Genomic DNA, 68290 nt, shown 5'->3' on the forward strand with positions numbered 1-68290 from the left:
CATTCCAGTGGGGGCTTCTTCCTCGGTCCTGAACGTCTTCTTCACAATCTCTAAATATTCCATACACTCATTCAGGTCTGAACCAGCCATGCCTTTATTATCAATTCCTTTACCTTGTATGTGTACATCATCCATGTCTATGCCATCCTTGCCTGCATACTCATTATCCTTACCATCCATGCACATACCATCCATTCCTTTGGGGTCCATGCCTTTGCCTTTGTTCCCTCTATGACCCATGTCCTTGTCGTCCTTGCCTGTATCACCCAAGTTTTTGCCATCGTTGCCTTTATCTTCCATGTCGTTATGCTGCCAGCGGAAACAGATAGTCAATGTTACGGATGGATAGCATACGTGAAATTATGCACTACTCTGCTTAAATAATTGATTTAATTTTTCATATCGGATTCATGTACCTAACTCAGTCCTTCAAAAGCTGTAAGTAAATATGCCCGGACTAAATCCAGAAATTTGTAATTGATTGTACTAGCTCTAACTGATGATCTCCTAACTAAATCCAAAGTCCACGAGTCCTTCAAATGCCTTGATAGATCCACCCTGATAGATCAATTATCTCCAAACTCCATTCAAAATTATATCCTAACTAAATCCAAATTATCTCGTAACAAAATCCAAAAGTATGTCCTAACTAAATCCAAATTATCTCCTAACTAAATCCAAAATAAGTCCAAACTCCATACAAAATAATTATCTCCTAACTAAATCCAAAATATCTCGAAACTCAATTCAAAAGTATCTCCTAACTAAATCCAAAATAACTTTCTTTGAATCCAAATCCGCTGACAACTTTCTCATGCCACATAATCCTAACTAAGTCCTTCAATATGTCGTAGCTACATCCGACTTACACTTCCTTTCAATTGTAATCTCATCACAACTTTCTGAAAACATAAACCCTAATCCTCAGATGACATATCCTAAACCCTAACCAAATCCGACCGAAATCTCCTCACAACTTTCTGAAACGATAAACCCTAAACCTCACATGACATATCCTAAACCCGAATCAAATCCGACCCCTATTGGTTCTATATGCAGAAGGGACCAGAAAAGATTTGAGATGGCTAGGCACTTACAGCGAAGATCCGGTGTGAAAAAGTTGATGCACGTCGATGAGGATGATGTGGCCTCTCGGGTCGGGGAAGGTGGCGTCCGCTCGGGGAAGGATCTGGCGCCGTGACCCGACTGGGGTGACTTGCGATGGAGGGAGTGAGGGGGAGTAGGAGCAGGAGGGGTAGACACGGCGAGTGCGATCGGCGGCGATCGAGGGCGCCGGGGGTGATCGGCGGCGATCGAGGGCGCCGGAGGCGATCGGCGGCGATCGAGGGCGCCCGAGGTTAGGGCTCGAGAGGAGAAGAGAGGACGAACCGCTCGAACCGAAATTCAAAAGAGTACGCACGATGATGGGACCTCTATAATGAAGTGCTTTATTAACGCAATTAATTTAACCGAAAAATTTAGAACGAGAATACCCCTGGACCAAATTGGGCCGATTAAAGGTAAAAAAATAGGTCGAAAATACCCTTGGGCTTAAAAGGCCCAATTATTCTCATCTGTTAGATCGGCCATATAATACATGTGCTCTGGTATATTATAATGCACCGTAAAATCTCCCAAAAAATATAGTGGTGTGCGATCTGATATAATGTTCCTATTCAGATTCCTGCCAACAAAGCTCAATAGGAGGATGAAGGCAAATGCCCATGAGGTCGAAGCACTCCTCAAAGGCATAATCACCAAGAGGGAGAGGGCAATGAAGGACGGCCATGCCAACAACGACGATCTACTAGGCGTGATGATGGAGGCCAACATAAATATAAGCCAAGAAGCTGGAAGCTCCAAGCCAACGATGACCACCGAGGACATAGTAGGGGAGCTGAAGCTCTTCTATTTTGCGGGCATGGAGACAACCGCGGTGCTGCTCACATGGGCAATGGTCTTGATAAGCCTTCATCACGAGTGGCAGGACCGCGCCAGGGAGGAGGTTCTGCATGTCTTGGGAAAGAACCAACCGGATTCTGAGGGCATAAACAAGCTGAAAGTGGTGAGTACATTACAAGAGAGTAGGTGATGCAATTTCTCATCGAGTTGCTACTCTGATTATGTCCATCTTCTTTGTCGGTGCTGCAGGTGACAATGATACTGCATGAGGTTCTTAGGTTGTACCCACCGATTCCACTACATGGTCAGGAGGCGTATAAAGAGACGAAGCTGGGAGGCATCACATATCCAGCTGGGGTAACATTTGCGCTGCCAATTGTGTGCATTCACCAGTATCCAGATGTGTGGGGAGAAAATGTCGATGAATTTAAGCCTGAGAGGTTTGCGGAGGGTATCGCTGGCGCATCGAAAAACTCGCCGACGTTATTTCCGTTCGGCTGGGGACCACAGATTTGCGTCTGGCAGAACTTTGCATTGCTGGAGGCCAAGATGGGATTGAGTGTGATCCTACAACACTTTATCTTTGAGCTGTCACCATCTTACACGCATGCGCCTTACCCACTCTCGAGTCTACAGCTCCAACACGGTTCACAGATTAAGCTCATGAAACTCTAAGAATTAGCATCCGGACTATAGAGAACCATGGACGGTGATCATCCTGGGGGAGATGTAACCAAAATAAGATCATGTATAATGGGCCCTGATGTTTATATCAAATGCGACATGATGCACATATCTTGTAAGATTTTTTTTATGAAGTGCTGGTTGGTGAGTGGGGCACACCCAGGAATTTCAAGGACCAACTTTCTGTCCTCACAATTCGATGAAGCCATGGCGATCTCCTGAGGACCAAGTGGTGGATGGCCAGCCGGCTGGGACGGGGGACGAACGAAATAAACCCGGGCATGGACAGCCCGGCCCGAAAAACCCGGGCCAGGCCAGGTCGGGCTTGACATTTGGGCCGGGCTCGGGCTTTGTTTTGTAGCCCGAAAGATAGTTCGGGCTTTGTTTTGCAGCCCGAAAGATAGTTCGGGCCGGGCTTGGGCTTTATTTTCCAACTCGAAAGATAGTTCGGGCCGGGCTCTGGCTTCTATTTTTCTGAATTTCAGGCCGGGCTTTCGGGCTTCGGGCCAGGCTTACACATGCGCATACTAAAAAACAACATTCAGCCCGGGCATTCGGGCCGGGCTTTCAGGCTTCGGGCTTGATTTCAGGCCGGGCTCAGGCTTCAAAACAGGGAGTATCTCGGGCTTCAGGCCGTGCTCGGGCTTCAAAACAGGGAGTATCTCGGGCTTCAGGCCGTGCTCGGGCTTGAGAAATGAAGGTCGGGCTTTTACAAGCCCAGCCTGAAACCCGGCCCGGCCCGACGTTTGCCCGGGTTTAGGACGAAAGCTGGGGCGTGTAGTCTGTGGTGTGTGGGCCAACCGAGGGCAAGCACGTACATGCGTACCAACGGCGGGTGCCGTCCCTCTTTCTGGCACGCCGTGCCAGTGCAATATGCATGTGCGGCAGTGGTTTTGGTCTTGTCTTTCGGCTTTCCGCTAGCTTGACCGACGGGGCACAAGATTCGCTGATTTTTGGTGTTACCGTGGTGAGTTGAATGCTCGACTGAAACCTGTCCATTCGGATCAGGAATGCTGATTCAGCAGCGAATTCACAGTGACCGACTGCGATTTGTACAATTTTTGTTCGTTGGTATGGATTTGGGGGATGTAGTACTAGCATCTTTTTTTTACCAGAGGCAAGAGGTGTCGGCAGTAATAATTATTAAACCTTTGCAAACAAAGGGTTCATCGTGTTTTTACAACTACTATTCGAGTACCTTTGCAAGCGAGGGGCTGAATTTCGTGTTTTGACCCTTTTGACATACAAATTCAGGATCTGACCCCGGTTGGAAATTTTTTCGGGATTTGACCCTTTTGCTACCGCCAGGGGCTCTGGCGGTTGGGTTACACAGCCTACCGCCAGGGGCCCTAGTGGTAGGGTGCGACGGAGGGGGACGGCGGCCGTTTGCCCGAGCTGACGTGGATAAGTACCCTAGTGTGCTGGCTGGGTTTTGCCTCCCAAACTTTCTGTGACGAAATATCAAAGTGCCCTGACGGTTGGTGGTAGTCTGTGCGACCCTACCGCCAGAGGCCGTGGCGGTAGGGTCCTGTGTTTTATTTTTCCAAGTTCAGTTGCTTGCTTCTTTTCAAATTCAATATGACAGGAATATCACAGATAGATAAGCACATCAACAAAAAGTGTTTGCATATGAAATTATGATAACCTCACACTTATAGACAGTAAAATTGATGTATCCATTAAGTTCAACATATCAAAATAGGTTCAACTACTAACATAGGTAGCAATAACAGGACACCGAGTAGTTCAACATAAGACAACTACTTTAACTTAGCAAGTTCAACATCACTAGTTCCTCCCCCTCCCCCTCTTGGCGGCACGCTCCTCCTCGTTTGTCTTCGAGCGGCCCTCGTCCGGCTTCTTCGAGCGACGACGAGGAATCGGTTTCTGAAACGGTGATGGGCTCAGAACATCCTGGTGCGGATGAGATACCCTCTTCGCCTGGGTTGGCTGAGTCGGTTGAGGTCCATCATTGTCGTCGTACTCCTCCTCATCACCTTCTTCATCGTCACCTCCTTCCTATTCTCCCTCTTCTTCCTCTTCCTCCTCGTCCACTTCCTCTTCTTCCTCGGTCTCGTTAACAAGGCGAGACGATGAGGCGGCATGGCTCGAGGAACCTCCTCCGGTGTGGCTTGATGAAGCTAGGGTACGTGTCGACCCACCAGGAGGAGGAACATGCATGTCAATCGAGGCAGCGCACCTAAGCATGCCCGCTAGCTTGCGGCAACGGTTAATGATCTTCTGCAATAACAAATATAGTAGAGTATGACTTGGATCAGGTATAGGGTTGCAAATAAGTAAGAACATGTGGCATGGATCAAATTTGCGTTCGCTCCAATAGAATGCTATGAGGCTTAAAGTTACCTTAGTCGCTTCCCTCAGCATGTTGTCACCCTCCACGGTTCCGGGGTCAGAACTTAGCGCATTCGAGCCGTCGAAAATGTTTCTGTTTAGCTCTGCGGCCTGGAAATCCAAGGATCATTAAAAAGTTAGCGAGAATGACCATGTCATCATCATTAGCTCGAATGCATTTCAACAAAACTTACCACTCTCTTCATAAGGGGCGCATACTCCCTGAAATCACCTTGCATATCTCTGAGGTTTCTCTTGTATGCTTCATCCTCAGAGTCCTCCTCCTCCTGAAGTGATGCCATGTTCGCTTCCGTCCATCGTGGCCTCAGACGCAGACGAAACTTGATGCCATCGTCATACTAATTCATGTGCCTCTCATACACATTCTAGCAAATGCCTGATCTCTCCCCATCTTTGCGGAACGTCCTCTCGTCCCACATTGCCACAAAAGACTTGTGCTCGTCAGCCCAGTACAATATCGACTGAGAATACTGCCTGCTCTTCCTGCATAGGGGCATAACAAGCAAAAAAACACAAAAGACCATAAGAACGTCGAACTTAAAGAAATCACGGTAAAGAGATGGCAGCACATACTTGTGAAGGTCGTAACCGCCGGTGTCGTGCACTACTGGAATCAGCTACTTTGCCATCTGCCAGATCTTTGCCGTCTGCTAGCGGACGGCAAAGAAGCTCTTTGCCATCAGCTACCCAAAAGCAGACGGCAAAGAACTGGCTGATGGCAAAGACCTTCTTTGCCATCAGCCAGTTCTTTGCCGTCGGCTAGCAGACGGCAAAGAGGGAGGGGGGACCCACTGACAAGCTGGTTAAAAAAAACTTAACCCCCCTCTTTGCCGTCTGCTAGCAGACGGCAAAGAGCAAGTAAGCGGACGGCAAAGGGGGGCGGACGGCAAACGTTTAGGTTACTAACGGCGCCCCACCCCGCCCATCTCTCTCTGTTCCCTCTCCTCCCCGACGACCACCGCCACCCGCCGCCTCCCCCGCCACCCACCGCGCTGCCCCCTTGCCCCGCCTCCCCCGCCACCCACCGCCGCCCCCTTGCCCCACCTCCCCTCGCCCCGCCGCCCCCTTGCCCCACCTCCCCTCGCCCCGTCGCCCCGTCGCCCCCATCACCCGCCACCGCCCCGGCGTCCCGTCGCCCGCGCCGGAGCCAGGCTCGCGCCCCGGAGCTCGCCGCCCCTGCGCCTCGGAGCTCGCCGTCCCTGCGCCCCGGAGCTCGCCGCCCCTGCGCCCCGGAGGTCGCCGCCCCTGCGCCCCGGAGCTCGCCGTCCTGTCTGCCTCGCGCCCCGGAGCTCGCCGCCGCCCAGGAGCCAGGCTCGCCGCCGCCCCTGCGGCCGTGCCGCCCCCTCCATCCTCCATCGAGAGGAGCCAAGGTGAGCTTTTTTTTTCTACTGTTTTTCTTTGCTGTTTAGGTTTAATTAGGTTATTGATAGGTTTAGGTTAGTGCTAGATTTAGGTTAGTGGTTTAGGTTAGTGCTAGATTTAGGTTTAGATTATTATTACAAGAAGAAAGTTGAAAAAAAGAAGAAGAGGTAGAAGAAGAGGAAAAAGGAAAAAAAGGAAGAAGAATAAGAAGAAAGTTGAAAAACAGAACAATATAGAAGAGGAAAAAGGAGAAGAAGAAAGAAGAGGAGGAGGAGGAAGAGGAGGAGGGAGAAGAAGAAAGAAAAGAAGAAGAAGAAAGAAGAAGAAAGAATAAGAAGAAGAAGACCCCGACGCGCCACCCCGACACCCCGACCCCGACCCCCGACCCCCGACACCCCGACCCCGACCCGCGACACCCCGACCCCGACCCCGACCCCGACCCCCGACACCCCGACCCCGATCCCGACACGCCACCCCGACACCCCGGCCCGACACCCCGACCCCCGACCCCCGACACCCCGACCCCGACCTCCGACACCCCGACCCCGACACGCCACCCCGACACCCCGGCCCGACACCCCAACCCCGACCCCCGACCCCCGACACCCTGACATCACACCCCGACCCCGACACGACACCCCGATACCTCGACACCCGACCCCCCGACACCCGACCCCCTGACCCCCCAACCCCGACACCACACCCCGACCCCGACACCACACCCCGACAACCGACCCCCTGACCCCGACACCACACCCCGACCCCAAAACAGCACCCCGACCCCGACACGGCACCCCGACACCGACAGGACACCCCGACCTCGCCGTTGTTTTAAATGTGCAGTTGTTTCATCGCTGCGAGGTTTGGTGTTCGACGACCTCGCCGTGCGTTTGACGAGCTCTGCCCCTTCGTTCGTGGGTGAGCACAAATGACAAGTCCTCCTCCCCCATTAATTATTTGATCTATTCCGATGAAACTTGATAGCTAGCTATGTATGTGTCTTGAATCATCAGTATGCGTAACCAATATGTGTCTCCCGTTTGAAAGCATCATAGTTATAAATATGCATGCATTTGCATATATATAACCTTGATTCTTTCAAATTGTCCAACGCTATCCATGGACAGCCCGAGTATGTGTAGATTGGGTTCGTTTTCCCATATGCTTTGCTCCGGATCCGACGCATATATTTCGTCAGTGCCTCCCCTGTTGTTCTCCGGGTACACATCCTCTCTGTTTATTGCAGAGACGTGTATTAGGAGAACAGCGGGGAGGTGCTGCCGAAATTTTGCGTCGGATCCGGAGCATAGCATGGGAAAATAAACCCAATCTACACATACACGGGTGGGATTAGGACCTATCATTACCTATTAGAGTGTAGGTTGCATGGACGTAATAAAATTGACAAAGTAGATCAACTGATGAATATATACATGGTGAATTACATATATAATTGTTGTGTGTCCAGTAGCTCTGAAAGTCAAGATGAGTGACCGTGCTTGGATGTATACCGGTCACACTGGTCAGAACAAATGGAGCGCTGAATGGTTCACAAAAACTAAGGGGTTTGTGCAAGCCGCATTTGCAAATGGCCAAAAGAAAACCTGGTGCCCCTGTTTCCGGTGCGGCAATTGGGAAAAGAAGACAGAGGCTGAAATGGGCAAACACCTGCAGAAGAGTGGTTTTACGCCCGATTATACGGTGTGGACATTTCATGGTGAGTCTGCCCAACGTGACCGAGCTGAGGTGGATCGTCGTCGCACCGACGAGCATGGTACCGGGATGGAAAACATGGTGCAAGGCTATGATGATGCTCGGGATTCGGACGAGGAGATGGAGGAATCTGCAAAGGCCTTCAATGAAATGTTGGAGTCTTCGAAACGTCCGCTCCACGAGCACACTGAGCTTTGTCAGTTGGATGCCATCTCACAAGTAATGGCTCTGAAGGCTCAGTTCAACTTGGGCAGAGAATGCTATGACGCAATTATGACAGTATTTGGACGCTTTCTACCCAAAGGCCATGTAATGCCTGCAAACCTGTACCAGTCGGACAAAATCCTCCATGCACTGAAGATGCCCTATGAGAAGATACATGCCTGTGAGAAAGGATGTGCCTTATTTAGGCTTGACTATGCGGACTTGAACTATTGTCCCATTTGCAAGTCTTCCAGGTATATTGTGGTAGACAACGGTATGGGTGAGAAGACACAGACCAAAATCCCCGTTACTGTTCTTCGGTATATGCCAATCGTACCAAGACTTCAACGTCTTTTCATGGTCGAAGAGACGGCCAGACAGATGACATGGCACAAAACAGGCAAAAGAACCGAACTAGATGCAGATGGGAATCTGATGATGGTACACACATCGGATGGTGTTGCGTGGAAAAAGTTTGATGAATTACATGCTGACAAAGCAGCAGATCCGAGGCATCCTCGAGTCGGCATCAGCACGGATGGGTTCAGTGTGTTTGGTATGACGGCAGCCCAATACAGTTGTTGGCCCGTATTTGTCTTTCCACTCAATCTCCCCCCCCCCCCCGACAGATTATGCAAAGAAAGAACATTTTCCTGACGTTGATAATTCCAGGACCCAACTATCCGGGCAAAAATATAAATGTGTACATGCAGCCGCTTAAGGACGAATTGCAAGAAGCCTGGGATAATGGGTTCAAGACATACGACGCCTTTAGCAAACGGAACTTCATAATGCGTGTCTGGTACATGTACTCGACGCATGACTTGCCGGCGTATGCGCTATTCGTTGGTTGGTGTGTGCATGGAAGGTTCCCGTGCCCCACATGCAAGGGAGCTCTTGAGTTTCGTTGGCTTCAGGCCGGTCGCAAGTTTTCTTGCTTCGACATGCATAGACAGTTCCTGGATCCTCGCCATAAGTTCAGGAAAGACAAGAAGAACTTCATCAGGGGTAGAGTTGTCAAAAACTCTGCACCACCTGCATTGACAGGCCAACAGACCCTGGATCAGTTAAACGCTCTCGAGCCAGATCCACAACGTCCAGGGTACTTCAAGGGGTATAATACTAAGCATGCGTGGACTCACAAAACATGCTTATGGGATCTGCCTTACTTCAAAGACCTCATTTGCCCACACAACATCGACGTGATGCACACTGAGAAGAATATCGCCGAGGCACTTTTTGGTACATTGTTCGGCATAGATGGGAAATCAAAGGATAATACTAAGGCTAGAGTCGATCTGGAGGCGCTATGTGATAGGCCGTTACAAAACATGAAAGAACCGAAAGGAAAGCAGAACTGGACGAAGCCAAAGGCATGGTTCAATCTTGGAAGGCCAGCTATGAGGGAAATTCTCTTGTGGGTGCAACAGCAGTTGATGTTCCCCGATGGGTATGCAGCGAATCTAAAGAGGGGAGCGAATCTTGATAAACTGAAGATATTTGGTCTCAAGAGTCATGATTGGCACATATGGATTGAGCGGGTAATGCCGGTGATGTTGCGTGGCTTCATCCCTGAGGATGAATGGCTAGTACTGGCAGAACTCAGCTATTTCTTCCGTGTTCTTTGTGCGAAAGAACTATCGCCTGGCGTGCTAGAAGAAATGGAAGAGTTGGCGCCGGAGTTGATCTGCAAGTTAGAGAAGATCTTTCCACCGGGCTTCTTTAATCCAATGCAGCATTTGATTTTGCATCTCCCGATCGAGGCAAGATTGGGGGGGCCCATGCAAAATCGTTGGTGCTACCCAACTGAGAGGATGCAGAAGACGCTTCGAGAAAAATGTAAAAATAAACGTAGAATTGAAGCATCGATGGCTGAGGCATTCATCACAGAGGAGGCGGCAAACTTCGTAACAGCGCACTACGAATCCAAAAATCGTCATTTGCATAATCCGAAGCCTCGGTACAATGCTGACGAGCCTAAAAAGGGTGGATCCAACCTCAGCCTATTCAAAGGGAATCTCGCACCAGCTAGTGTTTCACATCCAGTATCTTTGGATAACGAAGAACGGCGGACCATTTCGTTGTATATCTTCAACAACCTGATAGAAGTGCGGCCGTACATCGAGTAAGTTATCGGTACATTGTTTCGCAACTTCTATTTCCTTTGAACTACTCTTATTCCTGGATATGTCATACAGTTGATACGTCACCATATTCTCGTATGGAGCGGAGATCCAAAAGGATTCCGTCGAAGAGTATGAGCTTCTCGCAAAGCAAGGAGGTGGCTATCCCGGTTTCATCTCTTGGTTCAAACAAACGGTAATTTCTATTAGACAATTTCATATCATTCGCTAATTTGTGCATAATGCAACAATCCTTTCATATTAAACTTGTAGGCTAATTCAGAGTCTATGGACGCCGAATTGAGACAAGTCGCTAATGGTTTTGACTATAAGGTCCGTTCATTTGACAAGTACGACATCAACGGGTATCGCTTTCGTACCTATGGCAAAGAGCTATCTATGGCCGACCGAAAGTCAACAAATTGTTGTGTATCTGCTATCGGCGAAGGAGGTACCGAGTATTATGGGAGAGTTGAAGCAATTTATGAACTTCTGTTCTATGGTGAAAATCCACCGAATGTCGTAGTCTTCAAATGTTATTGGTTTCAGCCGAAGGAGACTAGAAGGACTCATGAACATGTAGGGCTAGTTGAAATCAACCAAAGCACTCATTTAGATGTTCCTGATGTCTATATTATGGCTCAACAGGCGACCCAAGTATTCTATCTACCGTGGGCCTGCCAAACTAATCCAAATCTGAAAGGTTGGGATGTCGTTTATGAAGTGCCGCCACGTGCTAGACTTTCTCCCCCAAAGGAAGAGGATTATGAACCTCACATTAACCCAGACACATATGAAGGAGAATTCTTCCAAGAGACACGTCTTTCCAAAAAGCGTTTCAAGAACCGCTATACTTCACCCCAAAACATTGAAGTAGACAGCGACAATGAATCCGACATCACCCCAGAGGACGAACAAGAAGAGCCGGAACAAGAAGAGGTTACTGCTGCGGATGACCTGTCAATGCTTGACCGATTACGTCAAGGTGGCCTTGCACATGTTGATGCCAATGAACCCTATGAGCCCGTCATTGATTATAGTGATGATGATGATTATGCATTTATTGATGATACTGATCGAGATTATTAGTAGTGTCAGGTATTACATTTTTTTATGTTGTACTTGATGATGATACACTTAAGTGATACACATATTATTATTCATGTCGGTCTTTTTTTATGTTGTACTAATTTCGTTTACTGTTTGTCATGGCAGGTGTTGAAAGATGGTGGGCGCTGGTCGGGAGCGTGGTCTGAGGTCTTCCATTCCAGACGCACCTCTCCGCCGAGCGTTGCTGGACAGTATGGCCACACCGCCGGGCCCTTCTTCGTCGACCGCGGTGCCCAGCAGGGGACGAGCTCGAGGTAGGAAGAGAGGAGGTGGGGCACATGGTCGTGGGAGAGGAGGTAGGGCTACGGCGCCTTCCTCGCCGCCACCCCCGGCTGTTTCACCCGAGCACGTGACTGCTAGGGTGGACTCGTCCGAGGAGGAGGCTACACGGACTCCGGTCCACGAGCCTCCGGTCCACGGGTCTTGGGCCCACGAGCCTCGGGTCGACTGGCCTTCGGCCCACGAGAGTTCGGCCCACGTGACCCCGGAGGAGCACACGTCCGGATGGGGTACCTGGCCGGATCAGCCCGAGGAGCCGAGTGGCCATGCTGATGATGGTGGGGAGCCGACTGATCTTGAGGAGGAGGGGGGCACCGTCTACCAGCGTGGTGCTACACGGCTCCCGTCCGTGCCGGTGACCCGCGAGCAGAGGTGGTTGATTTTCCCTTATGGGGAGAGGTACGTAAGTGCATTTAATATTTTTGTACCTTGTGCATTCACGTTTTTTCAAATAACTAATGCGTTGGCCTTGTCATGCTGCAGGGGTTGGGACCACCATCATAGTGTCCGCCGGCCCAACTCCGTCCTTGGAGTTCTTTGCCGGCAAAACTTCCCGGGGTTTGTCACGTTGTCACGGTGTCGTGTGCGACACGAGGGCAGACATGGTGATCAGAAAGTTTTGGGTAATTTCTCCTTTACACATTTAAAAATCTTCAACTAGCTAGTTATTAATTGTACTAATCAATATTGTCTCATTTGATTGCAGACATTCTACTGGTGTGAGGAGGGATACGAGGAGGACGCGGCACATGTTATCGAGAACGTCTGCAAGCGCCTACTCCAGAACTTACGGCACGAGGCTCGGGTGCAGGCTGTTCGAGACTACTACGCCTTGCGTGGTATCAAGAAGACCAAGCCGGCGTGCCGCGATAAGTTCCTGAGTAAGGAGAAGTACATGAAGGTAATTCTTAAGGCCTTCTCTACTTAAGTTCCTTCATTTAGTAATTCTTAGCCATAGCGCTCAAGTTTCTATTTGCTAACTTAGGCGCCTCCGAGATGGTGTGCGGATCGGATGGATTGTTGGGAGGTGTTGGTCGATGAGTGGTGCTCTCCACAATGGCTAGCCCTCCACAACGAGGCCAAGGACAACCGTGCCCAAATGGAAGGTGTGCCACACCATCAAGGCAGCTCCAACTTATATCAGTTCGAGCGCAACTGGGTATGTGGTTTGCTTCATGATTCATGCAATTCATTCATCATGCTAGCTTGAGCCCTTTAATTACTAATTTTCATTGTTTCTTTCTTTCAGGCACGCTACAATAAGGCGGATAAGGTGCCAGAGGTGTACGACCTGTATGCCATGGCCCACACTGCCTCTTTCAAGAAAGTCAAGGCTTTCTCTCAGTCTGACCTCGATGATGCAAACAACTTCACCAACATCTCCTCCCACAACAAGCTCGTGAGATATAGAGATGAGGGGAAGGCGAGGAAAGGGGAGGACTTTAACCCGAGCCAGGGTCCCATTGATCCAGAGCTGTTGATGATATCTGGTGGCGGGAGGTCCCATGGCTCCATAGCCATTGGAGATGGACTTATCCGTTGTCCTAGCACTCTCCCAGAGATCAAGGCGCGCCAGTCGAGCTCCGCTCCTGAGATAAGGCCTCGTGAACGGCCAGTGCAACTCGCCATCAAGGTTAGTGATACGTACTCAGTTATCTTTCTCCATTACATTCTGTGCGCTTCCATCAATGATTACAAATGGTCATGTGAGTGGTGTTGCAGGCTGCTATACAGAGTGAGAGAGATAGAACGGAGAAACTTCTGGCGGAGGCGGCGGAGAGGCAGCGGGAGTTGGAGGAGAGGACGACAAAGATGATGGAGGAGGAGAGGGCACAGAATGACATGCAGGCAAGGGCCATGTACGAGCTCCTTGTGGTAAGTTTCTTCTGCAGATTAGCCAAAACATTCATGTAGTGTTTGTCTCATTACTAACTATTATGACTGAGTCGTCAAAACCAAATGTGCAGTCTGTGTGCGAGAAGACAGGTCAGACCGCTCCGCCGATGCCAGTGATTGCTCCTGGGACCACGGTGAGTTTTATTGAATGGACATTACTTGCTAGTCTTAACATTTGAGTGTCATCATGCTAACAAGACATTGGAAATGATCTTTGGTGCAGCGTAACTCCAGACAAGCATCGCACGATCCTTCTCCAGCTACCGACACGAGCCACCCCGCTCCTACACCTCCTACATCTTGGTAAGTTTATCTAGTGTTTTGCTTAACACATGCATAAAGACCTAGACTTAGCTTTATTTCCTCCAATGCTTACCATAATGACCTAGACTTAGCTTCTTCACCTCCAAAATGACTTAATAAGCTTACTGACCTCCAAAACCATCCATTTTACCTAAGTTAGCTCTAAAATGATCTGTACTTAGCTTTGTTTCCTCCAAAATGACCAAAGTTAGCTCTAATATGCTTAGTTAACTAGGTTACTTAGCTTACTTGTGTCAAAAATGGCATAATTAGCTTAGTTAGCTCATAAACGATCCATTTTACCTAAGTTAGTTCTAAAATGATCCATTTTACCTTACTTAGCTCATAAACGATCCATTTTACCTACGTTAGCTCTAAAATGACCCATTTAACCTTACTTAGCTCATAAATGATCCATTCTACCCAAGTTAGCTCTAAAATGACCCATTTTACCTAGGTTAGCTCCAAAATGATCCATCTTACCTAGGTTACCTCTAAAATGATGCATTTTACCTAATTTTGCTCATAAGCGATCCATTGCACCTAGGTTAGCTCATAAACGATCCATTTCACCTAAGTTAGCTCACAAATGATCAATTTCACCTAAATTAGCTCATAAATGTCATATATTCTTCTTCTTCTTCATTTTCTTCTTCTTCTTCTTCTTCATTTTCTTCTTCTTCTTCTTCTTCTTCTTCTTCTAATCTTCTTCTTCTTCTTCTAATCTTCTTCTTCTAACTTTCTTATTTCCCATTTTGCAGAATTCATTCACTTCACGGAAGCTTGCATAGATGGAGTGCTTGTTTGGATGAACTATGTTTCCTTTGTATCTATGAACTATGCATGTATGGTAGGATGACACTATTGTAATATGTATGGTTGGATGCATGTATGTCGAACTTGCTATGTATGGTTGATGTAACTATGCATGTATGATGAAATTATATGTGTTGGATATCTCATATGTTTGCTGTGAACTTGCCATGTGAAAAATATATATGTATCATCTATTTGCTGTGAAAATAGTTGGGTATATGAAAAAACAGAGGCAATGCAGGCTCTTTGCCGTCTGCCACTGACGGCAACGGGCTCTTTGCCGTCTGCCGCGGACGGCAAAGAAGCCACGTGGCATCCAGCTGTGCTTCCTGTGCATCCAGTCAGTGGCGGACGGCGAAGAACCTGCCATGTAGTGATGTGTAGATGACATCACACGGCGGACGGCAAAGACCCTAGAAATTTTGCCGTCAGCGGCGGACGGCAAAGGCCTTCCGTTAGCCACTTAACGGACTGACAGCGCAATTATTGTCGTCCGCTCTCTTTGCCGTCCGCCGCGCTCTCTTTGCCGTCCGCCGCAGACGGCAAAGACTTTGCCGTCAGTAGCAGACGGCAAAGTAGCTGTTTACCGAAGCCTACTTTGCCGGAGCCTTTTGCCGTCCGTGGCTGACGGCAAAGGCCTTTGCCGTCCGCCGTTCAGGCCTTTGCCGTCCGCCGTGGCAGACGGCAAAGTAGCTGATTCCTGTAGTGGTGGGGCCTTGCCGGTGGTGTGTGTTGCAATACGCCAAATTGTGTCGCCACACATTGTGGTAGGTGCCATTCGACGACGTACACGCATATCAGCGGGACAATGCACCGGAAGAGAAGGCGGTCCCGCTCGCACATCTCGTTCAGCTCGAACCCCCAAGCTCTATCGTGGTACGGCCACCAGTTAACCTATACAAAGATTGTTTAGCAACCGTGAAAGTATAAACATTTAAAACTATCTCGCTCATTGGTATACCTGAAAAGATGTCAGGTTGTCCAGCTCGTTGGTGAAGGCCTTGTACATCGCACTTCCCTTGCCCGAGAAGACCTTAACCTTGTCCCAAGAATAGGCGACAGTAGGGTATCGAGAACGGTCGCCATCCTCGCCATACTCCGTCCACTTTGTCCGTGGCAGCTTCTCAGGGCGACCAACCGGCAGCCGCTCCCAACTCCAAATCGAGAGGGCCCAGACACACCCACACATCCCAGATGTTTTCTCGGTCCTCTGCGTTGCGTCATCCAGCTGCAAACAACAAGTGATGATCAGATGACACAATTTAAAGCAATTTAAATAACCACACACATAGGTGAGATGTATGATGTATTACCGAACGGTAGAGGTACGCGAGGCCAGGAGACCCCCAGCTGTACCCTGCATCCCAGTCGGCCAGGAAGTCCAGGTACATCCATAGGGCGTTGTCCCCCGAGCAGTCAGGAAAGACCACCTCTGTGAGAAGAAACCACAGGTAGGCCCTTGCATACTGCTCCACGGTCCTCGGATCCTCATCTTGCGGGCATTCAGCCCGGTGGTCTAGGAGCCATGCCAGTGCTACACCGGATGTTCGGTTACTCTTGATTGGAGGGCAGTCGCCGATGAGGGCGGTAACCCTGTCCGGCCAGTTCTTCCTATCCACGCGCCCAATGAGAGCATGACCCTTGATCGGTAGGGCCGTGATCATGGCGAAGTCCTCGAGCGTCACCGTCATCTCACCACATGGGAGATGGAAAGAGTGCGTCTCGGGCCGCCAACGGTCCACCAGCGCTGTGAGAGCCGTGTGGACAAGCGTCGGCGGCATACGCTTGAACTGGAGCACGAAACCTAAGAGCCCGGCTCTCCTGTAATATGGCTCGTAGCGGTTGTCGTAGTTCATCTCTTTGACCTTGGTGTGACCCCTCATACGTAAGGGCGGAAGCATCTGTCAATGTGCACACGAAAATAGTTAGAAAAAACTTTTGAAAAGGCAAAATTGTGATGCAACACGTTGATCAGTGCTATTTACCACTCCGTTCTCGATGTAACAGGTGCGATGACCGTTGTCGAATGCCGGGTCAAGCATAGTGTAATTAGTGCCGATCGCCGGACCAATGGGGGGCCTCCTAAAACACGAACACTTGGTTATGAACATATAATCATATCATATTAAACGTTCAACTAACATCAATCATATCATATCCAACAAATGTAAAAAAATATTATGAATATGAACTGCGGTTCATCTTCAAACTAGTTATTCTATCCTATTATGAATATGAACATTAACCAATCAATTTCAACAACTGTAAAAACACATATAAAAATTACCAACATATTCATCTTCAAACCACATCATCACATCACCTCATCACCTCATCTTGTGCCAAATAGGTTCTATCCTCAAACTAGTTAACAAATCCAACATATTCAACCACATCAGCACATCAACTCATCAATCATATTCAAACATATTTAACCACATCAAACATCAATAAATAATTCAAAAAATATTAACATGAACTAGGGTTCATCAACTATACAAAATAGGCTCTATCATAGGCAACTTCAACCACATCACCACATAAATCATATTCAACTACATCAAACATCATATTACTCCTAATTAAACAAACCTAAAAACAACAAAAATCAAAATCTACTAGATGAAATAGGGTTCATCTTGTGCCAAATAATGCGTCGAATCGAAAGCTTCTTGACTAAAACAAATTGGAGGGATTGAGAGAGCTTACTTTTCTCGTTTCGGAGCCATCTCGATCCGCAAAAAGCGTTCACAAACGAAGAAGATCGGATGGGGGGAGTGGAGGGGATGAGAGAGGCCTTCCCCTCTCTGTTCTTGCGGGCGGCGGCAGGGGAGAAGAAGATGGGGGCTGGGTTCGTGGATGGGCCCCATGAGCCGGCCCCCGATGGCTTATAATGGTTCGACACTTACCGCCATGGACATTGGCGGTAGGGTTGCACACCCTACCGCCGGGTGTCCTGGCGGTAGGGTCGACGGCACGAAACGACAGCCGTTTGGTGAGGCTGACGTGGATAAGTACCCTACCGCCAGGGCCCCTGGCGGTAGGCTGTGTAACCCAACCGCCAGAGCCCCTGGCGGTAAAAAAAGGGTCAAATCCTGAATTTTTTTCCAACCGGGGTCAGATTCTGAATTTGTATGCCAAAAGGGTCAAAACACGAAATTCAGCCCAAGCGAGGTGCTGATCCGCAAAGATATGAAGCTGAAAGGAAGAAAGAGATGCGAGGACAAAAATGTCTTCTTTTCTCCGTCCGGACAAGCATGCATGCAGCTGCCCACAGCTCCTGCACAGTGCGTGTACATGGATCAAGTGCATGTGCTCTACGGACTAGTACTACTACTACTACAGTGGCACAGCTGAGGCCCTACTCTGGTACTCCACGAGAGCACGAGAGAGAGAAGGGAAACCGCGCGCTGACCTGAACTGAATCTGAAACGGTCTTAGCTAGCCTGCTTGGCGTAAAGCCAAAGCAAAGCAGCGACAGACACACAGGTGAACGACAGGACGCATCGATCCCGTGCCCATTTCTGGCCGGGCACCCAGTACTCCGCGAGAAGTAATCGATGCCATCGGTCTTGGTCGGTCTCCCAAAGGCACAGTCGGGCTTGTTCACGGTTCACCACTGGCCCGGCCGGCCGGCAGCCATGGCGGAGGTGAGGTGCACCCAAGAACAGGCTACATGTTACAGGAGAAGAAAAGATCTACTCCGTACATCCAGATAATCTGACCACGCAGCAAAATTGTAATAGTAGATTGCCTGAGATAAGACCGGTTAATTACTAGCAATTCAGCGATGTCAGTGGACAACTCCCTCGCGGCCTAGCTTTGTTACAGAAAGAGAGAGAGAGGCAGACATGCACCATACGAGTGCAAGTCGTCCGCATTGACGTCTGTTCAGGCGTGCGTGCCTTTCCCGTGTGCATCTTCCTTACGTATTGTTTTGAGATTTTCTTACAATTTAAATATGCACTTTCTCACCTTTGTCAGTTTTTTTCTCTGTTGGAGGGAAATAGATGAGTGGTTCGAAAAACGACCAGGTAGTAGGAAAGAAAATTAATTTGTACCTCCTCTCCTTTTCTTTTCTTTTGGGCCTATCTGCTACCTCCGTTTCATTCCTCTTCACCACACTTTTAGATTCCGAGACGCACTAAAAGAACCATTACCACTGTATGTAGCCGTTTCTACTCATTTAGCGGCCACATGCACTGCAGTTTATGCAGATTAAAGCATCAGAAAACACGATGTCTTGACAACAAGCGCCCTAATTGGACAGTTTTGCAACCTACAAAATTTGTTCCATAATTCATCATCTACCATGGCTGGAAATATTTTTGAGTTTGGGCCCTTTAAACCGGAAGGGATGGGGTATCACTTAGTAGGTTGCTGATGTATATACTTTTTTTTAGGACCAATGAGTAGGCTACTCAGAGGTGGGATTACAATCAAGCATAGAAAAAAAAACGCAGTGTGTCCGAACCTTGGCGGTCAGCACCTGATCCCCATTTCTGCTTGCTTGGGCTGCCAATTCATGGACTAGGACATTGCATTTTCTTCCCACTATGCTGATCTGGTAGGCAGAGAAATTCTCAAGCACATTTTTATGTCATACCTTTATTCTGAACATCCTTCCTACATTTTCACATCTCCATGAGATGAAGCGCTCAAGGACCTTGCAACAAAAAACAACAACATAATGTGATGGTCTCCCAATATCCAGAGAAAAAACAGGCCATCAGTGAAAGTGTAGGCATTATTGTTTGAATCTACTTTAGACTGAAATTACATAAAAGGTTTCGCCTGAAAAAGTTATTCCTGAGTCCTGACTACCACAAAAACCAACCGCAAGTTTCAAGTTAAGACCAAGCAAGACCAGCCAGCCACATATTCCATGGAAAACCTTAGAGAGGAGATTGTTTCCATAATGTAGTCATACTCCAAAACTGAATGAATAGTCACAAGGTAAATACTACTCGAACCTAGTCAACAAAGGTATATCACTACAAATAAAGTGTATATATATATATATATATATATATATATATATATATATATTTAAGTATATGCACTTTAAAAAATTTAGACATCATAAACATATTTAGTCTAACAAAGCACAGGAAAACCAATCTAGATTTTATTCATCACCCAGGTAGCATGAAAACAGTTCCATAAATCCCAATGTAGTTGGGGATAATTTCAGAAACTTAAAAGGAAAGCAACAGTTCTATAGGCATAATTTCAGAAAGAACAAAAGAGAGCAACACTTCTCAAAAACAAGTCATGAAGATCTTTATCATGAAGTTGAAAACTGAGGGAAAATAAAGATTTATTCAGAAATACCACAAACCTGCTGGCTAAGGAGTACTGCGATATGTTCTTCTTGTAGGCGGAGAAAACTGAACACATACAAATTCTTCCTTGTAACTAACACTTTCATCACATGACTCTCGACATGTGTACACAACTATTGTTGCCCAGTCGACGGGGTCTCGTTCATTTTCAACATGGAAGTAATGGAGCAGTTGAGAAATTAGCTGCAAGTACATGTAGTGGAAATAAATATAAGTGGAGTGGAGTGAAACCAAAAGCAAAAATTGCATGCAAGTGCGCCAAGCAAAACAATGTTTTAGGAACGCTTAGTGTGTTCATATGTAGTAGCTATGGAATCATTTGTCGTCAAAAGAATCAAAGATGTCTATCCTAAAACGAACACAACATTGTGTTCAACATGGTCAACATGGATAATTAACAACTTTCTACTCACTTCCCTACAGTAATAATCAAATACGCTATCGTATTACAATTTCCTTCTATAGAAAGAACTCTTCAGAAAATGTTTTTTTACCAAACTTAGCCACAACCATGTAACTTGCTTATATACAATTTCTTTAGATACAACCATGTAACTTGCTTAAAATTGCCACATTGACAGGTTTTAGAATTACATCACCAAATACAGTAATAATATGCTTTTATTAACACATGCATCACATAAACAATAGGGTATTAAGACACATATCAACAAATCTTTTTTTTGGACAGAAAAAAAATGAACTGGAATAGTTCATAGAAATTGAAACCTGTCCAACCTGAAATTCATAGCGAAGTTGCCCATTACAATAGATGCACAAAGGGATATCGTCACCTGTCAGAGACCCAGTTGATACTGCCCAAAGAGGTTCTGCATCTTCGTTCGCACAGTACCTGCATGACAAAATAATTAAAATTATGCCTAACTGTTCTTGCAAGGAGTGCTGATCAACCAAATCTTTGCCAGATCTAAGCAAGAGTTTCGGATGAATGTTAAATGATAAACTAATAAAAATAAGAAATGTTAAATCTAATCAACTCGAACAAATGTTTTTTCTGACCATAGCACGCATCCAATGTGTCACAAGGCATAACACTAGTGGCGAAGCTAGACTTTATGAAGAGCTAATTTATGACTTTATAAGTACCTATTGGATGACAACAAAAATTGAAAGGTAGCTCCGCAAGTTCATAGCACCTCACCATGGCCATAGAGGAGACATAAGCTACAAGGGGAAGAAAACTATGCATGGGAGGTGGGATATTGCTACATAAAATTTTATGTTGTTGTGGACTGAGACTTTTAATGTTGCAATAGTTTATTTTGTTTCTGTTGCACACATGTTGCAAAGCCGCAGAAGTGTATTGTCGTTGCAATTTCATGAAAGAAATGTTATGAGAATCCATGGTTCTTCTTGCGAAGGTTTTTTTATTTTGCTATTTATTTTTAATTCATTTATTGCACATATTTAATACAATTGTTGCAATCGTGTAGAAAGTTGTTGCATAATCGTTCATTTTAATTGAATTGGCTAAAAATCTTCTTGCAAAACTAAATGGACGAACCAACTGTCATTAGGGGCCTTGTATAGGTAACAGAAGGCAGAGTGCAGGACTACCTGTGTACGGCATAGCCAACAGACATGCCGCAAGGCCATTTGACGACCAAAAATCATGACGCCTTACAATGTAGAGCGGAATAGGACGCAACGTTGTATAGGAGGGCCAACGTGTCAGAACTCATGGTCCTATGGTAGTCCTGAAGGTCGATCAAATGCCCACCTCAGCAGACCAACACCTAGTCATGTCCTTAGATAAACAATAACCAGAAGGTTCACTAAACCCTAATGTTGACCAGAACACCAGTACCCATATAGTTTGCTTCAGTGTAGTGGAGACAGTGCATCATGTCCAATAGCAGTCATGGCACAAAACAAAGACCTAACTCTAGTTTTCTCGATACGAAAGGGAAAACACAATTTACGCAAACGAGCGTCTAGACTTATTCACACTCAAACACAAAAAAACAGAAACAAAAGTTGATACTCATTCACACTCACCTCAAGACTTGAGTCTGTCTTGAAACACGGTCTCTGAAAGATGCCCAGCATGTATTGTCCTCATCATCCTGCACACAGGTTGTGGTACTGTACTAAATAAATAGTAGCATTTGATTACGAATATGTGAGCATAGGCCATAGCACAAAGAAAACCTCAAACTGGTCCATGAATAACTGCATCATGGCATCTGATTCGACTTCTCCTTCTACCATCATCAGTTCTGAAGTATCCTTGATAGAACTAGTCGAACATGACGGCTCAGGTACATGATCCGCCGCATATTCAGGCCATGCGTGGCCAGGAAATACTGCAAGTAGTCCAGACGGCAACAAATTACAAGGGAGGTAAAACAAAGACCTAAATAACACTCAATAGGCAACAACCTTTTGCTGCGACTGGCAGAATAGAAGCATCTGTGAACCTGGTATTTGAGAGCAATCATTCTCATGACTAGCGTGCCAAATGCAATTCCTGAATAACATTACAGAGAGATTATTCCCACCAAAACGGAGATATTTCAGTATTCAAGCAGGAGAGGTAAACAGATAATGCTAAATAGATATGGTAAGAACCTGTTTGGTACCTGATGCTTTCTAGAACAGTAGCTTGCTTTGCTACAGTGGCTGCACAAAATTTCACCTTTCCATGTACCACACCAATCACAAAGCCGAGCACGGTATGCTAACAGAGATATTTGAAAGATAAAATACATGAATCAGTGCCTTGCTTAACATACAATTCACCAATTCAAAAACACAAGCAAATCGGTGCATAATAAAAGTAAAGAGCTTTGAGATCAAAAGCTTAGTGAATTTTGGAGACGAAGTTGTCAATAATATTAAGGGAACTTGTGCTGTACAGCAGCATACTCAATAGCTGTCTGCACAACTTCAAAAGCTAGTTTTGTAGTGTAGTTGAAACAAGGAGAATTGCAGCTCAACTGCACAACATGTAGAACTAAAGCAAGAAAAAAGCTACCTCCTGAACATTGTGATCCCATGCACCCCTTAGGCTCTTCAGGAGTATAAAATGCATTAATTCTGGGCAGCTGGCACCTGAAGACCTTCACACTGCAGCACAATTCACCGCAGGAGATCATGACAAGAAATGTGAAACTTTGGGCTAACACACTAGACAATCAACAGCTATATATGCTACCGATACCTCCTTCTAGCATTTGCTGCCCTGTCCTTCCCCTGCTCGCGCTGGTCCAGTTGTAAGCATGACATGGACGGACACATAAACACAAAGAATGCGCGGTGGTAGGTCGTCTCCTTCCACCCATCTGGCACATATACCTGCAACACGTGTGACCAAATTTTACTGGCAATCCTAGACATAAACGATCGGGTAGAGTTAAGTTTTAGGAATGAAGCAAACCTGCATGACAAAACGCAGTGGGTCACCACAGAAGTCACAGCAACTGGATTTTCCAGATGGCAAATTGACAGGATCAAGCCAGGCCTGAACAATGCAATATGTTTCTCACAATTAAAAAACAGTTCAAATGGCATCACAGCGTAAGGCACATGTGAAGCAAAAGTGTAGACGAACACACCGGGGCACCGCCAGCTTTACTGGGTAAGTGTTGGGGAAGAAGAGAATGGAAGTGTTGTGGTTCCTTTGGTTTCCGCAAGACACCTAACATTACTTCGGGCTCCAATTCCTCGTCGTCATCGCCTAGGTAGTCCCTTTCAAATACGGCGTGGTCGGGCTCCGTTCCCACCTCGGCGCCATCGTCCGTCTTTCCGTTCATGTCTGAGGTTATGTCAAGATCTTGAAGCTTGCCGGTGCAAACTTCCATGTTCCCTGGCTTCAACAATTACGGAAGTGCAGAATTACAAAACTGACAATATGGAAAGAGGAGCGCATTAAGAACTAAGGATTACGTTTCAATGATTCAGTCAAGGTATCAAAGTATCACACAATGGCGTTTTGCATATATTTTTTGCTACCAAGAGAAATTAGGATTTGGGAATTGGGAGATACCTCTGTTGTTGCTACTGAGGCGGATTCTAGGAGGAACGGCAAGGAAGGGGATGCAGCGTCTCGAAAGGGCGGCAAGCAAAACGGCCACCTGCAGGGGAAGCAATGAAGGAGATGGAAGGGTGAACGCCGAGCGCCCGGACGGAACGGCAGTTCTGGAAGGACGGGCAGGGCGGCGGCGGCCGGCAGGGCAGGTTTTCGTTTTTTTTTTTTTACGGAAAAGTTTACTTTATTAATCAAAGGATAGCAATATCGTCTACTAAAAGATTTACAATGAAACCAGGCGGGTCATGAACCCATCGGAATGGATTATTAGCACGACCCCAACATGCTAACTCATGAGCTACATTATTCGACTTCCTAATACAATGCTCAATAGTAAACTTCCCGAATTCTTCAAGATAACTGCGACATTCATCCAACACCGGCGCTGCCACCGTAGAAAAGCCTCCATTCAGTTTGAGTGCCTCCACCACCGTAAAATTATCTGATCTTACTATCATATTATGGCACCCTATTTCCTTTGCTAGCTTCATTCCTTCCAATATAGCCGCAGCTTCAGCTGTCTCTACATCGGGTACATGATCTAGTGTTGCTGTTGCTGCAGACATGAAATTTCCACGATAGTCCCGGATGACCACTCCACAAGATCCTGCATAATCTCCTTCTCTGAACGACGCATCGACGTTAATGACTATCTGACCAGCGAAAAACCCCGGCCAGATGTTCACTTTTGGTGTCATTTTTGTTTGTGCTCCACGGGCATAGTTCAGAGATAGGGCGGCCACTGCTACGGCCGTTCGCGCTGGAGAGGCAAAATCCTCACCCCGCACAAACTGTCTCCGTTGCCACCAAATATATCAACAGGCTGTGGTAAACAACTCCGGTAGCTCAAGCACACCATTATATTGTCTTTGAAAATAGCCATCATAGAGAAAAAACTCTAAAATTGCTGAACCCGCTCGATCCATTTGACAGGCAAAATTTATATCGTCAGCAACTCCCAGGGATCTCCACAGTTGTTCTTCTCAGCGTCCGCAGTCGCGCTGCTTCCGCTTATTTAATCGATCGGTAGGGTGGTGTTGGGCTGAGATTTGAGGCCCAGCTAAGGTTTGTGTCAACATGTAAACATTGTCTACCTTGTCTCAAAAAAAATGTAAACATTGTCTACCCCTCAAAAAACAAAAACATGTAAACATTGTCTCAGTTTCTCAAAAACAAAAAAGTAAACATTGTCTCAAGAAAGATGTAAACATTGTATGTACATACCTGTCACGTTTTTCTTAAAAAAAATACACTGTTTTTCTTTAAAAAAATACACTTTGCATCTGGATAAATGTAAACATCAGGATTTAAACCCTAGTATGCTAGGGAAACCACGGTCATCACAAGTTGGTTCACGCTAAATCAAACATACCTGTCACGTAAGAACGCTCTCTCCTAATATCGTCGGGCGGCTCCAGAGCGAATCACAAATCCTCAAAGAAGTACCTCGCCGGCCACTCTCTCATCGCCGCTGCCATCACCCTTCGCGACGGTGGCGGCGGGCCCAACTATCGAAGACAGCTGGGGGCTGTTGGGGGCGGCGGCAGCCAGCTGAAGCATCTGGGGCCGGTGCGAAGTGTCTGGGGCCAGCTAAAGGAGCGCGTCACATCATACACGATCAGGGAGCAAGACTGACACCATCCACACGCGGCGACCAAGGTCGGTGCTCCTAGTCGTGTATGAAGCGACGCGCTCCTGCGATGGAGTGCACAACGGCTGTTGTGGCGCGGCTGCGTGCTCTCTTGCCATATCTGCACGCGCTTGGTGGGGTGGAGGCCTGATCTGGGTTTTTTTTTTTTTTGAGAATGGCCTGATCTGGGTCTGAATGGCTGCTTCTTGACTTTTTTTTAGATAAAGGCTGCTTCTTGACGGTTCACTCTGGAGAGGGCCAAGGCAAAACCCAATTGGCCCAGAGGCCTTGTTTACTGTTTTTTAAGTGCCATGACCCAAACATATTTTTCTTAAAAGAACAACCGAAAAACATTAAAAAAGTATTATTGTCACAATATGAAAATATGAAAACTACCAAGCTAATCTGGGTCTGTATTATTCATATTGTTAGATCCCAAAATAAGGCTAGTGATATATTAGCTTCCTTTGCTAGATTGCAAGGCAGGACCATGACCTGGCTAGGGGCTGGTCCGGATGAGTTGATGGAGATTGTTTCTCTTGATTGTAAGGACATCTTGATTGAGTAATGCAAGTTTTTACCCCGCAAAAAAAATTATAAATCTACAAAATGGTATGATTAAAGAAAAAATGTGCCGTGTGTTTTATGAATTCTGTCGTGGAGATGTTTGACTATGAAAAAAAGCCATGTTTTGGAGAACAATTTCTTCTTAACTTTTGGCAAGGAGAAAAAAAATATGCCAGGCCACTCGTATACCTTCCATAGAAAGAAACACCGTTGAGACGACCGATTGGCCTCACAAATAGTCCAACAAAAGCTTTAAGTTCACCAAGGGAGAAGGAGCTTTGGGATAACGCCTCTCTCGAGGAAAATGACACCCGAAGGACTCCTCGTCGCTGATATTGGCCATAACCACGCAAAGCTTTCACTGAAGTCCAACCTTGAGGAGCAACCATGGGGGTATCTAGGAAACCATGGTAGACAGAGTAACCACCATTTATTCTTGTGGCATGACACCAGCCCTGACTAGCCCCTAGCCTCGGGCTCAAGAAACATCTCGTAAAATGACAAACTTACCGCTAAATGAAGCTAGGCTAATGGTGAAAGTGACAAGCAACTACATGGAAAAACCGAGGATCCCACAGACACCGTTCGACTGCTAGAACAACCAACAATCCAACATGATGCAAGAATGCAATTTCCGCATAACAGGGATGGGCGCAAATGGCCATGCCCCCATGCCTACGAGGAGAGAAAGACTACCAAAGGCGTTGACTTCATTGGTATAGATCGCAGGCTTGCGGCCATGCACCACGAGGCTTACCCATTTTCGGAGCCAACATCCCCGCTAAGCGGTAAGAGCATCTACAGCCAGAGTTGGCAAATGCGACATCTTAAACGCCCGCTGACAGTGACTAATACGTATCATATTTGCTCCTTTGAATCCGAGTCTCTCATATTTCGTCCCTTAGATCCATACAAAATAAACCTACATACTATGACACCCTAGCTACGATTCATCGTCAGAGATGACCACGACGTCGATGGCATGGCGGACATGCCCGAGCACCTCCCATATCCACAGTCAGTCCGGGCGTTTGAGACCTGTTTGAGAAGCCCGTCTATGTCGAATTTTCGTAACTGGTCGTTGACCGGGCCGCCCACCTTGGGACGTCCGGTTGTAGATGCTCTAACTACCTACAAATCAGCCCTCCCAACCTCCACCCCCCTCGCCCTGCCTGTATGAGCGACACATATTGACAGAAGTGCATGGCACAATAGATAATGGTGGCTATCATTCGACGCATTTTGCGTCAAACAGCCACGCGACGCACGCACAGACCCGCGACTAGGCTGGCCCAAATAGTGGGCGCTCTAGCAAGCGCGCCTGTTTGCCGTACAGTAGCGCAGTGATGTTAAAAGGAAAAGGAAGCACGCATTCGAACATTGGACCTCCACCTTGTGCAGAAGAGCAGCTAACCAGTGGAGCTAACAAACGTTAGTGTAAAAAGGGGAGCGTGCTAGTATAACAACTAATTCCAAAGCAGAATCCGGATAGTTTTTTGAATATTTTCAATCTTTATTTGGAAATTGTGAAATTTTTTAACAACGAACAATGTTTAAAAATTTGAAAAATTACTGAAAAACTCAGATAATCTTTCAAAAATTATAAAAAATGTAAAAAAAATTGACAGAGAATTTTGAAATTCCTGAATATTAGATGAAAATGCGAACATTTATTGAATTTTGGGAACAAAAATTTGATAATGGGCACTGTTTCTAAATATTTGAACATTTTTCGAAATTCCTGAACATTTTTCAAAAACATGAACAGTACTTGAATTTGTGAGACAGTTTTTAATATTCTGAGCAGTTTCTGATAATGGGAACATTTTTTGAATTGTTGAGCAATTTTTGAGAAGCAGGAATATCTTTTGAAATTCTCGAAGAATTTTTGAAAACACGAACATCATTTGAAAACAGGGTCAATTTTTTATATTCTGAACTTTTTTGTAAACATGAAGATTTTTTAATTTATGAGCAAAATTTAAAACAGGATTTTTTTTTAAATCACAAATATATTTTGAACTTTTATAAAAAAATTCTAAATGGAGAACAATTCTGAAAATCTCAACAAATTTGAAATGCAAAAAAGTTGAATACATGACCAAAAATTATAAAACAATAACATTTCTTGAATTTGTTATCAAGTTTTGAATACAAGAACATTTTTTGAAATCACGGGATGCCTCCGACAAGCCCAGATATATGCTCAAGCCCATATATAGGCTCAAGCCTGGGGTCCACTATTTACTTTATGGAAAATCATGGCAGACACTACCACTAGTTTTGACCGAGACTCTAAGATTGACCTTAGAGTTGTATAATGATTGGTGTAAGGCCTTTTCTTATGTAATTCATGTCATCTAGATAAGATAAAAAAATGTTGTACACTGAATCATCTTTTGGTGTTCTCTAATCATTAATGTGTGCATGTTAAAATTATGGGCAAACTAAACTAAACTAAAACTTACAGAATGAATTGTCTTATCTTCCTTGTTACTAAAAGATCACCTCTAACTAAGGGAAGACCATTTTTTTGCTTCTCGCTCGTCTAATTCAATAATGATCACACACACGGTTAAGATAGCATCAAGCGTCCTTAGCTTTCTCGAAACTATGAAATTGCTTTCCTTTTTGCTATACATTTATTACAATCATACACTCTAGATAAATTATCAAGATATTTGTTAGATAGTGTACACTAAGAGCTCGATAAGTTGGATATGAACACATTCAAGTAGAATAATACATCGAGTGATACATATTAATCCATAGAAGAATGATATTTATCTTAATTTTGGCATAAAAGCAATTCAGCCAAATGAATGCTTTTATTAAAAAAATTAAGAAAATACATAACATTTGTCACATAATATTGTTTTGATTTCGCAGAAATTTTATAGCAATGTTAAATGTTAGAATTGTACATAGAATATTGTATGTTAATATTTAGCTACACCTTCATGTGAAATATGCTAAGAACAGAAGAAGAAATATAATTATTAAATTTTATATTAACAAAATAAGTTATAAATAAGTAAAAAAAAATTATAAACAATTTGTGCTTTCAGACTGTATGACGTCTACATATAAAAAGATGTCGACACGCTAATAGGATGTCGCAGCTGTCGGGTGGGATGAAGTGTTATCCTCGAGCAACAATGACAATATATAAGGAGAGGATTTATTTGTAAGCACACACGCATTCGGTTCAAATATTGTTTGTTACCACACACTCATATATTAGATCAAGTATTTCATGTATTTCGTTTGGTTTTAAAACAGAATAAATCTCCAAATTATTGATTGTAAAATAAAAACCGCAAACCGATATATAAAGAATAATCATACTACTGGTTGTGGCTGGATACACGTATTTGATTGTACTACACATAATCACAATACATAATGAGTAATCATTCCACGTGTGTTACAAATCGGTTCGATCATGCTCTTGATATATGTATGTTATATCACATGTGGCCAAGAAAATACAACTCTTCATACTTCTGGTTGTGCCCTCATACAACGCATGCATGGAGGTGCCTCACGAGGTGGATGTTCTATCGAGATGCCACCAATGTTGGATAAAACGAATGCAGACAACTAGGACCTTGTCTGCACTTTCATTGACCAGATATGGCAGCCTCGAAACAACGCGAGGGCGCGCGATGCAGACAGAAAACCCAGACGAGATTGCAGTCCAGAAAAAATTCTTGGTTAAAAAATGGCAAAGGACTCAAACATGTGAAGTTACTGTTGGGGAACGTAGCATGCAATTTCAAATAATTTCCTACGATCACGCAAGATCTATCTAGGAGATGCATAGCAACGAGAGGGGGAGGAGTGTGTCCACATACCCTCGTAGACCGAAAGCGGAAGCGTTAGTTTAACGCGGTTGATGTAGTCGAACGTCTTCGTGATTCAACCGATCAAGCACCGAACGTACGGCACCTCCGAGTTCAGCACACGTTCAGCTCGATGACGTCCCTCGAACTCTTGATCCAACAAAGTTTCAAGAAAGAGTTCCGTCAGCACGACAGTGTGGTGGCGGCGATGGTGAAGTGATCCGCGCAGGGCTTCGCCTAAGCACTACATGAACATGACCGGAGGAGTAAACTATGGAGGGAGGCGCCGCACACGGCTTGGAACAGTTGATGTCTGTTAGAGCCCCCCCCCCCCCCCCCCGCCCCTGTATATAAAGGAGGGAGAGGGGAGGAGGTCGGCCTAGGCGTGCCCCAAGTGGGAGGAGTCCCACTTGGGCTCCTAGTCAAATTCGCCCCCCTTTCCTTTTACCGGAAGGGGAAAGGGGGAAGGAGAGAGAGGAGAAGGAAAGGAGGGCGCCGTCCCCTCCCCTTGTCCAATTCGGACTCCTCCCTAGGTGGGACGGGGAGGGCGCACCACCCCTTGTGGGCTGGCTCGCCTCCCTCCTATGGCCCATATCTTCCCTCGGGGGATTCCGGTAACCCCCCCCCCCACCCCGCGGTACTTCGATATGTACCCGATACATTCTGAAACACTTCCGGTGTCCGAATACTATCGTCCAATATATCAATCTTTACCTCTTGACCATTTCGAGACTCCTCGTCATGTCCGTGATCTAATCCGGGACTCCGAACAATCTTCGGTCACCAAATCACATAACTCATAATACAAATCGTCATCGAACGTTAAGCGTGCGGACCCTACGGGTTCGAGAATTACATAGACATGACCGAGACACCTCTCCGGTCAATAACCAATAGCGGAACACGGATGCTCATATTGGCTCCTACATATTCTAAGAAGATCTTTATCGGTCGAACCGTTATGACAACATACGTTATTCCCTTTGTCATCGGTATGTTACTTGCCCGAGATTCGATCGTCGGTATCTTCATACCTAGTTCAATCTCGTTACCGGCAAGTCTCTTTACTCGTTCCGTAATACATCATCCCGCAACCAACTCATTAGTCACATTGCTTGCAAGGCTTATTATGATGTGCATTACCGAGAGGGCCCAGAGATACCTCTCCGATACTCAGAGTGACAAATCCTAGTCTCGATCTATGCCAACCCAACGAACACCTTTGGAGATACCTGTAGAGCATCTTTATAATCACCCAGTTATGTTGTGACGTTTGATAGCACACAAGGTATTCCTCCGGTATCCGGGAGTCGCATAATCTCATAGTCAAAGGAATATGTATATGACATGAAGAAAGCAATAGCAATAAAACTTAACGATCATTATGCTAAGCATACGGATGGGTCTTGTCCATCACATTGATCATGTTCATCAAATGACAACACATGTCTATGGTTAGGAAACTTAACCATCTTTGATTAACGAGCTAGTCTAGTAAAGGCTTACTAGGGACACTGTGTTTTGTTTATGTATCCACACATGTATCAAATTTCCGGTTAATACAATTCTAACATGAATAATAAACATTTATCATGATATAAAGAAATATAAAATAACAACTTTATTATTGACTCTAGGGCATATTTCCTTTAGTTACTGGCAGGGTCGCGGCACCACTGGAGCACGGACACCCCACGCCAAACGACATGGTCAAGATCAACGCGAATGGAGCGATCCCACATACTAGGGCAAAAGGTGGCAGTGACGTGTGCTTATTCTTAACCACGATAACAACGTTGTTGTACGAGCTTGTCATTTTTCCCAGTGGCCTCAAATACAGAAGGTGTTGAAGTCCTAATAAACAATAGTGAAACACCTGACGGTTTTGCTACTTGATCTAGCAATGTTAATGATTGGGGAGAGAGCGGGCTAAGGAGATGGAATGTGAGATGCTTATTTCAGAGATGAATATCAATATTGTTGTGTGAAAGTCGAATAAGTGCTCAAGGACCTCTTGTGGAGCACTTGAAGGTTTTGCTGCACCAACTACAGCATTTTCTTTGCGAAGTCAATTCTCCGAATAATGACCACTGAAGTAACTCTAATTTAGCTACGGGAGTTGTGTCTTCTTTCAAGAAAATGCAAAGCATTGTGTTTCGATTCATTGATACAGTTTGCACAAGCCTGTGAAAGGACACACCCGATGTTACAACACAACAACACTAAAAGCTAGATGGACCGGTGACCAGGAGCAACACAACAAGACCTCTTGCTGTCGTTGTCGTCCAACTCATAGCTTCTGCACTAGTTGTGGCAAGGGGGCGAGATAGGCCGAGTTGAGCGGCATCGAAGATGAGCGTGTTGCAGTGCTTTCAGATTTAGCAGGGCACCAACCTGATGGCAAAGTACATGCCCTTTCGAGATCCGGACTGAAGAGGGTTGCGTTAACAAATTGTGTAAAAACATGGCTAGGTCAAGTGACGAATTATGTAATTCGGCCATGGCAAGAGAGATGCCTGTGATTTGGGTAATACAAGCGGCCTTTCCACTAAAATAACCGAGTGAAGACTTTGCTTGTGTATTATGGCATGTGTTTGTTTCATGGGCTATTTATAATTATTGATTTTTGTTGCTTGAGCTTGAGAAGCAAAATAAAAAACAAAAAACTCAAAAAAAAGCTTTTACCTTTTAAAAAATCAATAAACCTTTCACCTAAAAAAAGAATCAATAAAGCTCCCAATTTTTTAAAAAATATTTCTTGCTTTTCTTAAGGGGTTTTGGTTTTTGTTCTTCGGGGTCAAGAGTTTTTTTTAGATATATCTTCGGGGTCAAGAGTGACTCCACGGATTGTGCCAGCCTAACTTCGCTTTCCGGCCCACTAGTTCCTGCTCGGCCCAGGCCAGCCGCTCCTCTCCTCCTCACCTCTCCAGCGCGTGCTGCCCTAACTGACGCCGTGGAAGTGCGCGCCGCCGCCCGCTCTCTCCCCGGTCGCGCCGCCGCCGCCTCTCCGCAGCCCGAGCGTAAGATCTCAATCAACCTCTCTTCCTAGGTCATCCTACTCCACCTCTTGCAGCGTCCGTTGCTTGCGGCATCGCTGCATCTGACGGGGGCTCTCATCTGTGTGTTCGATCCATGTATAAATTGGTCAGGCGAGCTGCAAAATTCTGTAATCATAGACTGCGGCATATGTTTTTTTGTGTGTGTTTGGTTCTGTATGCAAGCATTTTTTTAGCTCTGTAGAAAGGATTTGGTCACTCTGTGTTCTGTAAGGGGTAGCTGTGTTGGTACAAATGTGCAAGTGCAATATCAACAGCTAGCCAGATTCTGATCCCCATCAGTACTTCTTTCACTCCAGTATTTGTTTCATCCTCAATTCTCCCTAGATTGCGTCTCTGGAAGGCAGCGGAACAATCTTCCGCTGCAGAGTTCATTATTAGTTTCAGAACTCCACAAAAAAAAAAGCTTCAGAACTGCCTCTAATTGCCATGCTAGGATGATAACCAGCAGCATTTTGCTTTGCACCGGTGAACAGTTTACAGACCATTCCCTGAATGAATGCTCCATCCTAATGAAATTGTGGAATCGGCATTTTCTGAATACGCCGTACAACTGAAACTGTGGAACCGGTGTCAACCTTTCCTTACCTCTGCTACCATGTTTATTCTCAGGTTAATAATCCCTGGACGATGGAGATGAATGCTGCAACAAGTCTAGAACCTAGAGCAAAGGCTACCCTGGTTCTCGGAGGGGAATCGTTCGCAGTCAGCTCCGAGTCCGGCACCCTGTCGGAGCAGCTGGCGGCGATGAGGGAGAAGAGCATGGTGATCCTCAAGGAGTACATCACCAAGCACAACGTCCCGAACGATGTCCCTGATGAATCCATTGAGGGCCCATCGGATGAGGAGGGCGAGGCACTTGCTAAAAACCCGCCCAAGAAATCAAAGAAGCAGAAGTGATTGTCCTGAATCTCATCTGATTTATCGTGCCCTTTCTTAGTCCTCGCTTGCAAAGATCTGAGAACATGCTGTTACCCCTTGCTAGCTGTTCCTTTGACACTGAACGACCAACAATTTATTCTTAGGCACACTAGCTGCTTGTGTATCAAATCGATGTGTGCAAGCGACGCTCAATGTTGTTATCTGATAATATGTGTGTGCAAGGAAAGTTTGCATCTTTCTTTCTGTACAACTCGTTGTTAGAAGATGTTCTGCTTTTCGCTGGTAATATATGAGCTTCAGCACTAAAGTCCATTGCAGTTAAATCATTTGTCAGATGTTTTGCTTTTGAGGATAATGAATGAGCTTCAGCACAAGTGAAATGATCATCCTAATCTGGTTTGACTTGGCACACACTTTCTTGGTACCCCAGCAAAGGTCAGAGAACATGCTGATGCCCCTTGCTAGCTGCTGTTCCTTTGACACGGAAAGGTCAGAACTATTGTTAGCAGCAAATCTGCTTGTGTAGGAAATTGCTGCTGGTGCTTGAGCAAACGGTGCTCAATGTTGTTGTCTAATATGATGGTAGGTGCAGGGGAATTCGCTCCTTTCTGTACGACTCTTTGGGTATGTGATGATTTGCTTTGAGGAGAATATATGACTGGGCTTCAGCACATGAGTTCTTAATTTTCTGTTGCTTGTCCATGTTATGTGCAGTAAGGCGTCAACAACCTGAAATCCAACAAGCAACAGCTCCTGATAGCAGTCAAAATTCCCATAAAAGATATTGTGTGTACACTACATGCGTCAGTTAGTCTTCCTCGGTGTACTACTGATGATCTCTCAGTTCAAAATGTTGAAAAGCTTCGCGGGCTCTGTCAGTTTTGTTCCTCACTCACTTGGAGATGGCACAAGTCCAAAGATCAAATTATTGTTACGAGCTAAGTTGCAGTTGCGAGAAATCGCTTCTGGTGCATGTGCAAGTGATGCTCAATGTTATCCCTTGATATATGCAGGGTAAGTTTGGCCCTTTCTATGACTCAATTCGACAAATTTAGTGCAAGCCACTCTTCAGTTAGGTGTTTTTCTTTGTGCTTATGAAGGCATCATATTAACAAGTTTGTAATGATATTCAGGTTGCAGAGATCCGGCGGGGTCAGGCCCCGAGGATGAGCAACATCGGGCTCAAACAGCACAAGAAGCAGAGGAGAAAAATCCACCGGTATTCAACATTTCAAGGTGTCAACACACGATCTGTAAAATCTCTTTGATTGTAACATAGTGGGATGGAATTTAATGAAGTATGCTTCTGATCTCATTGATCTTTTTGGCCAGCAGGTCTCTCTCTGCTTGGATCTTTCCAAGCTTTTGCCTTAGCTCAAGTTTCTCGGCCCTTTCGTCTGACAACTGCTCTTCAAGTCGGGCCACCTTAGCAAGGGTGGTTTCGCCGTTCCTCGCCTTCTCCTGCTCGGTGTTCACCCAGTGTGATGCATCTTCACTAAGATTGCTATCATCTTGCAACCGCACAAAAAAGGGATGGTGTTAGCTTCCTGCTTTCCTTTGTAAAAGGAAGATGCATTTAAGACTTGAATCTGACTTGAATGTTTGTAATAGAATCAATCAGCCTATCAGGTAAACTAGCAAGAAGCATGCATATAGGAAATGTCGGGTCACCGACAGAGCACGGATGCCCTCATAGGCTCATAGTACTAACTGTACAACTGACTAGTTGGTTGACATGAGGAAAGAAAAGTGTTTGATGGCTATCATAGGCTCATTGCTAATTATTACTAGCATCTGTTTGTTACATAGATCAACACAATGTAATAAATAATTCTCAAACAATCAGATGAAAGTGTAAGATAATACTTACTTCTAAATCCTATGCTGAGAACAAAAGTTAATGTTTCAGATACTGACATGGTCTACACTAAAACGTGTTTAACTTCACCATTATTTTTTACATCTATGTTGATACAAAAAAAAATCTAACGACATGATTGGGCATATGATCATCATGGCTATAACATAATTACCTGGCGTAGTCGCATTCATATATCTGGAGATGGTAGTGGCACAATATGCAAGCGACACGTCGTTGCTTCTTCTAGCTGGGATCCTGTACATTGCCTGGAATCTGTTGTTCCTCATGTCAACAGCAAGGAGCCATGCCTTGGGGTGCATGAACTTCAGCCTGGTGATCAGGTAAACAACGCCATTATCATCCATGCTGGGAACGGGCTGACATGTGTAGGTATTCTCCAGCCATGGGATTCCGCAGCGCCGCAATCCGGACCGCGCGGTTTCGCATATCTCAATGTCAGAAGCCTTGACGGCGCAGTCTGTGATCCAATCGCACCGGACCATGAGATTCAGGACCATGGTCTAGTCGAACCCAAGCTCGGTGCCGTACGATGTAGCATTGCTTCCTTGGGGATATGTGCCATGTTAGCATTCAAAATTCAGAGATTATGTTAATTACTTGTCATTAGCGGCTTGGGTTGGCACACGGTCCTAAGCTACTGTAGCATGGGCCCAAGCCCCAGAATTCAAGAAATTATTATTCTGTTCGACCTTGTCGCTACTGCTCATCTTGCATGTTTTTTTATAATATTTCCTTTATATCAAATTGCACAATCTATCTATTACCTCCATTTCAGTTTACAAGTCCTGCGCGTATACTTAGGTTGCCAATTTTATCACCCTAATATAAACTATATAACACAAAAATTATACCTTTTGAAAGTAGAAACTCCGTAGTTTATGTTGGTATATTTTTTTTAATATATGACTTATATTAGGTTGGTCAAATTGACGACCTAGGGATACACACACGCCCTGTAAACTGAGAGAGAGGTAGTACCTTGATATTTAACCTGCTGGCTATCTTTTAATGCTCAAATGGTTGATGATTTCCCTTTTTTTATGTATGCTAGGGATATTCATGCAGTCAGCACATTAAAAAACTTTTTCCTATAAGCATATCCAACATAAAGAAAAAAAAGATAAAAATATATTTTCTTTAAGATTGGTGAAGATTTGAATAAAAAAATATGTCACTGCATAAAAAAGATTCTTGGTACAGAAGATCCATCTTGGGAAAGAGCTTCCCTAGTTAGAAAAAATACAGTGATCAGCTCAAAGATATTCATCAAATTTTCTTGTCTAAATCGGCAAGCAAGACATGTGAATTTATAAGAGCATCTCCATCTGCCGCACAAAAATTTCGCGCCCAATAAAAGTTTTAGCACGCCACTGTAGCACTTTTAATGCGCAGGGACCAACATTGCTTTAGTAGATGCCAAAAAACGCGTGCCCAAAAAGCAGACAGTGCAAATTGTGAAGCACACGTAATCCGGAGCCCAAAATATGCTGCGCGCGATAGTGTTTTTCAGCGCGCGCCCTAAATCTTTTAGCGCTACAGCATCTGCTGGAGCTATTCAGCGCCCAAAAAAACAAATTTTTAGTGCGCGGAGCTTTTTTTGGACGCCTGTTGGAGATGCTCTAAGGGTGTGTGTTTTCTGACATATTTTTTGTTATATTTGTTTCCAAACAATCCGACTGTGGGGCCACTCTAGGGGTGCATAACGAGGCACATTAAAAAAAATTGCCATGGTATCGATGGACTGGTAGTATTTTATTCCCTAATGAGTCTTCGCATGCAATAGATTTTGTAGAGCTGGGCATGTTTAGCTAGTGTTGATGATTCCCGCCATACTTTGTGAAGGGTAAGTGGCACATATCCCAAGAAATATTGTCTGAGATGGACGGTACTGAGTGTAGGTGCGATCGAACCATGGTGCTGAGCAACATTTTCGTAGGTAACAGAGTTCATGCTAGAGTTTCCATCATACTACAGAACAACATAGAGAAGCTAAAGTAGGCACTTACCAACTACCTCAACAGTGCACCGATCCCACTGGCACATTGATAATTAGAACAGATTTTGTTGATGGACAACACGATGAAAGCAAAGGCAGTGCACAACCAATACATATATAGGTCTTTCCAACAGTAATAGGAACGCCTGATCCAGTTCCATCCAACATCCTAATCCAGCACCAAGTTAATTCGTGAGTAAGGGCCCGTTCGGTGTCCCTCTGCTCCGCACCTCCACTCCCGAAGCAGACGGAGCTGCAGTTAGAAATCTCAAAGCGGGCAAAAAGGTGCTCCCCAGATCCGCGGATTTTAAGGAGCCGGTGGATTGCCAAGCGGGCCTTAAGTCAAAAATAGCAAACAGATCGATATTGCACTTCTGCTTCTGTAATTATTATTATTTTGCTAGCAGCAAAGAAATGCAGCTTCACTCAATTTTCTTTGATCCAAGACCCTTCACATGCCATCACTGTTCCAAGCAAAACACAACATAAATTAGGACGGAGATAATTAGCGCATCAAAAGATCTAGACAAGCAAAAAGGCAAGTAGCTGTACAACAAAAAATTAAATGTTACATGGCACTGAAATGCCAAAATGATGCAACTGTTCCAGCAAAAAAAATGCATGAATGTCCCAAACAAACAGTTGGCCCACTAAAATACAAGCTGGTCCCACAAGATTGGATTATACACTTCTCGTGTATAAGAGGAACATCTTCAATTTGATATATCTAAACGAGAAAACAAGCATAAACATAAGCTTGCCACTGTAGGATGTAGGATCTATAGTTGAAAAATGTGTGAGCAACAACTCACTCAAGCAAGTATCCTCTAACAAAAATACCAAGTATTAAAGATAAGAGACATATATAATAGTTTGAGGATCACATTTCACATGCCTACCCATATCCCTCTAATTTCTCTCCACTATCCCCAATCCCCATTGTCCTTCTCACCTCGCCAATCATGCACCTATGCATAGAGGACACCTGATCCTCCCGTGCAACACCCATATTATTCTCAATGCTTCTCCTCTACGGTAAAATGAACAAACAACTTCTTTTACGACTAGGCAAAAGCAATTTTAGTAGCATCACCCAAGAGTCAACAGGCAAACCTTGCGGAACCATCCTCAACCGCAGGGAATGTGGGAGGCCATATCATCATAAAAGGATGGATAGAATGCAGTATATCATATCTTCCAAGCTCATACACTTTACGCAACTTCCTGCACTTAATATCCAAGTAGAGTATAGATTGACCCGCCTGCAAAAGCACAAACTCGGCATTGTTCCCCACTTGGTTTAGATGGACATTCTCATTATGAGATATCCTCAAATTATCAAGCATCTTACGCAAACAAATGGTATCCACTGGCAACCATTTGTCCTTCTTGTGGAACCATATGCCAAGTTGAAGCTCCTTAGCATGGATAAGATATACACCGGAATCATCATTAGCCCGTGACATCACAGCGTCTCTCATGCCATACTTCGCCACCATGTGTGGGAGCTTAACTATGGAGAAACTTGAGGCTGACAAATCCAAGACATGGATGTTGTTCATGGAGGCCATATATATTTTATTGTCGACGACCACAGGTCTTGGTACCCATAGCAAAAAAGGGTGGTGTGTACTTGTGATCGAGGTATGCATGCACCAGACATCGTCTTGTAACACAGATACGTGCATTGTAGATTTTGTGGAATCCCTGGTAGACTCAATCCACACATACAAGTAGGACAAGTTGTCACCTTCTCCTTTGGAAATGAGGTCACTCCAAGTGCAGGTATTGCCATCCTGCAGTTGGTGAGGTGGGAATCGTGGGAAGCTAGGTATTTCTCTATTAGAGGAGAGTGGTTTATGCACTACTTTTGTGTATGTGGATGTCCAGCCCTCATACAAGTGGATGAAAACGTTTCCGTGCCGGCAGTCTGTGATGTAGATATTCTTGCCCTTGTAGGCGTCAAAGCTGAAGTTTGCACGGTGGATGACTATGCTAAGCTCTGGGGGCAGCAGCAGATTTGGCATGAAGACTGGGGGGTTCGGATCTGATTTATTCGACATGGTGTGGACGTAAAAGCCAAGGAGGCCGGGCGGGTGAAGATTGCGGAACCTGAGGAGGAAGGAGGGGTCGGAGGCGCGGCGAAGCCAGCGCCTGCAGACAAGAGCGGCACGGACGAGAGTGGTGGGAAAGCCGACCCGGAGTATGATCTCCATGAGGAGATCGTCGTTGCCGAGCACCTTGGATACGGGGTCGGTCTGCGGCCTCTTGCAATTGGTCCTGAAACAGCAGCAGCCACAAAACAAGTGCAATCAATCCATTGGTTTCTTCAACCAGTGCATTCAGTCGCAAGCTCCAACACGCATATGCACTAATGCACATCCATCCATGATCCATCCAGCTTAACATGCACAAACTACTACACGTTGCAGCCACCAAAAAAGATGACGAGAGAAACCGGATAGTCTTACTGTTGGGGAATCTCATTAGGATCCATCTGCCGCAGCACCCTCTCCTCGCTCTCCGCTGTTGTAGCGAAGGGAATGTTAGGGTTCTATTGGGAGGGGGAAATACGGGCTAGGGTTTTCTGCAAGGAAGAAAAAAAATTGAATAGAAAAGAAGTAGAGGAAGGAGAAGGGGTCACCCGAATGTGTATAGTCGGTAAACGCCAGGGAGAGGGACGGGGCCGATTGCCCCAGTCTGGCCACTGAAAAGCCTATCAAGTAAAAAAAAAAACTATTGCAATGAAGAAACAAAATTGTAGTACGACGCTGGCCACTTCAAGAAACAAAAGCCCATCAAGTAGAAAAAAAGCCCAATGCAATCCCGTAAAAAAATTATACCCATTGGTGCGTCTGCAGTCATGGCATGATGGCAATGCGAGTAACCTTTTCTCGGGGGCCATTTCTTGGGCGTGTCGGCAATTGTCTTTTTTTTTTTTGACGCGAGTCGGCAATTGTCTTCGATGGAGTAACAGACCCTGTTAGATTTTGTATCGTAGTCTTACTGTGTAATCTATACCGTATTGATATATAACTTGTATGACACTATTATATATATGTGATAGGCCATCCCATAGAGGATTGAACCAGTTCCTCCAAAACCTTTGTGTTACATGGTATCGAGTCTAACCTAGGTCCTACACCCCACCACACCGCCGAAACCCTAAACCCTAAGGCCGTGCCGCCGGTGCCATGACTGCTTCCGCCTCGGGCGTCGCCAGCTCTGGGTCGATCCCCGCGTCGCTTGCCGCCCTCCTCAACCTACCACCCCATCCCCTGGCTCCGTCGGTGCCCCAGTTCTTCGGCAACACTGCTGTTGGCTCCATGTTTTCGGCGCCGATCCTGTCGCCGTCGCCCGCAACCTCCGGTGCCGCGACGACGGTTCTTTCCGCGCCACCCACGGCCTCCAACGGCTCCTCCTCGACACTCGCCATCATCCCGGCGGCCTCGGGGGAGGTACTTCCCGCGGTGCCACCCGCGGCCTCGTTCCTGGCCCTGCCCGCAGCCGCGGTGCCACCCGCGGCCTCGTCGTCACCCGCGGCGTCGGTTGCTGCCATGGTCCGGCCATCAACCCGGAACACCGTATGTGGGTGCAGCAGGACCAGGCGATTTTTTCTGCCATCCAGGGTTCCCTCAGCTATGGGGTCACCGCCCTCTACCTCTTCGCCGCCACCTCTATGGACGCATGGACGACGTTGGAGCATGCCTTTGCCCAGGTCTCTACCTCCCGCTCGATGGCCCTTCGCAGTGAGCTCGCTGACATCAAGAAGCTGGACTCACTCACGACCTACTTCAACAAGATGAAGGTGTTGGCGGACACACTCACCTCCATCGGTCGGCCGCTCAGTGACGAGGAGTTCGCTGGCTTTGTCATCGAAGGTCTCGACGCCGACTACGATAATCTCGCAGAGGCTGCTCACAACGCCAAGCCAGCGATGCCCCCGCACGAGCTCTACTCATGACTCCTCTTCACCGAGCAACGCGTTGAGGCTCGTCGCACCTCCGCCACCATCACCGCGCAGTCGGCGGCCTTCTAGGCTTCCTGCGGCCAGCGCTCCCCGCCCCGTCATCGGGCAAGGCCGCCCCACCCCCTGCATTAACCCTGGGTGGGGTCCGAACTCTCGGGTGGTGTGCAAGCTATGTGGTCGTGAACGCCACGTCGCCTTCAAGTGTCACCATCGCTTTTAGAGGAGCTTCCTTGGCATCGGCAACGACAGCAAGGGTTCACACCGTCCTATCCTGTTGATCCAGCCTGGTACATGGACACCGGTGCCACGGATCACATGACGAACGAGCTCAACAAACTCTCCACCTACCAGCCCTACTACGGGCACGATCAGGTTCACACCGCCAATGGTGTAGGTATGCCCATCTCTCACATTGGCCAAGCATCTCTTTTAACTAGTCATCCTACTAGGCAGCTTCATCTTCGTAATGTTTTGCGGGTTCCCTCGGTGACTCGTAATCTTTTATCTGTCCCTAAGCTCACCCTTGATAATCATGTCCTATGTGAATTTCACCCGGTTAATCTTTTTGTTAATGATCGAGCAACCCGGGACGTTCTGCTTAGTGGCCGCTTGAGCCAAGGCTTGTACTGTTTGGAGGATTCATCCGCCCCATACGTCTTCAGCGGTGTTCGTGTGTCGCCTTCCCAGTGGCACTCTCGCTTTGGTCATCCCGCCACACCCATCGTTCGCCACATACTCCACCGCCATGAGCTGCCTTTAGTGTCTAGCAATAAGAGATGTTCGTGTGTGATGCATGCCAACAAGGCAAAGTCATCAACTACCTTTTGTTTCATCTACTAGAGAAGTAAAGAGTCCTCTTGAAATTGTGTTTTCTGATGTGTGAGGTCCGGCACAAACATATGTTAGTGGTCACAACTACTATGTCAGTTTTGTTGATGCCTATAGTCGTTTCACATGGCTTTATCTTCTTAAGCGCAAATCTGATGTGTTTGATATATTCATTCAGTTTCAATTGCATGTTGAACGTTTACTCAAGTATAAAATTATCCATGTTCAGTCAGATTGGGGGGGGGGGGGCGAATATCGCAACCTCAACACCTTCTTTAGTAAGCTTAGGATCTCTCTTCGTTTGTCATGCCCACATACACATCAACAGAATGGCGCTGTTGAGCGCAAACATCGCCATATAGTTGAAACCGGCCTCACACTTCTTGCTCATGCTTCTGTACCTTTCCGCTTTTGGAGTGATGCTTTTGCCACCGCGTGTTTTCTCATTAACAGATTACCTACGCGTGTTCTTAATATGAAAACTCCTATTGAGCATCTCTTGGGTGAAACTCCTGACTGTACCTTTTTCAAGGTGTTTGGGTGTGCCTGCTGGCCTCATCTTCGTCCTTATAATGATCGCAAACTTGAGTTTGGCTCCAAAAAGTGTGTGTTCTTAGGGTATAGTTCTCTCCACAAAGGCTACAAATTGTTGGGGATTGAAGCAGAAATTCAAAATTTTCTACGCATCACCAAGATTAATCTATGGAGTAATCTAGCAACGAGGGGAAGGAGAGTGCATCTACGTACCCTTGTAGATCGCTAAGCGGAAGCGTTCAAGTGAACGGGGTTGATGGAGTCGTACTCGTCGTGATCCAAATCACCGATGATCCTAGCGCCGAACGGACGGCACCTCCGTGTTCAACACACGTACAGAACGGAAACGTCTCCCACGCCTTGATCCAGCAAGGAGGAGGGAGAGGTTGAGGAAGAGATTCCAACAGCAGCACGACGGCGTGGTGGTGATGGAGCTCGTGGTTCTCCAGCAGGGCTTCGCCAAGCACTATGGAGAAGGAGGAGGTGTAGGAGGAGGGAGAAGGCTGCGCCAGGGGAAGGGTTCGGCTGCCCTCACTCTCCCTCACTATATATAGGGGGAAGGGAGGAGGGGGAGGCGCCCTAGGGTTCCCTAGGGGAGGGGCGGCGGCCACAGGGGAAACCCTAGATGGGTTTGAGTGCCCCCACCCCCTAGGAAACTTGCCCCCCAAGCCGGGAGGGGCGGCTGCCCTAGGGGTGGCGCCCCCACCTCTCCTGGTTACGTGAGATGGGGTGGGAGGGGTGCTCAGCCCCTTAGTGGGCTGATGTGCCCTCTCCCCTTGGCCCATAAGGCCCCCCAACGCTTGCCGGGGCCTCCGAAACCCCTTTCGGACACGCTGGTCATCACCTGGTACTCCCGGAACAATTCCGGACTCCAATACCCTTCGTCCAATATACCGATCTTCACCTCCGGACCATTCCGGAGCTCCTCGTCATGTCCAGGATCTCATCCGGGACTCCGAACAACCTTCGGTAACCACATACTATTTCCCATAACAACTCTAGCGTCACCGAACCTTAAGTGTGTAGACCCTATGGGTTCGGGAACCATGCAGACATGACTGAGACAACTCTCCGGCCAATAACCAACAGCAGGATCTGGATACCCATGATGGCTCCCACATGTTCCATGATGATCTCATCGGATGAACCACGATGTCGAGGATTCAATCAATCCCGTATACAATTCCCTTTGTCCAGCGGTATTGTACTTGCCTGAGATTCGATCGTCGGTATCCGATACCTTGTTCAATCTCGTTACCGGCAAGTCTCTTTACTCGTTTCGTAGCACATCATCTCGTGATCATTCCTTGGTCACATTGTGCACATTATGATGATGTCCTACCGAGTGGGCCCAGAGATACCTCTCCGTTACACGGAGTGACAAATCCCAGTCTCGATTCGTGCCAACCCAACAGACACTTTCGGAGATACCTGTAGTGAACCTTTATAGCCACCCAGTTATGTTGTGACGTTTGGCACACCCAAAGCACTCCTACGGTATCCGGGAGTTGCACAATCTCATGGTCTAAGGAAATGATACTTGACATTAGAAAAGCTTTAGCATACGAACTACACGATCTTTGTGCTAGGCTTAGGATTGGGTCTTGTCCATCACATCATTCTCCTAATGATGTGATCCCGTTATCAACAACATCCAATGTCCATGGTCAGGAAACCGTAACCATCTTATTGATCAACGAGCTAGTCAACTAGAGGCTTACTAGGGACATGGTGTTGTCTATGTATCCACACATGTATCTGAGTTTCCTATCAATACAATTCTAGCATGGATAATAAACGGTTATCATGAACAATGAAATATAATAATAACCAATTTATTATTGCCTCTAGGGCATATTTCCAACACAAATGTCTTCATGTCCCAACAAATCGAGTCTACATATCTCGGGATGTTGTTTTCGTTGAGAACGTCTTCCCGTTTTCTGCCATGCCTCAGTCATCTATCACAGCACCATCTATGCATTCATCTCCTCTCATGCCTGGCCAATTTAAAGATGTTGCATATTCGCCTGTGTTGTTACCTAACCATGGTGCAGGAGCTAGACGTGGAGCTCGCCTGGAACTTCTACCTGACGGACCCCCTACGCCGCCCGTGGGGCATGACGATCCGTCGGTGCATACGCCTGCACCGCCTCCCGTCCTCGACTCCGTCTTGGGCGCCCTGTCTACCACTTCGACAGGGCCGGAGCGTGCGTCGGACACTGTGGTGGCTGTGTCGGAGCCCGCACCGGAGCGGCCTTCGTCGCCACCTCCTCGCCTGGCTTCTCCTCCATTGTCACCCCCGCCATCTGCGCGGGCGTCGCTGCTGCCTCCTTCACCTGGGCCTGCAGCGACTCCCACGCTGCCCGGGCCAATGTCGCCTGGCCTGCCGTCGCCCGGTCTATCTTCGTCGGTGTCCTCTGGACCGACCACGCTAGCGTCCCCTGGACCGGCCTCGCCTGCTCTGGATGTCCCACCTGCCCCGGTGTTTGCTGCTCTGTGACGTCCACATACACGCAGTTGCAGTGGCATCGTTCGTCCCAAGGAACGCACCGATGGCACGGTCACATATCTTGCTGCTTGCCTGGCTCATGCTGTGGATGATCCAACCGCCGAACCATGCAATTATCAAGCCGCTATGAGTATCCCACACTGGAGGGCTGCTATGGAACAAGAATATCATGCTCTTTTGCAGAATAAGACCTGGACACTTGTTCCCCCTCCACCTCGTGTCAACATCATTGATTCGAAGTGGGTTTTCAAGGTGAAGAAACATGCAGATGGCTCAATTGAGCGCTACAAAGTGCGTCTCATGGCTAAGGGTTTTAAACAACGTCAGGGTCCGGATTACGAGGATACATTCAGTCCAGTTGTCAAGCCTACCACTATTTGACTTCTTCTGTCTCTGGCAGTTTCTCGTGGATGGTCTCTCCACCAGCTTGATGTGCAGAACGCTTTTCTTCATGGATTGCTTGAAGAGGAAGTTTACATGAGGCAACCTCCTGGATTTGTCGATCACACTCAGCCTCATCATCTCTGTCGTCTGACCAAGGCTCTCTATGGACTGAAACAGGCACCTCGTGCCTGGCATGCTCGTCTGGCTTCAGCTCTACGCACTTATTGATTCATTCCTTCGACGGCTGATACTTTGCTATTCCTGTTTCAGCGACCGAGTTTGACCATGTACCTCCTTGTGTACGTGGATGATATTGTCCTGGTTAGCTCCTCTCTGACGGCAGCTGATGCTCTTGTGATTGCGCTTGGTCGTGATTTTGCAGTTAAGGATTTGAGACAACTTCATTTCTTCCTGGGTATTGAAGTCGCTCATCAGTCTTGTGGCAGTTTGGCTCTCACCTAGAAGAAGTACTCTCTTGATCTTTTGCGCCGTGCTGGTATGCTCAAGTGCAAGACTTCACTCACGCCCATGTCCTCCACTGACAAACTTTCAGCTGTTGATGGTACTCTTCTATCTCCTGAGGATGCTACTGAGTACAGGAGTATCGCTGGTGGCCTGCAGTATCTGACGATCACGCGTCCTGATCTTTCCTTTGCGGTTAACAAAGTGTGTCAGTATCTTCATGCGCCTACTGATGTGCACTGGTCTGCTGTGAAGAGCATCCTGCGCTATGTGCGTCTCACTGTCTCCTTTGGTCTTCACATGCGCCCCAGTTCCTCCGGAGTTCTTTCTGCATTCTGGGGTGCTGATTGTGCTGGGTGTCCAGATGACAGGCGATCTACGGGGGGACATGTTGTGTTCTTGGGGCCTAATCTGATCGACTGGAGTGCACGCAAGCAAGCCATTGTTCCCCACAGCAGCATAAAGGCTGAGTCCAAGTCAGTTGCCAATGCGACTGCCGAAGTCATATGGATTGAGTCCTTTTTTCGAGAGCTAGGAGTTGCTCAGCCACATCCTTCGGTCCTTTGGTGTGACAACATCGGTGCTACGTTTCTGTCATCAAACCCGGTGTTCCATGCACGGACAAAACACATTGAGATTGACTATCATTTTGTGAGGGAACGTGTCGCACAGAAGCTACTACAAGTCAGGTTTATCTCTTCCAAAGATCAACTTGCGGACATCTTCACCAAGCCTCTACCTTCTCCCATGTTTGAGGTCTGTAGGCGCATTCTCAACCTCCTAGATGCTCCAGGAGTGAGTTGAGATTGAGGGAGGATATTAGACTTCGTATTGTAGTCTTACTGTGTAATCCATACCGTATTGGTATAGGACTTGTATGACACCATTGTATCTCTACTCCTAATGTCTCAGTTGGTAGGTCGCGTTCCGGGTTTTATTTTCGTCCCACCTAACCCGGTCTATTTTGGTACTTCTTTGGTACTACTTCACACCTCCCTCCCAACCGCGGAAAACCAAAAAAAAACCCTGCGATGGAGTCCCGCACCCGCACAACCTCCCATTCTTATCATCTGAGATGAACGCAAAAAAAACTGAAAAACCGCTGGCCACAGACCGTCAAAGATTAACCAGCAAAAAAAAACGGCATTGGTCTCGAACGAGTACTCGTGCCCTCGAGCGAGGTCTCGTGTGGATCTTGCGAGTGCCCTCCTTCGCCCGCCGCCGCCCATCGGTCCTTCCCCGCCATCCCTCCATTGCTCCGGCGCTGGTCCGCGGCACAACTCCCCGCTGAGCGCTTTGAGGATCCGGCGCGGATCAAAACTGCCGGTATCCATTGCGCCGGCGCGGATCCCCTTCTGGACCTAACGCTGGACAGGTCCAGGACGTGGCGCCAGCTTCAACGGCGTACAAGATCCGCCCTCCAGGTATCACATATCTGAAATTTACATCCAGATCTGGAACTTACATCCATACACAAAGACAATGGTATGAACCTACATAGCAGATCTGAAATTTACATGATTTCATATACACAGTCATCACATACACACTGCCAGCACATACACACAGACATATCTGGAATTTACATCCATACACAAATACAATGGTATGAACCTACATAGCAGATGTGAAATTTACATGATTTCATATACACAGCCATCACATACACACTACCAGCACATGCACACAGACATATCTGAAATTTACATACATACACAAAGACAATGGTATGAAACTCACAATATACAAATCAATAACATAATAGATGCAAGCCAAAACTACTTCTGAGTAGCAAACCAGTGAACAACTATAAACCGTAGAACTTAGGGAACCACAGCAAAAAAAATGTGACTGCGTGTAAAAATAAAAGAAATATTTCTTTGCAGGTAGGACGTGCCAGAGTTCTTCAAAACATTTGATGCAGAAGATTTAGTGCAAAGGAGAATGATATATATTTCACTCTCAAAAATATAACCAAAGGTTATCCCAGAATCAAAAGCTCCCACTTGTTGTGGGGTCCTGGGAAAGGGAATTATTAGGTTCTTACCCAACATTTCCCTTGTTTGATTTTTTAAGGATACTGACTCAAACCCTGGACTTCCAGGATACAAGTGGAGATACTGCCATTCTCTTGAGAAACAAGCCCAATAATAAGGGTTTGGTCTAAAAGTAATCCTGGACCTCCAGGACACAGATGGAGATAATTTGTTTGTTAATGATAGCTCAACGAGAAATTAAAAAATGATAATCAAATTAACGGTATAAATATGAACCTAGCGTTCCGTATCATGTGCTCTGGTACGGGTCCCAAAACCCTCTCCATCATTGCTATGTGTTCCAGGTTCTCATGTGTCTGAAACATATATCAAGGTAAAAGAGGAAAGACAGGCATCACAAGCAATCTAACCGAGCATAGCTCAACGAGGATGCAACCAACACTCCAAATATCACATGGCAAACTCTAGCCTAAGCCTGCCAAAGGAATATTCCGTAACATCAGAACTCAGGATTCCACTCTTGGAGTAGAAACATTAGCCACTGCTACAGCAGTTGGTCTAACACCAAGGAAAAAGGAGAAAAGATGAGTTCTTATTCAACAAAGAAAGAACAGAGTTCAGTATAATCAATATTTATCGGTAGTTCAGCGGGGTAGAATAAGAGGATCATTGTGCAGGTTTCAGCTTGACATGTATAAAACGCACTGTACAATTTAGACCAATAAATACCCAACTGTAGTAACCACTAACGGGCACTCTACATGTGCCTTTTGCTGAATGTGTTCTATGTTTAGATTAAAGTTCAAGATCTGCTTAAAGTTCAAGATAGAATAAAGTCGAGGAACTCAATGATTGACTGTTGATGCTTTGAATTAAAGTACCTTCTTATTCATGCCTTCAAGTTCGCCATATCTCTTGCGTTCATGTTGCATCCATTATATCCATCTGATCATCTCCCAGGCCTCAAAAACACCAGAGCCAGCGGTCATTTCATTTGCGAATGGGTAATGCAAGAAGCAAAGCCGGTGAACATGAACAAGAAGACGGCATAGCTACAGGTGGTGTTCACTGTACTATGAATACTTGCTTTTCTGCTAATTACGCTTCTTGCATAATGTGTTGCAGATCAGATGAGCGTAAAACATGCTGAAGAATACAACGCAAACTTGATACCCGTTGATGAACAAGTAGATGCTATTCGCGCGATTGAACCAGGTATATAAAGTGTGAAAATACTCTGATGTGATGCCTGACGTGCAAGTCTAAGAATGACTTGTACCATGCTTAATGTCTTGCAGCACCTACGAGCGTGACAAAAATGAAAGATGGTAATCCAAACATCATATCCATAGCTGTAGATGTTGATCCTTTTTACACGACGGAGACATGTACATGATTGATTGCGTGCATACCAGACAAATATTGAAGTTGTATTCATGCTTACTATACTCCACAGAAGGACCGGAAAGGGTAGGGCCTGGGTACCATGATGATGGTCAAACATTAACACCTACGGCTAGCCTAACACTCCATCATGCCATTCATAACATGCAGCTATGAGATAATTCTCAAGGTATCCATAGGCATGATATCCACCTTCCCAACCGTCATTTTATTTGTTTTCTTATTTGTATTTATACATGCAGACGACACTGCTTCCGAACATCATGAAACTCTATCATTAAATAATGAATGCAAAAAATACGCGGATAATGCAAGGGCGGAGTACAATGCAAGGAAACGTGCAGCTTATCAGATTAAACGAAATGAGGATATTGTCAGCTTACAAAATGAGAATCAGCCGGTAGTTGCAAAATCTGGTAAGCTTGATGTACACTCTTAGTTTGATGTGCATACGTATGTTGCGTAGTAGGTAATATTGTGCTTATATCCCGGGTAACAGAATATATGATGCACAATAATTTGCCACTTATTAGATCATAGGGATCTTATCAACGCTCGTAGGCGGGCTGCTTATCGCAACAAGTTGTCAGATGTTTTGGGTAACCAACAAGTCATTGGGAAGTCTGCCCGTCGCCAGTCTCTATGTGATATCACAAATGTTCTCGGAGATAGGGAGAGAACTAAACCTAATGTCCAAGATGAAAATGCACTTGCCCTTCAATCATCAGGTAAGCTTAAAGAGTATTATCCATGATATTCGGTATGTCAAAACCATTTAGCTGACATGTGTTTGGACAACTTTTGTTCACCAGACAACCCAGCTAACTCTAACTATACAGCATTCTCACATGATGCGTCAACGTTTTCTATTACAACTACGGGCCTTTCTGGTCTCGTTAATGAGAATGAAAGTCAAGGTGATCATATTTTGAGTACTCATTGAACAAATTGCTCACATTTTTCTGTTATATTCTCTAATATTTCTGTTTCCCCCTAATGACATCAGATGCAGTAGCAAACCAGTATTACATCCAAGAAACAGAGGATAGAACGGAGGCAGAACGCAAGAGAGACCATAGAAACGCACTGAGAAGGGCCTACTATCGGCGGAAAAAGCTACCTAATGTCCTAGATGAAATTGCAAAGACCCTTGTGTTAACAGGTATGGTTCAAAATGTTTTTAACATTATAGTTGGTATCGTCTTAACCAATTAGCATAATTTTGTTTGGTCAAATCTGGTTCACCAGACAACCCAACCAGCTCGGAGTCATTTCCAAGTTCAAATACGGTGTCATCTGGAATCATCTGTGACACCAAGCATCAAGGTGATCATAATGTTCCTAATCATCCACCAATTTCGTGGGCGTATCTGTTTTATTCTCTAATATTCGGGAATGTAATCTTGTAAGACACCCAAGAAGCAGAGCATAAAACGGAAGAAGAACGCAAGAGAGACCATAGAAACGCCCTGAGGAGGGCTTCCTATTGGCGGAAGAAACAATCTACCGTACAAGTTGAACATGCACACAACCTGCATTTATCAGGTATGCTATTAATGATTTAATCATTATGTTAAGACCAGATTTTATCAATAAGCAATAATATGTCTGGACAACTTTTGTATGCAAGGCAACCACACTAGCTCTAACTATACATCATTCTCGAATGATGCGTCGGCATTTCCTGATTCAACGGAGGTCTCGACTGGGATCGTTAATGACATAGAGCTACAAGGTATTGTAATTTTGTTCTACTATAACAGAAATTGCTTCCATCTTAGTTCCATGATTTTTTATTTTCGGTAATGTTTGTAATGGCTCCAGACAGGATCTTGAATGACATACAAGAAACAAATGAAAGAACTGAAGAAGAACGCAAGAGAGACCATAGAAACGCCCTAAGGCGAGTTGCTTATTGGAGGAACAAGCATAAGCGTATCCAGGATCAAAACAAACATGCATCTGCTACTTCAGGTATGCGTGTACATTTAATATCCGTTTCTATGTGACTCCTCCAAATCCGATAAATCAAAATTAACTAAATAAGAATTGAACTTATTTTTGATCCAGACGACCAAAATAGCCCTAGCGTTACAGAATTAACGAAAGAGGGAGCAACATGTCCCCCTTCAACTTTACACGCGTCTGTCATTCAGGACACTGTTCTAGCTAGGAGGCAGACTGACAATGAGCGGAAACGTAATTTAACAAACGATCAAAGGGAGGCGAAAAACGCAAGGAGCAGAGCATGCCATCAGAAGAGAAGTGATGAATTAACGTTCGAGGTCAAAGAAATAATGAACGAAAAAAGACGCGAGAGGAGCGTGCAACGCCGCAAAAGCATGTCGGCGAATGAGAAGGGGGAGTCAAGTGCACAGAGGAAGGCCAATTATGACCGAAGGAAAAAAACACCGTGCAAAGAATGCATCGCAATCCCCCTTACAGACCTAGCAAACTCAGACTCCGAATGTCTCACATGCCCAAGCCGCGCATCACCCGTCTCCCAGGCCGCAAAAGATGATTCATCTGATGACGATCCGGGGACGAATATGCCGACATACTCTGCCAGTGCCACTGGTAAGAATTTGCGAATGTCAGTTTCTTAAGCTCATTCTCAGCATGTTGTTCTAACATGATTGTGTCCGTTGTCACTATCTGTATGACGACAATGCAGAGGACATCGATGTTTTCCAAAGCGGCACCATGCGTCATGAGCAGGAAGCACATGAATTGATTGATGAGGAGTACTACATGTTTTGCAACGAAGGTATTGCAAACCCTGCACTATTGACACTTTGGAGCTCTATTGCTGTCTCATTTATTTGTTGTTAGTGAATTGTACGTGATTTTGCAACAAATCCCCGTAGGGTCCGATAATGACATATTGGATGATGATGAGGAAGCGAGCAAGTCTACCGATAAACTTAGGGAGATTAATCCATTTGACACTGTCTACTCAAACATTCCAGACAGCACTCACGTCCTGAAACTCGACGAAAATTGCAAACACTGTATGGCCAGGAAGTTTGAATCTGAGACTGACGGCTTCTGCTGTCGCAATGGCCAGATCCAGCTTAAGCAACAGGAACCAATCCCAGAGCTAAAGAGGCTATGGTCCAGCATGGATGCAGATTCGAGACATTTTCGGGAGAACATACGGTTCTTCAACGGGCATTTCGCCTTCACCACCCTTGGCGTCAGCCTTGATGAAAACTACACAAACATGAGGTCTGGGGTGTACACATTCCGAGCTCACGGCACCATCTACCACAATGTCCATTCGTTCGGGCCTAGCTCGCGTCCAGAACATCTGCAGTTGTACTTCTATGACGACGACCCTAACCTAGATCATCGTAAGGCGGCCACCAAGCAATTAGACCAAGATGTCGTGAAGAGGTTAGTAGACATACTCAAACAAAACCCATACTCCCAGCAATTTAGGAGTTTGGGTGCACACAAAGACAACCTCGATGATTATAGGATAGACCTAAACACCGATAAGAGGCTGGACCAAAGAAGGTATAATAGACCGGTGTCCTCTGAGGTCGCTGCAATTTGGGTTGAGGGCACTGACCTAGCAAAAAGGTTTGACCGCAAGATAACACTTTGTGGTAACAACGACGAAAGGCATAGTATTCGTGTGACCTCAGGGGCATACGACCCGTTGTCTTATCCATTATTCTATCCAATGGGGGAGCTAGGTTGGCATCCGAAGCTACCCAAATGTAATGTTTATTGGGATGTTGTCCAAAATCCTCGTTTGTCTCATGATGATGAGGATGATGCAGGTATGTCGTTTTGTGTCCCACTTTGTTAAAAATATCTTGTTGTGTTTAAAGATAATGCTCACGCGATCTAAATCAAACGTGTGCAGAGGGGAATAGTAGGTTATGCGTCTCCGTTAGAGACTACTACTGTTACATGCTGCAAACAAGGCATGCCATCTTCAATCCAATTCTCTGTGGAGCACGCCTACTGCAGCAATGGGCGGTTGACATGTACATTAAGATTGAGAGCTGTCGGTTGAGGTGGTACAGGAAGAACTAGACGCAGATCCGTGCCGATCTGTATAAAGGAGTTGTTGATGCAATAACATCCGGGGAGACCCGAGCAAGCGCTGTTGGGAAGAGAATAGTTCTCCCTGGAACTTACCCTGGTGGCGACCGCGACATGAAGAAGATACATATGGATGCCATGGCAATTGTCCATACATACGGAAAGCCTGACATCTTCTTGACCATGACTTGCAACCCTAAATGGGAAGAGATAACAAATGAGTTGCTTCCCGGACAGACGGCGCAAGACCGACCTGATATTGTGGCTCGCGTGTTCTATGGCAAACTAGAGGCTATGAAAGATTTGTTGCTCAAGAAGATGGTCCTGGGTGTTGTTGTTGCTTATGTTTACGTAGTCGAGTTCCAGAAGAGAGGCCTCCCCCACGCACATTTTTTGTTGATCATGGATTCAAATTATAAGCTTCTTGTCCCAGAGCAGTATGACCGACTCATTTCCGCAGAGCTCCCAGACAAGCAGAAGTATCCGGAATTGTATGCAATGGTGGTAAAACATATGATGCACGGACCATGCGGTGCTCTCAACCCGAAGAATGTTTGCATGCAAGATAATGAATGCAAGTGCAGATACCCGCGCCCCTTCAATGAAAACACGATACAAGGTAAGGACTCATACCCAGTTTATCGTCGTAGAGACGATGGTAGACGCGCTAAGGTTCGAGGGAAAATGTTGGACAACCGATGGGTTGTGCCATATAACCCTTACCTTCTGCGGATGTTTAATTGCCACATCAACGTCGAGGTCTGCTCTAGCATAAAGGCTGTAAAATACATTTATAAGTACATTTATAAGGGCCATGATAAGGCTTCTTTCAGCATTGACCAGCCAGACGCTGATGGTAACATTGATGAGATCAAGAGATACGTTGACGCAAGATGGGTCACCCCTCCGGAGGCTATGTGGAGGATATTTGGTTTCCCACTGTGTGCCAATTACCCGCCTGTCTTGCAGTTGCCTCTTCATCTCCCGAATATGCACAGGGTTGCATTCAATGCACAGGCTGACTTGAAGAATGTTGTATCCTCCGAGAATGCTTCAAAATCCATGTTAACGGAATATTTCAAGGCAAACGAAAAACACCCTTGGGCAAAGCATATATTGTACAAGGATTTCCCCGGAAGCTTCACGTGGGAGAAGAAGAAGAAGTTCTGGAAGAAGCGGGTGGAGCGTTTTCAGATAGGTCGTATCGTGTCTGCCAATCCTGCCGAGGGGGAGCGATACTACCTTCGTGTGTTGTTGAACCATGTTACGGGGAAAAAATCATTTGAGGACTTGCTCACCGTCAACGGCGTTGTATGTGGGAGCTTTAGAGAGGCCGGTGAAAGGTTGGGACTCATCGAGGCAGACAACACGCTCAACGATTGTCTTACTGACGCGGAGCAGTGGGCTATGCCATGTTCTCTTAGGAGGCTCTTTGCAACAATATTGGTGCACTGCGAGCCAGGCGACGTGCGCGGTTTATGGGATAGACACCTCGAGCCTATGTTCGATGACTTCTGTCGGACACGCACGTCCCCGAGCGAGGTGGAGCAGATGGTGTTGCTTGACATTAGGGGTATGTTGCAGTCTATGGGTGAAGACATTATTGATTTCGCTCTTCCAACGATCGATGATGCGTTTGACCCAACCGAGGGCGAGGCCAGAGAGATCATCGAGGAATCAACTGTTGAGTTTGACGAAAGTGACACTAAATTGTCATCTTCCCTGAATTTTGAGCAAAGGGCTGCATACGACGAAATACTAGCGTCTGTTGAACGTGGTGATGGGGGTATATTCTTTGTTGATGGTCCTGGAGGTACGGGGAAGACCTTCCTCTACAGGGCGATGCTCGCCAAGGTAAGCCGCGAGGGCAAGATTGCTATCGCTACCGCGACGTCGGGTGTCGCTGCTTCTATCATGCCTGGCGGCAGGACTGCCCACTCAAGGTTCAAAATCCCACTGAGTTGCGATGATGGAGCGTCGTGCAACTTCACCAAGCAGAGTGGGACCGCCAAGCTGCTAAGGGTGGCCTCATTGATACTATGGGACGAGGCCAGCATGACTAAGCGACAAGCGGTTGAGGCATTAGACAATAGCATGCGCGACATCATGGGAATACGCGACCGACCCTTTGGAGGAACGACGGTTGTTTTTGGCGGGGACTTTAGGCAGGTGCTTCCGGTCGTCAGAAGGGGGTCACGGGGCCAGATAATTGATGCAAGCCTCCGAAGTTCTCATCTATGGAAGAGTATGCGGCAGCTTCGGCTCATCACCAACATGAGGGCTGGTAATGACACTTGGTTTGCAGATTACTTGCTCAGGGTCGGTAATGGCACTGAGGAAGCCGACAACCAAGGCAACATAATACTCCCTGATGATATTTGTCTGCCATCAACAGGTGAGGTTGACGACCTGGAGAAGCTGATTGACCACGTGTTTCCAAGTCTAGATGACAACATGGCAGATTCGAGTTACATGACATCTCGCGCAATCCTTTCCACGACAAATGACAACGTCGACAAGATAAACATCCGCTTGATAGAGCGTTTCCAAGGAGATGAAGTAATCTACCATAGCTTTGACAGTGCGGAGGACGACCCATATGGCTACTACGCTCCTGAGTTCCTAAATGGATTGACTCCCAATGGTCTTCCTCCGCATGCACTCAAACTAAAGCTGAACTGCCCTGTGATACTTCTAAGGAATATTGATCCAGCTAATGGTCTGTGTAACGGGACTAGGCTTGTTGTTAGAGGTTTTGAGATGAACACCATTGATGCAGAAATCGTGATTGGACAACACGCTGGTAGGAGGGTCTTCCTTCCTTGAATACCTCTATGCCCATTTGACAATGACATGTTTCCTTTCAAGTTTAAGAGGAAGCAATTTCCTATAAGGCTTAGCTTTGCTATGACGATTAACAAGGCTCAAGGGCAGACCATCCCCATTGTTGGTGTGTATCTACCTAATCCAGTGTTCTCTCATGGTCAACTCTATGTTGCTTTGTCTCGAGCCACCGCGAAGAGAAACATTAAAATACTTATTCAGAAGGAGAAGCCAAAGGATAAGGCCAACAAGCAACATAACAACCCGAAGCGTAAAAGACCGACCGTTTCCTTGCTGACTTCAATGAAGAACATCGTCTACAAGGAAGTACTTACAGGATGAAGTTAGGTCGTATAAGACCTGGTGGAATTATATATGCAATTTACTCTTCCGATGGTCAAGAATTGCTGTAATGCGGTTGTATGACATATTTTTTCATTTGGTATCTCGGTTGTTAGAGGTATACACCAATAAGTTAAAGTAATAAATCCATTTCAATAAATTTATACTGTGTTATGTGTAATCTGATTTTGTACATGACACACAGCGTACTGTGTTATGTGTAAGACTAGAATCAGAAATAATGATTGGCTTCATGAAGATCTGCATCATGTTTAATTAATATTTAACCTTTATCACTGTTATTTGCTTTCCACTATCGCAATTTTTCTGGCAATGTATATGTCACACAGCATACCGTGTTATTTGTAATTTGATATTCCGAAATAATGTTTGGCTTCATATAGAGCCGCTACCTGTTACATTTACTTTGTACAGTTTGATTAAAACCTGTAGCATGCATGTGATGTCATCATTTAGCATGCAGATTATATTTGATACATTGAATTTCAGTGTGTGATAAATTTATTTACATACTCATTAAATGGCTAAAATCTTACATGTTGGCCTACTGCCTTGAGCTTTATGAGTGTGTATGACTGTGTAATATATCCTTTGTTCAACCCAGTTTTAAATGGTGTACATTTTTCATGTACAGCTATAGCTATGAAGGTCTCTTTTCACTGGTAGAAAAAGGGCCTATAGTCCCGGTTCGTAAGGGCCTTTAGTCCCGGTTCAGGAACCGGGACTAAAGTGTCGGTACTAATACCTCCCCCCTTTAGTCCCGGTTCAATCCAGAACCGGGACTAAAGGCCCTCCACGTGGGCAGTGCGCAGAGCCCAGCCAGGAGACCCTTTGGTCCCGGTTGGTGGCACCAACCGGGACCAATAGGCATCCACGCGTCAGCACTTCTGTGGCTGGGGTTTTTGTTTTTTTTTGAAAGGGGGGGGGGGGGTTGGGGGTTTTGGGGGGTTAATTTAGGTGTTTCATATATTGTGTTAGCTAGTTATAATTAATAGAGAGAAGTGTCCTCTGTTATGTCCATGCTTGGTCGACGCTACGTACTATACATACGTATATAGAGAGGACTAGACACGCTAGCTAGCTAGTAATTAAGCAAACGAAGGAAATAGAAAGATCGTCATGAACATATATGCATATATACAGAGAGAAGTGATATCGACCACCTCTCCTTCTTCGAGAGATTGGTCGAACAACAAGTTCTCGTATATCTATCTGACCGGCTACATATATACAATAATTATCTCTTACAAATATAATCATACGGACTCAGGGTCCACATAGAATTCTCCGTCTTCAGGGATCACGTGGTCAAGAAAGAATGCCGCCAATTCCTCTTGAATTCCTCGCATGCGAGCTGGTGCTAGGAGTTCATCCCGCTTCCGAAACATCTAATTTAAAGAAGGGGGTCAATACATATATATATATGAATGAATGAAACTCAACACAAATGATGGTAATAAAATAAAATTGTGAATGTTGTTATTTACGTACTTCATATTGTTCGTCAGTGTAGCCCCGCTCACAGGTCGTGTGGCGGATGGACTCGCAAACATAGTATCCACAGAAATCATTCCCTTGTTGCTGCCACAACCACTTTACAAGAAATAGAGGTTAATCAAACTGATAAGCAAGAATGCCAAATGGTATTGATGAAACTAGCGCTTGAATGACTAGTAGATGCGCTTAAAATGCTACTATAGCTAGTACTTACTTTCGGGTATCTAAATTGCAGCTCCTTCGGCAGTCCCGGAGCTTTTCTGGTGAATTTTCTCCAAACCCTGCCGGACAAAGAAAACAATTACTTGATATAACAGGAAATGAACAAAGTTGCTGATATGGTGGATAATGATCGATTTAACTTACTTCTCGAGTATTTGAGTCATGTCTGCATAGTCCTTGGGATCTTTTCGTCTTGAGTCTAAGACGGTTACTAGTCCCTGCTCAAGCTTAATATGTAGGAGAATATAGTGGAAACTGCACACGCATGCATAACTCATCAATTACATTACTATAACCTTGACTAATATATAAGGGAAACCGAATACGCACAAGACAGTAACACTCACTTGAAGTTGTAAGGAAAGAGTATTATATCTTTGTTTTGATTTATTATCAACGATTCTAGCATGCTGGCCTCGATTTCTGCGGCATGAAATTTAACTTGAGTTGCATCTATGAGATATGTGTTAACGAACCCAATATCACCGACTTGTCTTTTCTTCAATTCGATGATCTTCAATCTGCATAATATAGTGAGGATGATTATAAATACATGCAATGAAAGAGCTGAGCTATATGGAGAGACTTAATGACAGAAGTAGTAGTACTTACAGACAGTAGCAGGTGACCGTTGCTTTATCGAGGGCCAATTGATTGAAAAACTGATAGAACTCCTCAAATGGAACAGGCAACAGATCAATTCCAACGAGGTCATGCTCCTTTTTAACTTTCAAATACAAAGTACTCCTCCCCCCAGAGTCTCTGCAGATTTTCAAGTACCAATCATGCAATCTTCGCATCATCGTTGATAGAGATCTTTCATCTTTGACGAGAGGCTTCCCGTACTCGTATCTTTGTATCTGCACGTCCATGGGTTCATAATGTACTTCGTCGGGCAGGTAATCTGCAAGATTGCTATAACCGGGCACCATTCTCGGATCATTATCGACGTTGTGGCTAGGCACCTTGAGCGGGGGGCACGATTGCTTCGCTTGTTTGCCGAGCTGGGCAATTTGTTTCCCAGCTCGTCGTTCTTTCAGCCTTTGATCACTGACAGTACTTCCCGAGCGCTCCGCTTCGGCAAATTCCTTTCCAATAATGCGGTCATAGTTTCCTTTCGGCGGATCAGACTTCGGTGGTTTTGTCAGGGCAGCCAGAGTGCGCTTCACTTTCACCCGATCTACCTTCTCCTCCGGAGGTGGATGTTTCTTTGCTTTCACCCCTTCAAAGAATTTCTTCACTTCTTCTCGCGCGATCTCGGCATTCTCCTCCTGGGTCCTCTCGTATGGTAACTTCTCTGGAGTCTTCAGAGAAGGACCGAATCTGTATGTCCTCCCGCCTCTGGTTGTACTGCTAGACGCCGACCGAGCAGACGTAGCGGTTGTCTTCTTTACTTGCTTAAGCGGCGAGGAGAAGGACTACGACGCGCCGGAGCAGCTGGAGCGGCGGCAGGTCTCTTCCGCCCTTGCTGACGAGGCGGAGAAGGAGGAGGCTGGCTGCTCGGGCGCGTCGGCGCAGGCGGAGAAGGAGGCGGAGTGCCGCCGCGCGCCGGAGAAGGAGCCGGCCGAGGGCCCTGATCGTCACTCGCCGGAGGAGGAGGAGGCGATGGAGGCGGAGTGCCCTGACTCGCCGGAGAAGGAGGAGGAAGCGGAGGCGTCCAGTTCGGAAGGTTGATGAGCTCCTTCCGCCATAGGCATGGAGTCTTCAAAGCAGACCCCAGCCGAGTCTCCCCTTCACCGGTAGGGTGGTCAAGCTGGAGGTCCTCAAATCCCTCCGTTATCTCATCCACCATCACCCTAGCATATCCTTCTGGAATCGGCCGGCAGTGAAAAGTTGCGCCGGGTTCAGTAGGATAAACAGAGCCAACAGCCGCCTTGACCTTCAAATTCATCCATTGCGTCATAAGGTGGCAATTTTGAGACTCTGTGATAGCATCCACGGGATAGCTGGCAGGAGCCGTCAAGGCATGCTCTGGCTGAAGCAGCTCGGTGGAAGCCACGCTGCTTCTGCGCTGAGATGGCGAGGTAGCTTCGGGGGAGGCTTCGGCAGTACGTTTGCTGCGATTTGCTTCTCGTTCCTCTATCGCGTCCACCCTTGCTTGCAGCGCCTGCATTTGGGTCTGCTGCACTTTTTTCCTCCTCTCATGGGATTTGTAACCACCTGCGTCCGGAAACCCAACCTTCCACGGAACGGAGCCTGGCGTGCCTCGTGTCCGTCCAGGGTGCTCAGGATTCCCGAGGGCCATTGTGAGCTCGTCGTTCTCTCTGTCTGGAAAGAACGTCCCTTCCTGCGCTGCTTCGATATACTGCTTAAGCTTACTGACTGGTATGTCCATTTGATCGTTCGTCCAAATGCACTTCCCTGTTTCAGGGTCCAGGGTTCCGCCAGCCCCGAAGAACCAAGTCCGGCAACGGTCTGGCCAGTTATTTGTCTCTGGTTCGATCCCTTTATGAACCAGATCATTCTCACTCTTGGACCACTTAGGCCGGGCTACGAGGTAGCCACCTGACCCCGTGCGATGGTGAAGCTTCTTCTTCGCAGCATTTTGCTTGTTTGTCGCCGACATCTTCTTACTATTTTCTGATGTCTTGTGGGCCACAAATGCGGGCCAGTGATCTCTGATCTTCTCATATCTGCCCTTGAATTCTAGTGTCTCATTATTTTCGACAAACTTATTCAGCTCTTTCTTCCACCTCCTGAATAGTTCTGCCATCCTCTTCAGAGCAAAAGACTTGATTAATTTCTCTTTAACTGGGTTCTCTGGATTTTCCTCAGGCGGTAGGGTGAAATTTGACTTCAGCTCAGTCCAAAGATCATTTTTCTGCATATCATTGACGTAAGACACCTCAGGGTCTTCTGTAGCTGGCTTAAACCATTGCTGGATGCTTATCGGGATCTTGTCCCTAACCAGAACCCCGCACTGAGCAACAAATGCGCTCTTTGTCCGGAGGGGTTCAATAGGTTGGCCGTCGGGCGCGATTGCTATGATCTCAAACTTTTCATCCGAGCTCAACTTTTTCTTCGGGCCTCGTCTCTTTACCGAAGTTGTGCTCGATTCGGAGGGCTAGAAAAAAGAACAAAGACTTAATTAATATGTGTACATACCAAAACAATGAATGCATCAATCAGCTAGTCAGCATAGGCTTAACTAATATATATACCTGGCCGGACTCGGTTCGGTCACCGGAGCCGTCCTCATGTTCTTCTTCTTGCACCGGCATTAGGTCACCGTAGCCAGCTTGTTCACCCTCTCCTTCCAGACCATCGGTTTCGTTGAGAAACAACGAGATGGCATCACTTCCTTCTGCGATTATGTCCCTCAACAACGCTTCTTTTGTTGCTTCGTCTAGGGCGGTGTCCATAGTTTCTACAAATATTTACAACATGGCAATTATTATTCAAACATGACAGATGGATATATTAGTGCCAAACGTAGAACTAGCTACCTAATCATAGTAAGCTATCGGGAGGGGGTATATATCGACAACGATGACACTACATCATGTTTGAGAGGATCGCCGAGGGGTCGGGAGGTTGCCTAGTGTCAAAGGATTCAACAAAACCATGTCTTCATCATTAGGCGAAAGTAACATGTGCATGATGGTACGAAGCTCTTCAAAGTTGTTCTGGAACGGACTCCCAGATAGGATAATCCGCCTTTTGGTACAAAGTTCAGCAAGAGCCTTCCGAATATCGCTATTTGGAAGGCCTTTGCTGAATTGGTACCAAAAGGCGGATTATTCTATCCGGGACTCCATTCCAAAACAACTTCGCAGAACTTCGTACCTACATGCCCTGGTTACTTCCGGCTAATGATGAAGGCATGGATTTCTTCAATACTTTGACACTAGGAAACCTCTCTCTACTTCCGGCTAATAAGAAGAAGAAGAAGAAGAAGAAGAAGAAAAGAAGAAAAAAAAAGAGGAGAAGAAGAAAGGAATAGAGGAGAAAAGAGAAAATAGAATATATTCTATTTTCTCTTCTTCTCCACTATTCCTTTCTTCTTCTCCTCTTCTTTTTCTTCTTTTTTCTTCTTCTTATTTATTTCTCCTCTTCTTTTCGGTAGAGGAAACCCTAAATAGCTAGCAAGTATCATGGGTGTGAGATACATGTGGCCTTCGGTGTCGGACACTACATCCACGTCCCACAAGTGACGTGGGCGTCGAAGCCCGCGCCACTTGTGGGATGTGGGTGTAGTGTCCGACACCGACGGTACATGTATCTCACACCGACGATACTTTCTATTTAGGGTTTCTCCTCTACCGCTCCTCGACCTCTCGACGACCCTCGTTCCCGATAAAATAAAGAGGAAGAAGAAGAAGAAAAAAGAAGAGAAGAAAGAATATAGGAGAAGACTTCCTCTTCTTCCTCTCCTCTTCTTCTCCCTCTTCTTCCCCTTCTTCCTCGCCTCTCTCATGAATGTCCGGCGTTCTCGACCCCCCCCCCCCACGTGTCGAAGAAAAAAAAGGAGAAAAAAAGAGGAGAAGAAGAAAGGAATAGTGGAGAAAAGAGAAAATAGAATATATTCTATTTTCTCTTCTTTTCCACTATTCCTTTCTTCTTCTCCTCTTCTTTTTCTTCTTTTTTCTTCTTCTTATTTATTTCTCCTCTTCTTTTCCTCTCCTCTTCTTCTTTCTTTCCTCTTCTTATTTTCTTCTTTCCTATCCTTCTTTTTCTAAAATTGTAACTTTTGCATATATAAAACTTTTCTAAAATTGTAACTTTCTATATAAAACTTTCCTATCGGGAAGGGGAGAAGATCGAAGAAAAAAAAGAAGAAAGGAATAGAGGAGAAGAAGAAAAATAGAATTTTTTTTCTATTTTTTCTTCTTCTCCTCTATTCCTTTCTTCTTCTCCTCTTCCTTTTCTTCCTCTCCTCTTCTTCTCCTTTTCCCTCTTCTTTTTTTCTCCTCTTCTTCCCGACCCTCGCCCCCTCGAACACTTGGCGACCCTCGACCCTCTACCCTAGCTAGTTCCCGACCTAGCTTGTCGAAGTTATCTGGTACACACATATACATACATACACATATACACTACACACATGCATACATACACATACATATACATATCTGCATGCACACACATACACATACATACACATATATATACACTACACACATGCATACATATATCTCAAAAAAATTAACAGAGGCGGGCGGCGGCGCGGCAAGCGGAGCGCGGCCAGGCGGCGCGGCAAGCGGAGCGCGGCCAGGCGGCGGCGTCGAGGCAGAACACGACGGGCGGCGGCGGCGAACCAGCGGTGGCGCGGCAAGCGGAGCACCTACGGGCAGAGCACGGCGGGCAGCAGCGTCGGGGCGCGGCAAGAGCACGGCGGGCAACGCCGTCGGGGCGCGGCTGGCGGTGGTGGCAGGGCGCGGCGGGGGGAGAGGAGGGGAACGGCACGGCGGCTCACAGTGGGAGCGGGCCGGGAAGGCGTCGGGGTAGGGCTCGACGGCGGCGGCGAGGACGGCGAAGTGGAGCAGCCTGACGGCGTCGGGGCAGGGCTCGGCGGTGGCGGAGGCGACGATGAGGGGCAGGGCTCGGCGGCGGCGACGGTGACGAGGAGGACGAGCAGCCTGGCGGCGTCGGCGATGGGGAATGGAGCAGTTGGCGAAAAATTCGCAAGGGTTGGCTTATATAGCCAGAGCAATGGTCCCGGTTTGTGAAACCAACCGGGACTAATGCCCCTCTTTGGTCCCGGTTGGTGCCACGAACCGGGACCAAAGGCCAATTTTCAGCAGCCCAAAGGGCGGGAAGCGGCGGCCTTTGGTCCCGGTTGGTGGCACCAACCGGGACTAAAGGGGGGCATTGGTCCCGGTTCGTGGCACCAACCGTGACCAATGCCCCCCTTTAGTCCCGGTTGGTGCTACCAACCGGGACCAATGGCCTTTGCTGCCCCGCGCCCAAAAGTTGTGTCCCACATCGCTAGCTGAAGGGCGCCGGCACTAGTTTATAAGCGCTGCTCTGCCTCCCCATTCGAGCTCCTCTCTAATGCAGGCTTTCGGGCCTAAGCTTGCTACTGCCTGTGGGCCTATTGGGCCTCTGCGGGCCTGAATCCTGGCCCATGTAGGGTTTCTAGTCGTATTCAGGCCGTGGAGGCCCAGTAGGTGGCATATTTTTTTGGTTTTTTCTTTTTTATTTCTACATTTTTTTGGTTTTTTATTTTTTTTATTTCTACTTAAAACTAAATACTTAAAGTTTTTTAGTGATTTCTTTTTGCTTTTAGGTCACAAAAATTATAAACTTTCTGTTAGTGCCATTAGTTTTAAATTTTGAATAGTTTAAATTTGAATTTTTAAAATTTGTGTGAATCACTAGTTTATGAATAATTTACTATAAAAATAGAATTTTTTTCTATTTATTTTTTATTTATACTTACAACTAAATACTTATAGTTTTTTAGTGATTTTTTTTTATTTTAGGTCACAAAAATTATAAACTTTCTGTTAGTGCCATTAGTTTTAAAATTTTGAATAGTTTAAATTGGAATTTTATAAAATTTGTGTGAATCAGTAGTTTATGAATAACTTTACTATAAAAATAGAATTTTTTTTCTTCTTTGCTATTTATTTTTTATTTATACTTACAATTAAATACTTATAGTTTGATTTTAGGTCACAAATATTATATTCTTTTTGCTATTGAAGAATATTATAGTTTTATTTTAGTTGATCATAACATAATATTTTAATTGATTGTTTTTATTTTCATAAAAGTTTTGTAGTTCATTCTGTTTGCTATTAATTCATTCTTTGAGCTAAATGACTCCGAAATTGGAAAGCATTTCAAAATGAACTCTGAAAAGGTTGAAAGTTGGCATGGTATCATCATTTCACCCACATAGCATGTTCCAAAAAGTAGAGAGGGTTACGACAAAAACTTGATGCACTTCGTGTACAAAATGGACAATCACTTTCGAAGTATCAAAGTTTCGAACCATAAGACATGAAAGCATTTCAAATGAACTCTGAAAAAGTTGAAAGTTGGGATGGTATCATAATTTCACCCACATAGCATTTGCTTATTGCGGGAGAAAGTCTTCACTTTTTCTTCGCTTGTGTCATTTGCTTATTGCGCCGTAACCATGGATAATCTTCATTGTTTATCAGGATGCTTGGGTCAGCCTTGACATTGAAGGGAGGAATTTCATGAAACTTTTCATAATCTTCAGACATGCCTGTCTTGCCGTCCACTCCCAGGATGTCCCTTTTTCCTGAAAGAACTATGTGGCGCTTTGGCTCATCGTATGATGTATTCGCTTCCTTATCTTTTCTTTTTCTCGGTTTGGTAGACATGTCCTTCACATAGATAACCTGTGCCACATCATTGGCTAGGACGAACGGTTCGTCAGTATACCCAAGATTTTTCAGATCCACTGTTGTCATTCCATACTGTGGGTCTACCTGTACCCCGCCGCCTAACAGATTGACCCATTTGCACTTAAACAAAGGGACCTTAAAATCAGGTCCGTAGTCAAGTTCCCATATGTCCACTATGTAACCATAATATGTGTCCTTTCCGCTCTCGGTTGCTGCATCAAAGCGGACACCGCTATTTTGGTTGGTGCTCTTTTGATCTTGGGCGATCGTGTAAAATGTATTCCCATTTATCTCGTATCCTTTGTAAGTCAATACAGTCAAAGATGGTCCCCTGGACAACAAGTACAACTCATCACAAACAGTGTTGTCACCTCTGAGACGTGTTTCTAACCAACTGCTGAAAGTCCTGATGTGTTCACATGTAATCCAGTCGTCGCATTGCTCCGGGTGTTTGGAGCGCAGACTGTTCTTGTGTTCATCGACATACGGGGTCACCAAGGTAGAGTTCTGTAGAACTGTGTAGTGTGCTTGAGACCAAGAATATCCGTCCCTGCATATTATTGAGTCTCTTCCAAGAGTGCCTTTTCCAGTCAGTCTCCCCTCATACCGCGATTTAGGGAGACCTATATTGTTAAGGCCAGGAATGAAGTCAACACAAAACCCGATAACATCCTCTGTTTGATGGCCCATGGAGATGCTTCCTTCTGGCCTAGCGCGGTTACGGACATATTTCTTTAGGACTCCCATGAACCTCTCAAAAGGGAACATATTGTGTAGAAATACGGGCCCCAGGATGACAATCTCGTCGACTAGATGAACTAGGACGTGCGTCATGATATTGAAGAAGGATGGTGGGAACACCAGCTCGAAACTGACAAGACATTGCGCCACATCACTCCTTAGCCTTGGTACGATTTCTGGATCGATCACCTTCTGAGAGATTCCATTGAGGAATGCACATAGCTTCACAATGGCTAATCGAACGTTTTCCGGTAGAAGCCCCCTCAATGCAACCGGAAGCAGTTGTGTCATAATCACGTGGCAGTCATGAGACTTTAGGTTCTGAAACTTTTTCTCTGGCATATTTATTATTCCCTTTATATTCGACGAGAAGCCAGTCATGACCTTCATACTGAGCAGGCATTCAAAGAAGATTTCTTTCTCTTCTTTCGTAAGAGCGTAGCTGGCAGGACCTTTATACTGCTTCGGAGGCATGCCGTCTTTTTCGTGCAAACGTTGCAGGTCCTCTCGTGCCTCGGGTGTATCTTTTGTCTTCCCATACACACCCAAGAAACCTAGCAGGTTCACGCAAAGGTTCTTCGTCACGTGCATCACGTCGATTGAGGAGCGGACCTCTAGGTCTTTCCAGTAGGGTAGGTCCCAAAATATAGATTTCTTCTTCCACATGGGTGCGTGTCCCTCAGCGTCATTCGGAACAGCTAGTCCACCGGGACGCTTTCCAAAGATTACGTAGTGTAAATCATTGACCATAGCAAGCACGTGAACACCGGTGCGCATGGCGGGCTTCTTCCGGTGATCTGCCTCGCCTTTGAAATGCCTGCCTTTCTTTCGACATTGATGGTTGGTGGGAAGAAATCGACGATGGCCCAGGTACACATTCTTCCTGCATTTGTCCAGGTATATACTTTCAGTGTCATCTAAAGTCATCTAAACAGTGCGTGCATGCGTGGTATCCTTTGTTTGTCTGTCCTGAAAGGTTACTGAGAGCGGGCCAATCGTTGATGGTCACGAACGGCAACGCCTTAAGGTTAAATTCCTCCTGTCTGTGCTCATCCCACGTACGTACACCGTTTCCATTCCACAGCTGTAAAAGTTTTTCAACTAATGGCCTTAGGTACACATCAATTTCGTTGCCGGGTTGCTTAGGGCCTTGGATGAG

General features: G+C 45.9%; 5 protein-coding genes and 3 pseudogenes across 5 annotated transcripts; 6 read left to right on the top strand and 2 right to left on the bottom strand.

Moving 5' to 3' along the window:
- Positions 1-1666: 1666 nt before the first annotated feature.
- LOC125529276 (cytochrome P450 CYP72A616 pseudogene) lies at positions 1667-2653 on the top strand (annotated as a pseudogene).
- Positions 2654-20113: 17460 nt separating this feature from the next.
- LOC125519447 (uncharacterized) lies at positions 20114-25721 on the bottom strand (annotated as a pseudogene).
- Positions 25722-33063: 7342 nt separating this feature from the next.
- Positions 33064-34391, top strand: LOC125520492 (uncharacterized). The gene is made up of 2 exons (XM_048685437.2): positions 33064-33223; positions 33872-34391. The coding sequence occupies exon 2, from the start codon at positions 33890-33892 to the stop codon at positions 34157-34159; it is 270 nt and encodes an 89-aa protein (XP_048541394.1). The 5' UTR covers positions 33064-33223; positions 33872-33889; the 3' UTR covers positions 34160-34391.
- A 4648-nt stretch (positions 34392-39039) lies between these two features.
- On the bottom strand, positions 39040-41578 carry LOC125519448 (uncharacterized). Its single transcript, XM_087534103.1, has 4 exons — positions 41287-41578; positions 40664-40735; positions 40491-40545; positions 39040-40299 (listed from the first exon to the last, which is right to left on the bottom strand). The coding sequence occupies exons 1-4, from the start codon at positions 41576-41578 to the stop codon at positions 39120-39122; spliced, it is 1599 nt and encodes a 532-aa protein (XP_087390229.1). The 3' UTR covers positions 39040-39119.
- Positions 41579-41605: 27 nt separating this feature from the next.
- Positions 41606-42121, top strand: LOC147962235 (uncharacterized; annotated as a pseudogene).
- Positions 42122-50291: 8170 nt separating this feature from the next.
- LOC147962236 (uncharacterized) lies at positions 50292-52283 on the top strand. Its single transcript, XM_087534104.1, has 9 exons — positions 50292-50526; positions 50644-50838; positions 50923-51027; positions 51123-51272; positions 51359-51436; positions 51521-51655; positions 51741-51845; positions 51935-52084; positions 52267-52283. Exons 1-9 carry the CDS (start codon positions 50292-50294, stop codon positions 52281-52283), a joined length of 1170 nt encoding a protein of 389 aa, XP_087390230.1.
- Positions 52284-52659: 376 nt separating this feature from the next.
- Positions 52660-53927, top strand: LOC147962237 (uncharacterized). The gene is made up of 3 exons (XM_087534773.1): positions 52660-52687; positions 52785-52877; positions 52978-53927. The coding sequence occupies exons 1-3, from the start codon at positions 52660-52662 to the stop codon at positions 53925-53927; spliced, it is 1071 nt and encodes a 356-aa protein (XP_087390899.1).
- Positions 53928-54980: 1053 nt separating this feature from the next.
- Positions 54981-57331, top strand: LOC147962238 (uncharacterized). Its single transcript, XM_087534105.1, has 3 exons — positions 54981-55022; positions 55136-56950; positions 57035-57331. The coding sequence occupies exons 1-3, from the start codon at positions 54981-54983 to the stop codon at positions 57329-57331; spliced, it is 2154 nt and encodes a 717-aa protein (XP_087390231.1).
- Positions 57332-68290: the final 10959 nt, after the last annotated feature.

The sequence above is a fragment of the Triticum urartu genome, chromosome 7A, assembly GCF_056163025.1.
Source record: "Triticum urartu cultivar PI428250 chromosome 7A, HENAU_Tu73, whole genome shotgun sequence".
NCBI classification, from domain to species: domain Eukaryota; kingdom Viridiplantae; phylum Streptophyta; class Magnoliopsida; order Poales; family Poaceae; genus Triticum; species Triticum urartu.

Bases quoted from the DNA above. Each gene is read 5' to 3' on its own strand.
- LOC125520492 (XM_048685437.2), top strand. From the start codon at position 33,890: ATGGAGATGAATGCTGCAACAAGTCTAGAACCTAGAGCAAAGGCTACC.
- LOC125519448 (XM_087534103.1), bottom strand. From the start codon at position 41,578: ATGGCAGCAACCGACGCCGCGGGTGACGACGAGGCCGCGGGTGGCACC. The intron at 40,736-41,286 runs GTAGGTTGAGGA...TTTACTTGATAG, and splicing joins CGGAGCCAGGGGATGGGGTG to GCTTTTCAGTGGCCAGACTG. The intron at 40,546-40,663 runs GTGACCCCTTCT...TCGCTACAACAG, and splicing joins TACCGACTATACACATTCGG to CGGAGAGCGAGGAGAGGGTG.
- LOC147962236 (XM_087534104.1), top strand. From the start codon at position 50,292: ATGATATCCACCTTCCCAACCGTCATTTTATTTGTTTTCTTATTTGTA. The intron at 51,656-51,740 runs GTATGCTATTAA...TTTGTATGCAAG, and splicing joins ACACAACCTGCATTTATCAG to GCAACCACACTAGCTCTAAC. The intron at 51,846-51,934 runs GTATTGTAATTT...TAATGGCTCCAG, and splicing joins TAATGACATAGAGCTACAAG to ACAGGATCTTGAATGACATA.
- LOC147962237 (XM_087534773.1), top strand. From the start codon at position 52,660: ATGCCGACATACTCTGCCAGTGCCACTG. The intron at 52,688-52,784 runs GTAAGAATTTGC...ACGACAATGCAG, and splicing joins ATACTCTGCCAGTGCCACTG to AGGACATCGATGTTTTCCAA. The intron at 52,878-52,977 runs GTATTGCAAACC...AAATCCCCGTAG, and splicing joins CTACATGTTTTGCAACGAAG to GGTCCGATAATGACATATTG.
- LOC147962238 (XM_087534105.1), top strand. From the start codon at position 54,981: ATGATAAGGCTTCTTTCAGCATTGACCAGCCAGACGCTGATG. The intron at 55,023-55,135 runs GTAACATTGATG...CCTGTCTTGCAG, and splicing joins TGACCAGCCAGACGCTGATG to TTGCCTCTTCATCTCCCGAA. The intron at 56,951-57,034 runs GTGATTGGACAA...TTTCCTTTCAAG, and splicing joins ACACCATTGATGCAGAAATC to TTTAAGAGGAAGCAATTTCC.